The sequence below is a fragment of the Lipophrys pholis genome (genome assembly GCF_963383615.2).
Source record: "Lipophrys pholis genome assembly, chromosome: 8".
NCBI lineage: Eukaryota > Metazoa > Chordata > Actinopteri > Blenniiformes > Blenniidae > Lipophrys > Lipophrys pholis.
This window is the reverse complement of record NC_137630.1, coordinates 2,090,014-2,159,787: the sequence shown is the minus strand read 5'-3', so window position 1 is coordinate 2,159,787 and position 69,774 is coordinate 2,090,014. Positions and strand designations below refer to the sequence as shown.

Sequence of the window (69,774 nt, the reverse complement as noted above, 5' to 3'; positions counted from 1 at the left end):
CCTCTTCCTCTCTGTCTCCTCTGTCTCCTCCTTCTCTCTGTCTCCTCTTCCTCCTCTCTGTCTCATTCTCTGTCTCTTCTCTTTCTCCTCTCCGTCTCCTGGCAGTTGTTGGTTCTATTAGAATGGCTCTACCAGGGAGTTTTGATTCTCTGAGTTTATCTTCAGAGGATCAATAGAATCAAGTTCGGAATTAAAAAAGCTGCTGCAGCATCTGCAGCCAAATCAACCTGACTGGGGCTAATGCTAATGCCAAGACAAGTGTGTATATATATATATATATATATATATATATGTGTGCGTGTTTTATGATTTATCTAATTTAGTTCCTGTTTCAAATAAACCTCAAAAACCACACAAAACTTGTAGAGTAAACAGACCAGTCACTAAAAACTTAATAGGAAGATGTTTCAGCATCTTCCTATTGATGCACGAAGCTCCCTGTGCTTCATGCCTCCAGGTCCTGGAGACGGTGGAAATGGTGTGAATGCACAAAAGACTGAAATGACTCAGACTCCTTGTTCACTTAGAACAGGGGTAGGGAACCCTGGTCCTCAAGAGCCGCAGCCCTGCATGTTTTCCATGTCTCCCTGCTCAAACACACCTGAGTTATCATGATGAACCACTGCAGAAAGCTTGATAATGAACCAATAATTGCTGTCAGCTGTGTTGATGCGAGGACACATTGAAAACGTGCAGGACTGCGGCTCTTGGGGACCAGGGTTCCCCACCCCTGACTTAGAAGAACGACTCATAAACCCTTGCGTCGGTTTTAGGGCTCAGGTTTCCCATCACTACTGTCCAGCCAGTTCCCGTCCAGCAGGCCCGTCTCTCTGCTTCTCTGAGGGAGTCTCAGGACACTTCTTGGCCTCCGCAGGGTCCAGCAGCCGTGCAGTGGGGACAGTCTAGATGCCCTAGAAAAGTCGACGGCGAGCCTGCCTGTCGCTGTAGGAGTGGGACCGATGTCTGGCTGGCTGGCCTTCCCCTGGCTCCTCACCAGCAGTTGTTTCCATAGTTTCTGTTTCCTGAATCCCGGCTTCCCAGAGCCCTCCGAGACCGAGTCCCGGCTTCCTAGAGCCGTCCGAGACTGAGTCCCGGCTTCCCAGTGTCATGGGACGGAACTGAGGCTCAGGCGCAGACAGCAAAACAGGAGACACAAAAATTTAGTTTTCACCGATTTATTTGAACCAAAAGAAGAGCGGAGAAACCAAAAACTACCAGAGCCCCTAGTGGGATGGTGGTGCAACTATAGGTAAGAAAAAACTACTAAGGCAAAAACTAATACTAAGATTTAAACAGAAAACTATCAGGAAACTCCTGACGGAAAAGCTACTGGAAAAGTAAATGCCACTAAGCAGACTCTGGGGGGCTAAACTAACCGCATAAAACATAGAGTACTAACGCAAAGGAATCGCAGCCAAAGAGGACGGACGGAGGAGTCTGGCACAGGAGTGGGGAGAATCGGCTGAAGACTGGTAAGAGTAGAGGGGATCGTTGTTCCAGGCGGTAGAGGGGAATCCAACGATGAGGAGGGTCAGAATGAGGTAGGTTTACGGTTTGGCGTTGCTTAGTGGTCGCCCGGTGTTTATGTAGAGGTGTGAGTACTTGCAGGTGGGGAGGCCACTCCCTGTCGCAGCTGGAAGCAGTTGAGGTGATTGGAGGTGAGAGGTCAAGCCAATGAGGCAGAGAGGCCACCAGATGGTGCCAACGGCCCAAATTAGGTTTAAGAAGTGGAGGGCATGACACCCAGAGCCGTCCGAGACCGAGTCCCGGCTTCCCAGAGCCCTCCGAGACGAGTCCCGGCTTCCCAGAGCCGTCCGAGACCGAGTCCCGACTTCCCAGAGCCCTCCGAGACCGAGTCCCGGCTTCCCAGAGCCCTCCGAGACGAGTCCCGGCTTCCCAGAGCCCTCCGAGACCGAGTCCCGGCTTCCCAGAGCCCTCCGAGACGAGTCCCGGCTTCCCAGAGCCGTCCGAGACCGAGTCCCGGCTTCCCAGAGCCCTCTGAGTCCCAGCTTCCCAGAGCCCTCAGTTTTCGAGCCTTCCCAGTGTCACGGACCGCGGTGAACCCAAACGCAGACTCGGATCAGCTCACAGAGCTTATTAAGATCGGGGCTTACAAAATCCTCAAGGAAGTCCAGAGGTGCAGACATCAAAATCAGGCAGGAGTCATTAAGACAGAAAAATCCAGAAAAGAGCACACGTGGAAAGTCAGGAGACAAGACATACTACGACTGATGATCCAACAACCAAACAACTGGAAACAGGGCTGAAACACACACAGGGAGGGGAAGACACAGGTGTCCCATCTACACTAATTAGAAACAACAGAGGGAAGGGGAGCAGGAAGGACAAGTGTACAGAGGCTGGACCAAGACAGGCGACTTCCAAAATAAAACAGGACGAGGGACAAACATGTAAGAGACGCAGACTTGATAGAGGCACACAAGGGACGTTTACACCGAGCCTTCTGAGTCCTGAGTCCCAAACTTTATCAAATAAATGACCCCCGTGACCCGGAAACGGATAAGCGGGAGAAAATGAATGAATGGATGGATGGATGGATGGATGGATGGATGGATGGATGGATGGATATTGTTCTCCGTGTCCCCAGGTGTCTCTGAGTCAATTTCCAAATGTGTGTACTGAAGCACTTATTCAGAATTATAAATTACATGGTGTACGTAGGTGGGCTTCAAGTAATCATGGAAACAATGCCACAGTGAATCTATTTGAAAATATGGTGGTGTTTGCTCAAAACAATTGGATTTCTTCTTTTTTTTATGACAAGTCCATGATCAGAAGCATCTGTTGTTACCACTGTCAGTTGGTTTGGGTCGAAAAGCTTCAGCCTCGGGCTGTGACAACCATAACATTGACTTGTCTGAAGTTCCTCTGTGCTGCCTCATCCCAGTTGAATGTAGTGTTCTTCAATAGCACAGGCCACATGGTTCCACCAAGCTGGCGTAATTAGAAATAAACTTTGCTGTACCATGCACTTAGGCCCAGGAACCGGCGCAAGGAAGCTGCAGCAGCCGGTGCAGGTGGAGTCAGGATCGCTGTGACATGGTCATCATTCCACTCCAAGCCTGCAGGTGAGAGTCTGTAACCCAGAAGTTCAATGTAGTTCGGCGGAAGAGACATTTTTACACGTTTAACTTCAGACCCTCATCCTGGAGGTACAACATCATCCAAGTAACATAGAACGCCTTCAATCCACAGACGACTTCCCAAAGAGGACGTCATCATTTTTTTAAATGCAGCAGGGGCGGAGCATAGTCCATAAGGTACTCTGCAGTACTGGTACAAGCCTTCATGAGTAATGAACGCAGTAATCCTTCTGCTCTCCTCATGCAGTTCCAATTGATGGAAGGTGCTTTTCAGGTCCAAGGTGCAATATAGTACAGACCCTGCAGTTCTGACAAGGAGGCTTCAATTAGTGGTAAAGGATGCCTGTCGGGAATCACTGCTTTGTTAGGTTCACTCACCTGCACACGTATACGGACCCTTCCATTTCTCTTTCTGGTGACAACAATGGGGGACACAATTGGGGACAACAATGGGGGACAACAATGGGGGACACCCATTCAGATGAACCACCTTTTTTCAATGGTTTCCTGTTCTTGCAGTTAATTCAGTTCTTTGGTTACAGCCTCACGCACCGAAAGCGGCAAGTGGCAAAGTTTTTGTTGTACAGGTTTCCCCTCTGGAGTGGTTTGTACTTTAACCACAAAGTTTTTTGTAATTTTTGTAACAGCAGGTAATTGTCGAACAGCTTTTTCCAAGCAGCAGAAGGTATCTTCGGATCTCCAGGACACTGCAGAAAAGCTGGAGGAGGTTTCAACGTAAGAAAAGACATCTTCTTTCACTCTTTTGTCCTCGTCTTCACTTGTTTCTATTCTATTTTTCTAGGTTTCGATTTCATAATAAACATGAACAAGATTGATTAATACAGACAGATTCCATCTATATTTCACTTCTCCTCTCCTCTTCTTCTCCCCCAATACGCTTGTTAGCCAACAGCGCCACCAGTGGTGCAACACCATAACCAGTCCACAACCTCTACATAAGCAGTATACATAATCTGAACGCAACATCTGGCCCAAAAATGATTTGAGAAACATTATATTAAAGACTTCTCCTCCGACTCAATGAACGTATGACAAAGACAATTCTGGAAATATTTTTATTGAAAATACTCTTTTTATGTGCCATTTTGATGAATCATCACAAATACAGGTATTTACTCTCAATGCGCGTTAGTAAACCTTTCCAGGCCTGAAGGTCATGACATGGTCAGATGATCATGTGATCAGATGTTCAGGTGATCCGTTGGTGTGGAGATAGATGCTGTGGTTTGAGGCCTCCTGTAGCTGGAGAATCATTTATTCTACCCCCTTCATAAACTCCAGGAACTCTGTCAAAGACAACAAAAGAGTGAAAATGTAAAATAAAACATTAAAGTGGATAGTTTTTAACGTAGAAATACATGTTATTCTTGGTTCTCAACCCGCCCCTGAGGTACCTACTTCAGGTGTGTGAGAAACATTATGCAGGATTGGTTTTAATCTATGCTAAACTTCAAAAAGTCACAAAAGTAAAAATAATTGTACTAATCCTTTCATAAAAACAGTTTGGTCATTTTCATTTCTTAAAATGTTTTAATAAATGGTAAACAGTCAATGTGTTCTGGGTGTTCCACTCAGTAAACCTGTTGTATACTTTAAATTGCTGTTTTGTGTTCCAATACTTGTATTGTTAGTCTTTTAATAACCGCTTCCCATGGCAATTACTAATATTACTCGTAACAACATAAACCTAACTTTAAACACCTTTATAATCTCTTCCGTCTTCACTCTTTTATATGTTTCTTGTATCCTGTAGTCGCTCTCAAATATTACAAAATCTGGTAGATGATCACTGATATCAATAATTAATAATCCACTTATTGTTTTATTGTGTATTACTTTAGTGAACATGCTATCTATTAATGTGGCTCTGTGTGAAGTGATTCTACTGGTCTGGTGATTTTAGGTTAAAGACTCAGACTGTACATCGTATCGACAAACTCTTTCGTTGGTTTATGATTATTTGGGCTCATCAGATTGATGTTAAAATCCCCACAGATAAACAAGTTTCCTCAGCCGACTCCCTGAAGATATCTAAGCTGGAACCTGGTCTTCTGCAGACGCAGCTGACAATTACAGTCTTTTTCTTTACTGTATTTAGTTCTACTATTATGCATTCAAATACATCTTTCAATACTGTTGTCATATTTCCCACCACACGCAGCTCCCCCTCCAACGGTCCTCCCCTCTCTGTTTAAGTCAGGGCTGTCAAACCCAGTCTAGAGGTGCAGCCCTGCACGTTCTCCACGTCTCCCTGCTTCAACAGGCTGATTATAATGAGCAGCTGGTTCTCTGGTTCTCTGGTTCTCTGGTTCTCTGGTTCTCTGGTTCTCTGGTTCCCTGGCTCTCTGGTTCTCTGGTTCTTTGGCTCTCTGGTTCTCTGGTTCTCTGGCTCTGTGATGAACCATCAGGACATTCAGGTGTTAAAGGGAGACATGAAAACATGCAGGGCTGCACCTCCAGGATCTGAGTTTGACACCCCTGGTTTAAGTAGGTTAACTCGTATCCACGTTTCAAAGATCGCAAAAACACTGAAAGGTTGATTGAACTAGATACTGTTTGATTTGACTGAAGTTTGAATACAAGCTCCTGCTGTTGGAATGTATGACAGAGAGTTCATTGTCTGTTTGAACGGTCCTGTTGATCTGATCCTCTGAGCAGCAGCAGTTGTAGAACTTATGGTCCAGGGGTCTAGACTATGACTCAGAATTTTGTCTTATGGAGATAACTTCAGGATTAACTCTGGTTTTCTGTATTGCAACGCTCTTTCACGTCTCACCAGGATAAATCACCATGGTAACTGACTCTGAATATCTAACCTGCTCCGGAGCAGGATATGTTCTGGATAAGATCATAGTGAGTGTAAAAGACCAATCATATGTGTTGTGACCCGCCCATTCTTAGAGGATCCTGATTTAGGCGTGGATTCAGAGCAGAGCAGAGCAACAATCTTTTTGACAGAACCCAATAAATCCTGGTCACTGAGCTTTGAAGGATGTTCTTGTTCTTGACTTGTTCCAGGTCTGTTTGGCTCCACAAGGGTTGATCTGGAATAATGAGCTTAATAATAATGCTCACGCTGACAGAACTGCACAAACAGGAATTTATGGAAGCAGAACGTATGGTTACATTGTAACCGTGGTTCTCTGAGTGAGAGACTATCTCTCCACCCAGTTACATATTTGATATGTATGGGGAATGACCGTCAGGGTACATGGATATTTTTGTAAGACACTCCGGCTTGCCCAGTCACGCCCCACACGTTACCTATTAAGCACCTGTGTGGGCGTGAATTCAGTGATAGTTTTGATCGACACGTGTCTCCGAGCGGCCAAAAGAGCTGGAGAGTTAGACTCTCACTCAGAGAACCACGGTGACAATGTAACCATACATTCTCTATCGTCTCAAGACTATCTCTCCATCCAGTTACATATTCCATATGTATGAGGGAACTCTTTAAGACACCCCGTGAGGAGGCGGTGCACGCCATAACCCAATACACCGAAATGTGACAGACGAACTATTTACAAATGTACACTATTTACATGCCGACCAGATGATGCCCTGCAAGACACAAGGGCTAAGCCTGAAAGGTAGAGGGACTGCTTAGGTCGGACCGCAAGACGCCAGAAAGACCCAAGGAACCTCGATAAGGCTGTGCAAGACGCAAAGGCCAACACCGTCAAGAAGACGTAGGTCGATGAGGAATCACAAAGGAGACCCTACACAATGGCAGAGGCCTGATCTCTGTCCAGTCATCTACCGATGAGCCACGCCCAGCACTCGCTCCGCAAAGGAGGGACTAGCGGCTACATTTAGGTGGTAGAACTTAACAAAGGTGGACTCAGATTACCATGTGGCAGCTGCACATATGGCAGCCAGTGAAGCACCTCGCCATAAAGCCCATGAGGTAACCATGCCACGGGTTGGGTGTGCCCGAACACCGGACGGGACAGGCATCCCCGAGCGCATATACGCCCGCTGGACTGTTTCCACAACCCAGTGGGACAGTCTAGATTTCGACAGGGGCCTGCCCAATTTACTGGTGTCAAAGGAGACAAAAAGCTGATCGGTCTTCCTATAAGACCGTGTGCGCTGGATGTACTCTGCCAGAACCCTAACTGGGCATAGCATAGACAGGCTCTGGTCCTCCTGGTCTCCCTCAACGTTAGTAAGAGAGCGCAGCTCAATCGACTGGGACAGGTGGAATTCGGATAAAACCTTGGGCAGAAAAGCTGGGTTTGGGATGGAGAATTACACCCCCCACCCCCCCGGCAAGAACCTGCAGCAGTCGCTGTGAACTGAAAGTGCATGGTGCTCACTCACTCTCCTTGCAGAGGTTATTGCCAACAGACATGCAGTCTTTAAGGAAAGCCATTTCAACCCTGCCACCCCAAGAGGTTGGGAGGGGGGGATGCTGAAGTGCAATAAGGACCATACTTAAGTCCCATGGAGGGACCAAGGGCCTTTTCCTGTGGACTCTAAGTCTCTGGCCAGACCACCAGTCTGAGTCCTGCGGGGACGGGGCAGAACAGGGTTCCGCTGGCCTGAGACAGTAGGTCCCTCAGAAGTGGGAGCACCCATGGTGTTCCTTCCAACAGAGGTGGAATCTCTGAGAACCATGGCATGTGGGGCCACAGGGGAGCCACTAATTGGGCTTTTCCACCAAAAAGAACCAGGAGCTAGTTCGGGGCCAGTGCCAGAGCCGGTTCTTAAATGGGCACCACCAAAGAACCGGTTCTTTTTCCACCGTTAACGGAGCCAAGTGAGAGCTACGTCATTGCATCACTCCAAAACGTGAAACGTCACTGATTTCAACTATTTCGCACTGACAGGTACAAGGAGATGGACTGTATTCATCGGGTTAGTCCGGGTCGCTCCATCTAGTTTGTCCTGAACCTCAGATGCACCAAAGAGAAAGAAGACATTACGTCTCTTCTTGTCTCTATTGGTGTTTTTTTATGTCTGTCTTGTTTTAGTCTGGAGCCCCGGAGTGGTCATAGAGGGGGAAAAAAAATAACGCGTGGATGAGTTTGGGGCTTATTTTTCAACATTTGGGCATTACATTGTGAATTTCTGCTCCTTTCACTTTATTTCTGGGCGTGTCTGAATCAAATGCTTCAACATCGCAGAAGAATGGAGGTTTACAGTGATAGAACGAAGCTCTAAAAGCTGTTTCCATGGTAACCTCCGTAAACACTGATTAAAGTTCTCCTTCACATGAAGCCGTTAAAAGGCTCATTTTATACCTATAAAATCCAAGCTTTCATTTACAGTGGTATGTAATTTGTTTAGTAGTTCCTGATGAACCAAAAGTATTCATCATAAAGAAGTTCTGTGGGTTAGAAAATAATATTGGAGCGTCTCGGAGCGGAGCGTAATGCAGCAGCACACTGCCTTGCTCAGCGGCTGCAGCGCCTCAGCCGGCGGTCAGAACGCTAATAAGACCTGGACGTGACGTTAGTTAAAATAATTTCACCATGAAAAGTGTAAAAAATAAATGACAATGGAAAACTGCTTCTAAATTATAGCCGAGGTAGCTGACTGACAGCGGAGGAGCGCGGCAGCGCTCTCGAGAGCCGCGGTTCCGCGAACGCGAATTAAATAATCCCGTTCCCTCGTATTATTAACTTCAGGGAACGACTTATTATATCATTCCCACGCGTATTTTTTATTTTTTTCTCTATAACCACTCCGGGGCTCCGTGTTCGCTGGAGTTTTCAGAAAGCCGGTTCAGCCTCGCTTCCGCCTTTTAGGCAGCGATACCTCCAGAAATAACTCCAGAGATACCTCCAGAGATAACTCCAGAGATAACTCCAGAGATACCTCCAGAGATAACTCCAGAGATACCTCCAGAGATACCTCCAGAGATAACTCCAGTGATACCTCCAGAGATACCTCCAGAGATACCTCCAGAGATAACTCCAGAGATAACTCCAGAGATACCTCCGCCCCCAGCCAATGACGCGTCGGGTCCCAGTCTAGCTCCTCTCTGGTCCAGTAACGAAGTGAGGCCAGCGTAGCACCAGTTTAGCCCCTGTTTGGCCGGGGCTTTGGCAGTGGAAAGACAAAGAACTGGTGCTAAGGCTGGCCCTGGACCAGAACTAGAACCTGGTTCTTTCCAGTGGAAAAGCCCCCTAAGAGCAGCTTTACTCTGTCCACCTTGATCCTTTGGAGGAGGGGTGGGAGAAGACCGAAAGGGGGAAAGACGTAGAGCAGAGCGTTGGGCCACTGGTGTGCCAGAGCATCCCATCCCAGAAGTGGATTGTCATTCCTGAGAGAGAAGAAGAGTCGGCAATGTGTGGACTCCCTCGAAGCAAACAGGTCGACGACTGCCCTGCCGAAGCGACGCCAGATCTCCTCGACTACCTGAGGATGGAGCCGTCATTCCCCCGGATGTGGGCCCCCTCTCGACATGATGTCTGCTGCTGTGTTTGACAGTCCTGGCACATGTACAGCTCTGAGTGAGCAAAAGAGTGGGTAAGCCCACTGCCACAGTTGGGTTGCCAGCTTGCAAAGGGCAGGGGAACCTCGGCCTCCCTGCCTGTTGATGTACGTCTGTTTCATGTGAACGCTCTGATCCTGAAGGGAAACTCTGGTTGAACTTGTGAGTTGATAACCTGCTTCATGTTAATGCTGATCAGGATCCAGGGTGAGTTAACAAGGTAACGGAGAGATATTCTGGGTCTGTTAATCCGTCATATCGGCCCCTGGTCCCCATCATCCTTCATGTCCTGATGTTTATACTAAGTGTAATTAAATGATTTCAGTTCTGAGTGATAACACACACACTCACACACACACACACACACACACACACACACACACACACACACACACACACACACACACACACGCGCACGCACACACACACACCTAATTTAAATGCCCGATAAGGGCTAGGAAGAAGTCAAACTTATCTCGTCCTGGCCCTTCTCCAATAATCACATTTTAGAACCATCCTTCTGTATTAAAAATGAACATCTCAGTGTATTTCTGTTTGACCCTGGTTGACCCTGATTTTACATCTTCTACTGCTTGTTACTGTCCAAAAACATCATAAAAACCATCAAATGAAAATGATTTTCAAAAAGATTCTAAAAATCTTTTTATTGATTTATTCTGTAATTACCACTTGTGCCCAATAAAGAGCTGAAACCAACGTGAGACTCGAACTTGATCAACGTCTCTCAGAAAAAAACAAACAGGACAATTAGTCTGTTCTTGGACTTAGTTTGGATTTAGGAGGAATACATTTTATGTTTTCAACTGTTTTCAGCAGATTTCCATCTACGTCTGTAATCAGTTGTTCTACCGTCATAATCGATTTTTCCATCGTTGTTTTTGTCTCCGTCCTTCATGAGCTCCTCGATGTCGTCCTCAGTGATGGTCTCTCCGGTGGACGCCAGCATGGTCTTCAGCTCCTCCAGGTCGATGTATCCGTCTCCATTCCTCAACACAACAACGACACGGCCTTCAGCTCAGACCTGCTCTCACACATGACTGCTGCTCACTCACACAACTTTTCTTTGAACCTACTTATCAAACATGCGGAAGAGTTCCGCCAGCTCTTCTTCTGACTTTCCTTTACTCTCCTCCTTCATGCAGCGCACCATCATAACCAAGAACTCGTCAAAGTCCACTGTCCCACTGCCTGTGGACAGACGCTGCGTTATCACACTGGTTGGATGAGCTGGGCACACAGTGCAGTCCGCCTCGCTCACTCACCGTCTTCATCCACCTCATCGATCATCTCCTGGAGCTCCTCCGGGGTGGGGTTCTGCCCCAGCATCCTCATCACCTTCCCCAGCTCCTTGGTGCTGATGCAGCCGTCCTCAGCATCCTGGATGAAGATATCGAACGCAGCTTTGAATTCTGTAGCAAGAAAACAAAAACTAAATCACAAACATGAACTAGGATCTCAAAGGTTTTGATGATTTGACACCCGGCAGCTCCCATCGGCTCGGGGCCAGCGACAGGCTGCTCAGCACTGCAGGACTTTATTCAACCTGCCAGACGAGATCATGTGGTCGAGGTTTACCACAAAATTTAACTTGACTTCAGTAGATGATGTTGACCTCTGTGTAAATGTTTTAGATTAGATTTTCCAAACCACATTGCTCTTTCTGTTATCTCACTTTGTGTTTCACTCGACCTGATGTTTGGACCAGCAGAGCTTCAGAAGGGTCAAAGTAGAATTTTGTTTTTTTTGGTTCTCCTTCCTTCATGTTTGTCTTCTGTCCTGTGGCCACCAGGTATGAAATAATGAAGATTTAAACTTTTGGACTTCATCCTACACTCTGTGCTATTTAGTTGTGCTCAATGACACTTTTTATCTCCTTTTAAAATATATATATTTTTTGAATTTGCAGTGCACAGAAACATCATTTACTGCAGTTCAGTGAGTTTTTTTTAATGATATGTATGTAATGTGCAGAGAAAGCAAAGTCTCTGCTGTTTCACATCATAATATACAGGATGTGCAGCTTGTATTGTGGACGTTTGTGTTGTTGTTGTTGTTGTTGTTGTTGTGTAAAAGATTTCAGTCCCATGGTGGAGAGACAGACACCAGACAGACAGATATCTAATTTATTATTGACCCGAAAGAAACTTTTACTGACAGAAATTAATGATAATCAACTTTCCATAAAATGAGATGTTTCTAATTGTTATTCTAGAAAGTATTGAGTTCAGTGTCCTGTAAAGAGTGAAGGACTTTATCTCCAATGTAACTTAACACGCAGTTTTCAGCTGCTGTGGATCTGTGTCAGGTGAGTCTGAAACTCTAGGCACAGTCCTGTGGTCTGCTGTGATGATGATGATGATGAGGGTGATGAAGCTCAGATCTTGGGTTCAGTCCAGACCTCTCTGTATGAACTTTGCATGTTTTATCTGTGCACAGGAGTTTTTCTCCCCTGGTAATTCAGTTTAATTTACTTCAGTTAGCTGGTCAGTGTGAATGTCCACACCCTGCTGTGGACGGCTCCTCTGGCCTGGCAAACCTCAACTCACACATTGTTAGCTGGGATCGAGTCCTGAACCCTGAAACCAAGAGACCCAGAGACCCAGAGACCCAGAGACCCAGAGACCAAGAGACCAAGAGACCCAGAGACTCTGAAATCATAGGACCCTGGGACTCTGATATCCTGGGACCCTGGGATTCTGAAACCCTGGGACCCAGGGACCCTGGGACTCTGATATCCTGGGACTCTGATATCCTGGGACTCTGAGACCCTGGGACTCTGAGACCCTGGGACCCTGAGACCCTGGGACTCTGGGACTCTGAATAGATGGATGGATCATTTATAATCTCCTCACCATTTTTCTGCTCCTCCGTCAAATTCTCCACCTGCAGGGAAACCAGATCAAAAATCAATCTTAGTCTGTGACTCTAAGCCTGTAGCTCTACAATCTGTATGTCTAAAGCCCGTAGCTTTACAATATCTGAATCTACAATCTGTATGTCTTTATTCTGTGACTCTACAGTCTCTAGCTTTACAATCTGTATGTCTACAATCTGTTGATCTACAATCTGTAGGTCTACAATCTGTGACTCTACAATCTGTAGGTCTCTAGTTTGTAGGTCTCTAGTCTGTAGGTCTACAGTCTGTAGGTCTACAGCCTGTGACTCTACAGTCTGTAGGTCTACAGCTCAGTAATGTTGGCCTGCAACATGATGCTGCTTTCTTCACTTTCTATTCCTGTTTCATAGTTTGGAGGCGACCAGCTGTTCTCTTCCCCACATAAAACTGTCCGACTGCTCTTTGTTCCAAAACGTCTGTCTCTCCATTAGTCTGTCTCTCCATCAGTCTGTCTCTCCATCAGTCTCTCTCTCCATCAGTCTGTCTCTCAATCAGTCTGTCTCTCAATCAGTCTGTCTCTCCATCAGTCTGCTTCTCCATCAGTCTCTCTCTCCATCACTCTGTCTCTCCATCAGTCTGTCTCCCAATCAGTCTGTCTCTCCATCAGTCTGTCTCCATCAGTCTCTCTCCATCAGTCTGTCTCTCCATCAGTCTGTCTCTCCATCAGTCTCTCTCTCAATCAGTCTGTCTCTCCATCAGTCTGTCTCCATCAGTCTGTCTCTCCATCAGTCTGTCTCCATCAGTCTGTCTCTCCATCAGTCTGTCTCTCCATCAGTCTCTCTCTCCATCAGTCTGTCTCTCCATCAGTCTGTCTCTCCATCAGTCTGTCTCTGCAGATCAAACTTGTCCTGATCTATTTCTCAGCTATTTGGATCAATGGCTCTAAATGAAATCAGCACGCGGTTTTAAAAGTAGGAAAAGTTTAAGAACCTTTAACATCTACTCCACACATGCACACACACACACACACACACACACACACACACACACACACACACACACACACACACACACACACACACACACACACACACACACACACACACACACACACACACACACACACACACCTGGTGACTTTGAGCAGAGGAAGGTGGATTAATTTGTGGCTGCAGCTGCAGGTTAGAGGAGGATTGAATTTAGGAATAATCCCCCCCCCCCCCCCCCCCCCCCCCCCTCTCCCTCCCCATCAGTCTGTTGTGTAATCTACACGTGTTAACACTCTCCTCTTCACTTCCTTCCTCCTGTGAAGAAATGAAGTGATGGCGGCCTAGGTGGTACTCACCGCTGCTTTATACACGTCATCCATGGCGACTGCTGCGCTCCGGCCTCAGAACCTCCTCTGGAAGCTAGAACACTAGAACAGTGACTGAAGAACAACTGACCCCAACTTATTGTGGGACGAGTGTGGCTCTAAAAACACTCCTGACACATCCCGCAAAACTCTAGGGTGAGCAAGGAGACAGAGAGAGAGGGAGGGGGGGAGACAGAGAGAGGGAGGGGGGGGACAGAGAGAGGGAGGGAGGGACAGAGAGAGGGAGGGAGTTAGGGAGGGAGAGAGGGAGATGGAGGGAGAGAGAGAGAGAGAGAGAGGGATGGACATAGAGAGGGAGGGGGGAGAGAGAGGAGGAGGGGGGGGGACAGAGAGAGAGGGAGGGAGTTAGGGAGGGAGAGAGGGAGATGGAGGGAGAGAGAGAGAGAGAGGGATGGACATAGAGAGGGAGGGGGGAGAGAGAGAGGAGGAGGGGAGGGGACAGAGAGAGAGGGAGGGAGGGAGAGAGGGAGATGGAGGGAGAGAGAGCGAGTGAGAGGGATGGACATAGAGAGGGAGGGGGGGAAGAGAGAGAGAGGGAGGGAGGGAGAGAGGGAGGGAGGGACAGAGAGAGGGAGGGGGGGGAGACAGAGAGAGAGGGAGGGAGGAACAGAGAGAGAGGGAGGGAGTTAGGGAGGGAGAGAGGGAGATGGAAGGAGAGAGAGAGAGTGAGAGGGATGGACATAGAGAGGGAGGGGGGGAAGAGAGAGAGGGAGGGAGGGACAGAGAGAGGGATGGGGCCAGAGAGAGGGGGGGGAGAGTTAGGGAGGGAGAGAGGGAGGAAGTTAGGGAGGGAAAGAGAGAGGGAGACAGAGGGGGAGGAGAGGGAGGGAGCGAGACAGAGAGAGAGAGAGAGAGAGAGAGAGAGAGAGAGAGAGAGAGAGAGAGAGAGAGAGAGAGGAGAGAGAGGAGCGAGAGAGAGAGAGAGAGAGAGAGAGAGAGAGGGAGAGAGAGAGAGAGAGAGAGAGAGAAGAGAGAGAGAAAGAGAGAGAGAGCTCTATAAATAGGAAACAACAGGAGCTGCCTAACAATAGTGAAAGCAGAAGCTGGACTTATATGTTTGTGTCTCCATGTCCGGCTGTTCTTAGTCATGACTTCATCCTGACTTCAGTCAAACAGCAGCTGCTACTCACACTCACCTAAAGGTCACTCACGGGGGTCTAACATTCACCCTGTTTGACCCCAACTGGACCCGACCTGCCAGTCAACCTTCACATTATCACAGCTTCTTCTCACTCTTCATGCTGATTTTCTCCATTTCTGCAGCTTCCAACACCCCTGAGCCCTCACAGTTAGGATGGAGGCGTCCACTGCTTCACTGCAGGCGTAGCTTCAGATCTTCAGCCTGTCTGCTGAACGGAAAGCGTGAAAAGCAGTCACGTTTTTTAAATGATAATATCTGTACTATAATGCTCAGACTGAGTAATGTCATGGTGCTGGCTGGGTTCCACTCTGTGTGAACCCTCTGCAGTGCATTCTGCCCTCACCTTCTCGTCCTGATGGTTTAAAGTTTTCTCACCTCAGAAACGAGCTGCTCCACCTGCTCCACCTGCTCCACCTGCTCCACCTGCTCCACCTGCTCCACCTGCTCCTCCCTCCTGCCCGTGAGCAGCTTGTGGTCAAACATGCAGTGGAAACGGTCACATTGCTCCGGAGTTTGTTAACCGTGGATCAGACGTGTTGGAAACAGTGTCGTCCAAAGACTGAACTCGTCTGTCGCTGGTCGTATGGAGACACATTTACACACAAACTGTCTATATAACAAACTATCTGTATAACAAACTATCTGTATAACAAACTATCTGTATAACAAACTGTTTATATAACAAACTATCTGTATAACAAACTGTCTGTATAACAAACTATCTGTATAACAAACTGTCTGTATAACAAAACTGTCTGTATAACAAACTATCTATATAACAAAACTCCATAAAAACAAAACTGTTTATATAACAAATTATCTATATAACAGACTGTCTATATCACAAAACTGTCTATATAACAGACTTCAGGAAACCATATACAGTCCAGTTTTCATCTTGAGTGGCCGGACCAGTAAAATATTGATATAATAACCTTTAAATTTACTCTTGAAAGTTTTTTCTTTGTTGTGGCGTACAGGGTACGTGACGAAAACTGTCCATAATTCTGCAAAATCAAACTGTTAGTACTGAAAAAGACAACTATCGGAAACATAAAGTAAATTTTAATTAAACATTCTGAGGAAACAATGAAATGTCAGAAAGAAAACTCATAGAAATCCTATATAACCACCTTGCTTGGTGGTTTTTTGGTTCTGGGGTGGAGCCCTCTTGCAGGCTGGTTTCTGGTGGACGGGCCCTGATGTGCGACTCCTCTGGTGTAAAATGAAGTGCTCTTATCCAGTCCCCTGGAAAGGTTTGCCTGTAGAAATATTTTAGACGACTTTCAGCGAGTCGTGCACTACTTTTTTCAGGGATCTTTTTTCGAAAATCGACCGTCCAAATGATGGCTGGATGGCTCACTGCCTAAAATTGTGCATGTTCCCAATAGTTGAGTACCCCCGAGGCTGCACTCGCTCACTGCGCATCTATTGGGAACTATACAGCATATAACAGACTATCTGTATAACAGACTGTCTATATAACAGACTGTCTGTATAACAGACTATCTATATAACAGACTGACTATATAACAGACTGTCTATATAACAGACTGTCTGTATAACAGACTATCTATATAACAGACTGTCTATATAACAGACTGTCTATATAACAGACTGTCTATATAACAGACTATCTATATAACAGACTATCTGTATAACAGACTGTCTATATAACAGACTGTCTGTATAACAGACTATCTATATAACAGACTGTCTGTATAACAGACTGTCTATATAACAGACTGTCTATATAACAGACTGTCTGTATAACAGACTATCTATATAACAGACTGTCTGTATAACAGACTGTCTGTATAACAGACTATCTGTATAACAGACTGTCAACATAGGGTCTGTCTCGGTGTGTCGAACTTCACCTTCCCAATTATCCACTTGTCTTCTCTGTCTGTGTGCACCTGTGTCGTTATGAGTTCCACCTGTGTCTCCTTTCCAGTGTGTATTACAGGCCACGTTTACACGTACCTGGGAATCTATAAAAACGGTGATATTTCTCTGCGTTTGGGATGTGAGGACATTTACACATCAAGCAGCTCCGACTCACCACAAACGATGATTCCTGAAAACTCCAGCTGCACTGGAGATCTGGATCAAATCTGAGTTTCTGTTTGCTTCTAAAAGGGGGTAGGCGGAGATTTACATTACAATTAGTGACGGCCTGTTTTTCTTTCCAGGATTCTGATTGGCTATCATGGCTTCATGCTACACTGCCCCCTACAGGTTTGACTGCTCATAGCAGCTCTGAGCCAGGTGGATATGTGAGCCAGTGTAAACGAAGTATTTTTTTTAAACGTAGAGAGGGAAAAATCCTTTCTTTTTTTTTTAAACTTGGTCCGTGTACACGTGGCCTAAGCCTCCCACTCTCTGTTGTCTGTGTCGGTTCATTTTGTCAATTTGTCTCTGTCCCGTTGGCTGCTACCTGTGTCCCTGTGTCACCTGTGTGCTCTGGTTTTTGAACTGTGCTCTTTTGGGATTTTTACTTCCCTGGACAATTATTTCAACATTAAACTCTCAGACTGTGAAGTTTCAGTGCTTTATGTGTTGACAGGACAGTCTGAAGACATCCATCAAACAGCTCTGATCACAAATAGCTCTTCAGAATCGACTCCTCACACCGATGAAGGAAGTACCCGCCTCTCCAGAGGAGGAGCTTCGCTCTGCAGGTCCAGAGTCGTTTTCATGGAGTTGTAATTCCTCCATCTGTGTGTGTGTGTGTGTGTGTGTGTGTGTGTGTGTGTGTGTGTGTGTGTGTGTGTGTGTGTGTGTGTGTGTGTGTGTGTGTGTGTGTGTGTGTGTGTGTGTGTGTGTGTGTGTGTGTGACTCTGGACCGGGCTGTCCTGTTCTTGGGAGCTAAATCTGAAGCTGACACGGCGTCACCTTGACTCTGTGGAGGTGAACTTCAGGAGCAGTCCTCCCCAGGCTGCCAGCGCTCACCGCTTTCAATCAGGACGCAGACAAAACCTGAGAAAATGATCAAACCAATAATCTCATGAAGAGAAATCCAGAATAGTGTGAATGAGGATCTTCCACCTCTACAAAGCAGCTTATTGTTTCAGAACCTCAGGTCCCTACGGAGTTTTTAAAGAGCAGTATTATTAATCAAAACAAAAGTGTATTCTTCATATGTGTACTTCCTGATTTACTGCGCTCTGGGTGAGGAGGAGCATCAGATGTCCTCATAACAATAGATGTATGTCTGGAGCTATTTTGAATTGGTGTCCTTGAACACAAATAGTCCTGCTCTATCAGCGGCTGACAGACGTCCGCGGTGATAAATCTCCGTTGTGCAGAATGAAACCAGAGCAGCTGCTACTGTGCAGCAGCTGAACGTCTCACTCCCGAAGCTTTGGAGCAGTGAGTCTGAATTAAACACCCAAAGTTCTGTAAAGAGTGTGAAGAAGCCACAGTGCAGAGAGAGTGAGGAAGCCTCTCTTCCATCATCAGACTTCCCCTCACTACCTTTTTCACCTCCTCGTGCTGTTGTTTCTCCTTGGATGTTCACTTTCCATCTAGATGTGATTTCCTCTGGTTGGATGGTTCTAATCTAGATTGCCCCTCTAATTATTTATTTTCTGCTGTCACAGGTTGACAACATTGATATATATAACAATATGTAAAGGCTAGGCATTGCCATGAACCACCTCTGCACAGTCTCTGCTTTGACGCTACGTCACCTTGAAGTGACATAGCGACTCTACGACTGCATCTTACAGTACGCAGAGCGTCGCGTCCACGCAGCTCACTGCTAATGAGAGTAGCAGTCAGACTTTAATCATGTTTAGCATGTAGCCTCGCTGCTGTGTGAGCCCCGAAACTCTTTAGCATTTAGCATGTAGCCTCGTTGCTGTGTGAGCCCGGAAACTCTTTAGCATTTAGCATGTAGCCTCGCTGCTGTGTGAGCCCCGAAACTCTTTAGCATTTAGCATGTAGCCTCGTTGCTGTGTGAGCCCGGAAACTCTTTAGCATTTAGCATGTAGCCTCGCTGCTGTGTGAGCCCCAAAACTCTTTAGCATTTAGCATCTAGCCTCGCTGCTGTGTGAGCCCCGAAACTCTTTAGCATTTAGCATGTAGCATCGCTGCTGTGTGAACCCCAAAACTCTTTAGCATTTAGCATGTAGCCTCGCTGCTGTGTGAGCCCCGAAACTCTTTAGCATTTAGCATGTAGCCTCGCTGCTGTGTGAGCCCCAAAACTATTGAGCATTTAGCCTTGCTGCTGTGTGAGCCCCGAAACTCTTTAGCATTTAGCATGTAGCCTCGCTGCTGTGTGAGCCCCAAAACTATTTAGCATGTAGCCTCGCTGCTGTGTGAGCCCCGAAACTCTTTAGCATTTAGCATGTAGCATCGCTGCTGTGTGAGCCCCAAAACTCTTTAGCATTTAGCATGTAGCCTCGCTGCTGTGTGAGCCACGAAACTCTATAGCATTTAGCATGTAGCATCACTGCTGTGTGAGCCCCGAAACTCTTTAGCATTTAGCATGTAGCATCGCTGCTGCGTGAGCCCCAAAACTCTTTAGCATTTAGCATTTAGCCTCGCTGCTGCGTGAGCCCCGAAATGCTTTAGCATTTAGCATGTAGCCTTGCGGCTGTGTGAGCCCCGAAACTCTTTAGCATTTAGCATGTAGCCTGGCTGCTGTGTGAGCCCCAAAACTCTTTAGCATTTAGCATGTAGCATCACTGCTGTGTGAGCCCCGAAACTCTTTAGCATTTAGCATGTAGCATTGCTGCTGCGTGAGCCCCAAAACTCTTTAGCATTTAGCCTCGCTGCTGCGTGAGCCCCGAAACGCTTTAGCATTTAGCATGTAGCCTTGCGGCTGCGTGAGCCCCGAAACGCTTTAGCATTTAGCATGTAGCCTTGCGGCTGTGTGAGCCCTGAAACTTTTTAGCATTTAGCATGTAGCCTCGCTGCTGTGTGAGCCCCGAAACTCTTTAGCATTTAGCATGTAGCCTCACTGCTGTGTGAGCCCCGAAACTCTTTAGCATTTAGCATGTAGCCTTGCTGCTGTGTGAGCCCCGAAACTCTTTAGCATTTAGCATGTAGCCTCACTGCTGTGTGAGCCCCGAAACTCTTTAGCATTTAGCATTTAGCCTCGCTGCTGCGTGAGCCCCGAAACGCTTTAGCATTTAGCATGTAGCCTTGCGGCTGTGTGAGCCCCGAAACTCTTTAGCATTTAGCATGTAGCCTCACTGCTGTGTGAGCTCCAAAACTCTTTAGCATTTAGCATGTAGCATCACTGCTGTGTGAGCCCCAAAACTCTTTAGCATTTAGCATGTAGCATTGCTGCTGCGTGAGCACCGAAACTCTTTGGCATGTAGCATGTAGCATGTAGCATGGCTCAGAGTAAAATCCTCCTGATCCACTGAGCAGTTAATTAGCATTAAATTAATTAGCAATATCAGACTAACTCTGCTGGTGATGAAGTTGCTGGTGATGAAGTTGCTGGTGATGAAGTTGCTGGTGTTATATGAACTATCTTTCTGTTCCTCTTGATATTGTGTCTATGTGTTAATGCAACATTGTACAGTTGAAATTCATTAATTTACACAATTTCCCAACAGTTCTTGAAAAAGCTTTTTGTTGTTCTCTGAAAGTTTAACTGGAACATGAGAAGTCAAACACTGAAGGAGTTGATATCAAGGTATTTGTGAAGGTTTTCTCCTGCTCAGTTCATTCCAGGCTGACACAACGTCCTGCAGATCTAAACTTTCCTCCTCAGATATTCTGGGTAACAAAGTCTCTTTCTTTCTTCCTTCACAACGTCTGATTTCTTTCTTTAACTCTATGAAGAACTTGGACAAGACAAATAAATGAGAAAGAGTTCAGTAGCTGAGTAAAACGCTGGTTTAATGTGTGTGCTGTGCACACCTACACAGTTTGTTTTATTTCTCTCTTATCAAAATATGAATATTACTAATAATATGTGAAAAATAAAAGACATGTATATTGAGCTCACACAGCCTCAATAAGAAAGAGGATTCCCCCAACAGGAACTAAAGAAACGTTTCTCATTCTGAAACCTCAGTTTGAGACCGTTTGTGAGGATGCATAGAATAAAAACAAGATGCAATGAGATGCTTGTTCTCTGGGGGAAGTAAAAGGTGAGAACTCAAAACAAAACTTCTGCAGTAGATGGGTACCTCAGGGTTTCAGCGCTGCAGGCTTGGTCTGGATTTATTTAAATGTGAAATGCAAGAGATGTAAATGAAGTTTTCTAAACCAGATTGAGGGGCCGTCCACACCAGCAAGCCGGTTAACATAAACGAGCTGTGATTGGCCAGTCATCCAGATGAGGCCTTTTAGAGGGGTGAAAGGAAGACGGCTCGTGCCGTCCAACCCCCCGGGGTGTGGGCGGCAAAGACAGCAAAGACGATCATCTGTGGAAAAAGATGCCGTAGATGTCAGTGTATGACAAGAGGGAGCTGTTACAGTGCCACAGACCTCCATTACTACCGGATCTGACTGAGAGAGTAAGACAAATGTCCAGAAAGCAGAAAGAGTGTGTGAGGAACATGTGAGGGAGAAAAGAAGGAAGGCTCATCAAGGGCGAAAAGCTGAGGAACAAATTCACAGACTGTTCTAGAACAGCAGCTGATGGACCTGGATTAAATCTGGACATGGACAATAAATGTTCTGAGGCACTTCTGGAGGCGGCAGCGCACAGGGTGTAAAATACACTCTCTATTAGTTCTTCTTTGTTTGGACCAGAATTGCAACATTAGAAGGAATTCCTTCAACTTTGGAGTTCACCTCAGTTAATGTGTCTGAATCACTCTGATTAATAATAATAATAATAATAATAATAATAATAATATTAATAATAATAATAAATGAAGTTCATTTAAAACCAAACAGAAAATTCAAGTGAACAGAGTGGAGGCAGGTTTACCTGGACACACACACACACACACACACACACACACACACACACACACACACACACACACACACACACACACAGTGTTCCTCTGTGTTGAAACCAGACTACTCTCTGAACACACATGAGAACATGCAGACATGCAGCCTCCCAAACTGGAAGTCTTTCTCGTGGCTCTGAGCTCTGCAACCTTTCTGACCTCAGGACTTATTTGACCACTTTCCTCTTCATGATATTCATATGGAGCAACTGCAATGTTTTAAATAAAGAGAGCACAGCTCAGAAAGTTTAGATTTATTTTAATATACAAACAGAAACTGGATAGTATTTGCGTTTTTGACGTTCAATTCCTACTTTTTCTGTTGACGGAGTGAGAGTTCATCCATCAGGAGAGACTCAGGGTGGAGCTGCTGCTCCTCCTCATTGAGAGGAGTCAGTTGAGGAGGTTCATCTGATGAGGACGCCCCCTGGTGGCCTCCCTTTAGAGGCACGACTGGACAGGCTGGAGAGGAGAGCTAGCTCCGTGGAGGACACAGAGCTGCTGGACTCTGGTTCCAGTAGCAGAGAGAAGGACTCTGGTTCCAGTGGCAGAGAGAAGGACTCTGGTTCTGGTTCCAGTAGCAGAGAGAAGGATTCTGGTTCCAGTAGCAGAGAGAAGGACTCTGGTTCTGGTTCCAGTAGCAGAGAGAAGGACTCTGGTTCCAGTGGCAGAGAGAAGGATTCTGGTTCCAGTAGCAGAGAGAAGGACTCTGGTTCTGGTTCCAGTAGCAGAGAGAAGGACTCTGGTTCTGGTTCCAGTAGCAGAGAGAAGGATTCTGGTTCCAGTAGCAGAGAGAAGGACTCTGGTTCCAGTAGCAGAGAGAAGGATTCTGGTTCCAGTAGCAGAGAGAAGGACTCTGGTTCTGGTTCCAGTAGCAGAGAGAAGGACTCTGGTTCCAGTAGCAGAGAGAAGGACTCTGGTTCTGGTTCCAGTAGCAGAGAGAAGGATTCTGGTTCCAGTAGCAGAGAGAAGGACTCTGGTTCCAGTAGCAGAGAGAAGGACTCTGGTTCTGGTTCCAGTAGCAGAGAGAAGGATTCTGGTTCCAGTAGCAGAGAGAAGGATTCTGGTTCCAGTAGCAGAGAGAAGGACTCTGGTTCCAGTAGCAGAGAGAAGGATTCTGGTTCCAGTGGCAGAGAGAAGGACTCTGGTTCTGGTTCCAGTAGCAGAGAGAAGGACTCTGGTTCTGGTTCCAGTAGCAGAGAGAAGGACTCTGGTTCCAGTGGCAGAGAGAAGGATTCTGGTTCCAGTAGCAGAGAGAAGGACTCTGGTTCCAGTAGCAGAGAGAAGGATTCTGGTTCCAGTGGCAGAGAGAAGGACTCTGGTTCTGGTTCCAGTAGCAGAGAGAAGGACTCTGGTTCCAGTAGCAGAGAGAAGGACTCTGGTTCTGGTTCCAGTAGCAGAGAGAAGGATTCTGGTTCCAGTAGCAGAGAGAAGGACTCTGGTTCTGGTTCCAGTAGCAGAGAGAAGGATTCTGGTTCCAGTAGCAGAGAGAAGGACTCTGGTTCCAGTAGCAGAGAGAAGGATTCTGGTTCCAGTGGCAGAGAGAAGGACTCTGGTTCTGGTTCCAGTAGCAGAGAGAAGGACTCTGGTTTCAGTAGCAGAGAGAAGGACTCTGGTTCTGGTTCCAGTAGCAGAGAGAAGGATTCTGGTTCCAGTAGCAGAGAGAAGGACTCTGGTTCCAGTAGCAGAGAGAAGGACTCTGGTTCTGGTTCCAGTAGCAGAGAGAAGGATTCTGGTTCCAGTAGCAGAGAGAAGGATTCTGGTTCCAGTAGCAGAGAGAAGGACTCTGGTTCCAGTAGCAGAGAGAAGGATTCTGGTTCCAGTGGCAGAGAGAAGGACTCTGGTTCTGGTTCCAGTAGCAGAGAGAAGGATTCTGGTTCCAGTAGCAGAGAGAAGGATTCTGGTTCTGGTTCCAGTAGCAGAGAGAAGGATTCTGGTTCCAGTAGCAGAGAGAAGGACTCTGGTTCTGGTTCCAGTAGCAGAGAGAAGGATTCTGGTTCCAGTAGCAGAGAGAAGGACTCTGGTTCTGGTTTCAGTAGCAGAGAGAAGGACTCTGGTTCCAGTGGCAGAGAGAAGGACTCTGGTTCCAGTAGCAGAGAGAAGGATTCTGGTTCCAGTAGCAGAGAGAAGGACTCTGGTTCCAGTAGCAGAGAGAAGGACTCTGGTTCCAGTGGCAGAGAGAAGGACTCTGGTTCCAGTAGCAGAGAGAAGGATTCTGGTTCCAGTAGCAGAGAGAAGGATTCTGGTTCCAGTAGCAGAGAGAAGGACTCTGGTTCTGGTTTCAGTAGCAGAGAGAAGGACTCTGGTTCCAGTGGCAGAGAGAAGGACTCTGGTTCCAGTAGCAGAGAGAAGGATTCTGGTTCCAGTAGCAGAGAGAAGGACTCTGGTTCTGGTTTCAGTAGCAGAAAGAAGGATTCTGGTTCCAGTAGCAGAGAGAAGGACTCTGGTTCTGGTTTCAGTAGCAGAGAGAAGGACTCTGGTTCCAGTGGCAGAGAGAAGGACTCTGGTTCCAGTAGCAGAGAGAAGGACTCTGGTTCCAGTGGCAGAGAGAAGGACTCTGGTTCCAGTAGCAGAGAGAAGGACTCTGGTTCCAGTGGCAGAGAGGACTCTGGTTCCAGTAGCAGAGAGAAGGATTCTGGTTCCAGTAGCAGAGAGAAGGATTCTGGTTCCAGTAGCAGAGAGAAGGATTCTAGTTCCAGTGGCAGAGAGGACTCTGGTTCCAGTAGCAGAGAGAAGGACTCTGGTTCCAGTGGCAGAGAGAAGGACTCTGGTTCTGGTTCCAGTAGCAGAGAGAAGGACTCTGGTTCCAGTAGCAGAGAGAAGGACTCTGGTTCTGGTTCCAGTAGCAGAGAGAAGGATTCTGGTTCCAGTAGCAGAGAGAAGGACTCTGGTTCTGGTTTCAGTAGCAGAGAGAAGGACTCTGGTTCCAGTGGCAGAGAGAAGGACTCTGGTTCCAGTAGCAGAGAGAAGGATTCTGGTTCCAGTAGCAGAGAGAAGGACTCTGGTTCCAGTAGCAGAGAGAAGGATTCTAGTTCCAGTGGCAGAGAGAAGGACTCTGGTTCCAGTAGCAGAGAGAAGGATTCTGGTTCCAGTAGCAGAGAGAAGGACTCTGGTTCTGGTTCCAGTGGCAGAGAGGACTCTGGTTCCAGTAGCAGAGAGAAGGACTCTGGTTCCAGTGGCAGAGAGAAGGACTCTGGTTCCAGTAGCAGAGAGAAGGATTCTGGTTCCAGTAGCAGAGAGAAGGACTCTGGTTCTGGTTCCAGTAGCAGAAAGAAGGATTCTGGTTCCAGTAGCAGAGAGAAGGACTCTGGTTCTGGTTTCAGTAGCAGAGAGAAGGACTCTGGTTCCAGTGGCAGAGAGAAGGACTCTGGTTCCAGTAGCAGAGAGAAGGACTCTGGTTCCAGTGGCAGAGAGGACTCTGGTTCCAGTAGCAGAGAGAAGGACTCTGGTTCCAGTGGCAGAGAGGACTCTGGTTCCAGTAGCAGAGAGAAGGATTCTGGTTCCAGTAGCAGAGAGAAGGATTCTGGTTCCAGTAGCAGAGAGAAGGACTCTGGTTCCAGTAGCAGAGAGAAGGATTCTGGTTCCAGTGGCAGAGAGGACTCTGGTTCCAGTAGCAGAGAGAAGGATTCTGGTTCCAGTAGCAGAGAGAAGGATTCTGGTTCCAGTGGCAGAGAGGACTCTGGTTCCAGTAGCAGAGAGAAGGATTCTGGTTCCAGTAGCAGAGAGAAGGATTCTGGTTCCAGTAGCAGAGAGAAGGACTCTGGTTCCAGTAGCAGAGAGAAGGATTCTGGTTCCAGTGGCAGAGAGGACTCTGGTTCCAGTAGCAGAGAGAAGGACTCTGGTTCCAGTGGCAGAGAGAAGGACTCTGGTTCCAGTAGCAGAGAGAAGGACTCTGGTTCCAGTAGCAGAGAGAAGGATTCTGGTTCCAGTAGCAGAGAGAAGGATTCTGGTTCCAGTAGCAGAGAGAAGGACTCTGGTTCCAGTAGCAGAGAGAAGGATTCTGGTTCCAGTAGCAGAGAGAAGGACTCTGGTTCTGGTTTCAGTAGCAGAGAGAAGGACTCTGGTTCCAGTAGCAGAGAGAAGGATTCTGGTTCCAGTGGCAGAGAGAAGGATTCTGGTTCCAGTGGCAGAGAGAAGGACTCTGGTTCCAGTAGCAGAGAGAAGGATTCTGGTTCCAGTAGCAGAGAGAAGGACTCTGGTTCTGGTTTCAGTAGCAGAGAGAAGGACTCTGGTTCCAGTGGCAGAGAGAAGGATTCTGGTTCCAGTAGCAGAGAGAAGGATTCTGGTTCCAGTAGCAGAGAGAAGGACTCTGGTTCTGGTTCCAGTAGCAGAGAGAAGGATTCTGGTTCCAGTAGCAGAGAGAAGGACTCTGGTTCCAGTAGCAGAGAGAAGGATTCTGGTTCCAGTAGCAGAGAGAAGGACTCTGGTTCCAGTAGCAGAGAGAAGGACTCTCGTTCCAGTAGCAGAGAGAAGGATTCTGGTTCCAGTGGCAGAGAGAAGGACTCTGGTTCTGGTTTCAGTAGCAGAGAGAAGGACTCTGGTTCTGGTTTCAGTAGCAGAGAGAAGGACTCTGGTTCCAGTAGCAGAGAGAAGGATTCTGGTTCCAGTAGCAGAGAGAAGGACTCTGGTTCTGGTTCCAGTAGCAGAGAGAAGGATTCTGGTTCCAGTAGCAGAGAGAAGGACTCTGGTTCCAGTAGCAGAGAGAAGGATTCTGGTTCCAGTAGCAGAGAGAAGGACTCTGGTTCCAGTAGCAGAGAGAAGGATTCTGGTTCCAGTAGCAGAGAGAAGGACTCTGGTTCCAGTGGCAGAGAGAAGGACTCTGGTTCTGGTTCCAGTAGCAGAGAGAAGGACTCTGGTTCCAGTAGCAGAGAGAAGGACTCTGGTTCCAGTAGCAGAGAGAAGGATTCTGGACAGGAATGGTCCAGCAGAGGAGTTTGTTCGGCTGTAAACTGTAAACATGAAGTTATAATAAAGTAGTAATTCTATTGATTGTAAATTGTTCATGTCAGTTCTTCTGGTTTTATTGCATTTTGTTCTTTTGCTGTTGTATGGGGGCGACCAACTTTGATTTCCCTCAGGTTTAATAAAGTATCCATCCATCCATCCATCCATCCATCCATCCATCCATCCATCCATCCATCCATCCATCCATCCATCCCAATATATGAATACAGACTAAATGAAGAACAGATCAAATAATGAAGATATTAGCCAAAAATACTTGTAACTGACTTTTAAAAAGACTGGGACAAGGAAGGACATTTCTTTATACAGCGTTAAAAGACAATTTGATCAGCCTCAGAGAATCAGTGTCTACAACTGAAGAAGTTTGAATTGAGTTGGTCTAAACTGATGAGCAAGCGTTTTCCATCTGAGGACACATGTACGCTGGCTAAAGTCTTTCTTCCTCTGCAGGACATCGGGGATTCGCAGCCTTGTCCTGGATAACCGAGTGGATCTTTCGCAGGTTCTGTCGGACTCGAACAAACTCCATGAGCTGGGCTTCCCCCCGCACCTCCTCATCGTGTTCTCTCGCCTTCTGGAAGACAGAAGATCACCGACACCCAAGTATTAAAGAGGTTTTCACATTGAGCCAGTCCATCTCCTACACCTCTTCACCCTGCCCAGTCTCATCCCAGCTAATTCACCTGGACAGGTGAGCCACACACACACACACACACACACACACACACACACACACACACACACACACACACACACACACACACACACACACACACACACACACACACACACACACACACACACACACACACACACACACACACACACACACACACGACTGTGGGAAGAACCTGGTGTGTTCAGAGGTCAGAAAGGTCCATAACTAACGATTGGAACCACGACTCCCCTCGCAGCTAAACATGAGCTGCGTTCACATGCTCCGTCAAACGGCTTAACGAAATATATTACTATGAACTTATATCCTGTCACCAGATATGGCGGTAATATATTACTATGAACTTATATCCTTTCACCAGATATGGCGGTAATATATTACTATGAACTTATATCCGTTCACCAGATATGGCGGTAAATGAATCACAATTGTTTAATGATTATAATTCTGTAAATATGATATATAATGAATGTAATTACATTTAATAATTTGTTTGTAGACATTTTTCTAGAGATGATCAATAATTACTCTGTTTGTGAGTGGGCAGGACCCAGAGTGTCTGGACCCAGATGAGGAACCCACCCAGAACCAGAAGGGGAGTTGACACCCATTACCCCCCAGCGGGGAAATTCATGTCCCAGCCACCAGGAACCCGAGGTACCCTCGAAAGACCGTGTCTACCTGAATGGTGAATACTGACGAAGGACGATTGAATCATGGCAATATAGTTGCTCACCTGGTGTTGCTTCTGCTGACGTCTGAGGAGCTCGTCCTCCAGAGGACTCCTGGTCAGTCGTTCATCACATTGGTCACTTTGCACCCTTTTCCTCCTCTCCAGCACCTGCTGAAGCTCAGACCTGCTGCTCAGAGCCAGACCCCTGTGGGACAGGGAACCGACAGGCTGTTCATGGGCTATTACAATCAATCAATCAATCAATCAATCAATCAATCAATCAATCAATCAATCAATCAATCAACTTTATTGGCATTGCAACAAGTACAACAAAACTAAGTTTGGGGAAAAGAGAGACGACGAGAGGTGAGGAGAGGAGAGAACAAGCAGATTCCAACGGGATGCTAAACGGGAAGGGGAGGGGCCAACAGAGGTGGAGAAGCAGAACTGTTGCTTCTCTCTGCAGCGTCAGTGAGACGGCCTTGATAGTCCTGGTCAGAGACAAGTTCCCAGTGGGGCGGGGGTGAGGAGACGTCAGGGAAGGACAGAGCCTCCGTTTTAACAGTCACATCCGGGGGAAGCAGAAAAACGATCCAGCCTTTGCGTCTGGACGTCTGAGGGAGTCTGAATGTAGATCAGATTTGTTTTGGGTCAAGACGTCTTCAGCTCTCTCTCGTCCTTCAGTCTCTGGTCTCCATGCTGCTCCAAATCAGTGGCCATTTTTTAGCGTTCCAGCAGAGCTCTGAAGTTCTCCAAGTTGGTTTCCATTCCGCGTAAATTCATTTATCGTATCAGTCTGAGCGTTCAAAGTCCTGCACAGTCCCTCAGTGACGGCTGGCAGCCTTCCCAATGCAGCTGCCAGCGTCTTCTCCACTTTGTGATAAACCAGGTTCTTCAAAACCGGGTCATCGTTTAACCAGACGTTAAATCCATTTAACCGATCGTTAACTTTAACAGCACTGTTACCTTGTTGTTCAAAACCCTGTTAACTTTAACCAGGTGTTACCTTGACATTAAACTTAACCCACCTCCAGACCTCCACTAACTGTTTACCAGTGGTTAACCCTCACCACGGTGTTCATGATACCAGCTGAACAAAGGAAGGACAGGGTGGAGGACTGAACTTTGATAGAGTCGATACTGGAATGAAGAGTTACGCCTCTATGGAGCCCCGGAGTGGCTGGAGAGAAAAATATTATAAATAATAAGAATAATTATACATACTGTATATATATATATATATATATATATATATATATATACACATATTTTTATATATATAAGCCTCGTTTCCACGGAGCACATTACATCTTGGTGTTTTCTAACTAAAGCGTGTGAAATACAGACGTGTTAAACTCACCTTGGTCTAAGAAGAGAAGATCTCATTCTCAGCAGGTCCGAATCACGTATTCCCTCTTTACCATAAATAAATGAGCTTGGGGTTTATTTTTCAACATTTGGGCATTACATAGTGAATTTCTGTTTATGCTAATGTGCCGCTGATAAGGCCGCAGCTGCACTGAGCTGTAACTTATCTGTTTGTTTACGGGCGTGAACGTTCACGTGCACCATCGCAGTACGGACTCAGGTTCCTCACCTCAAAAACCAGAGAGTTAAGTGAGCTTCCAGAAGCGACTTCAATCTCGGTGGATGAAACGGGTTTCGGAACAGAACCTCGCCATAACTCTCTGTCCTTCTCTCCTTTCCCCCTCTCTCTTTCTCCCTCCTTCTCTAACCCGACTTCGCGCACGCCGCTCGTCTTATCTGATCAGATGAGCTCACAGACACACACAGCCACAGTTAGCAAGCAAACTGCTCTCTGGTGCTGCTAAACCACATCTGCACGATCACCAGAGTTCTAACTGCATGTTCCGACATCCAGTTAGAACTCCGGCGCTCAGAACCGGAATGACAACGCCGTCCGGCCATCACTGTAACACAGTCTGCCTCGGTGGAACGCGTCGCTCCAAGAACCCCTCACGCATGCGCGCGCGACGGACATCTTGTTTATCCTGTCACTAAGCAACCGCCGTGTCCCCCAGAAAGAGCGAGTCAAACGCCTCTAGTGGTCGCGTGGGTCATCGCAATCCATCTTGACGTCCACCTGGTGGACGCATCAAGTCATTGCACTCTCCCGCTGCGTGCCGCCGCACGCCCCTAGTGGTCGTCACGGTCACCACACCGACCTGCCAACGTCTGCCTCCACCTGGTGGACGTTCGAGGTCATCACACCCACTCAACCTCATCACTTTGGACCACACACACACACACACACACACACACACACACACACACACACACACACACACACACACACACACACACATACACACACACACACACACACACACACACACTCTTTGTACATAGTGTTGCTGTTTAATAGATTAGATCTCCATGTTAGATGTCGTTTGATACTTAAATGTGTTGATTTATGAGATGATTCCAGAATTATTTATGAATTAATACATTTTTATTAATAAACGTCTGTTAGCTGAATTGAACGATTCTTGGTGATTATTGTGTATTTATTGTTGACAATTCACTGGTTTGTAACAGTCTGTGCTCGGCTCTCACACATTCCCTTTTATTCAAGATTGTTATATTTTTACACTGAAATATTAACTAACTTAAACTTTTTACAAACGAGACTGATATTTTAGTAATTAGCTATTTTCAGATTCTCTGGTGGTGTCCAAATTTATTAACTTTAAGTAATTACTCAATCACTTTAGGAGTAAATGAAGGTTTACTTCCATTAATAATTAAAATAATTTATAAATTACTTCCAGTGATTTATCACTTTCAGTAATCTATTACTTTCAGAAATTTAATGCTAATAACCAACCATAAATCCCAGGAGTGAGTTAGTTGGTTGGTTGGTTGGTTGGTTGGTTGGTTGGTTGGTTGGTTGGTTGGTTGGTTGGTTGGTTGGTTGGTTGGTTGGTTGGTTGGTTGGTTGGTTGGTTGGTTGGTTGGTTGGTTGGTTGGTTGGTAGGTAGGTAGGTAGGTAGGTAGGTAGGTAGGTAGGTAGGTAGGTAGGTAGGTAGGTAGGTAGGTAGGTAGGTAGGTAGGTAGGTAGGTAGGTAGGTAGGTAGGTTGGTTGGTTGGTTGGTTGGTTGGTTGGTTGGTTGGTTGGTTGGTTAGCTGTCTGTACAACACAGACGCTCATTTCATGTATCCTAGCAGCCAAGATCAATTGGCTCATGGTCCAATACATGAGCCAGGCACAGAAAGGAATTGGTAGTAATACCAGAGGAACCAATCACCAGCTACCGGTTGACAGAGCAGTTTCCAGAGACAGCAAGAATAAATGGTCCAACCTCTTCTCTGCCTACCTCTTCAGTCTCACACACATGGCTGCTGAATTGTCTGGAACTGTTAAAAAACAATGGCACACAAAAGGTGTGGTTCCACCGCACTTTCTGTCGCGTCACGGGGCGGGACGGGTTTTCACGCGGTCCGACTGAAAAGTTGTGGATGGTACAGAAAGAACCTATGACCGCTGTCTATGATTTTCTGTTACCCCTCTGTTGAGGTTCCGGGCACGGAGGAACGAGTCTGGGGGGGGGGATCGACAACACAGCCGTCTGCTGATTAGTCAGTGACAATCGTCACTCTCTACTTGCCCGCAATATTTAACTATTCCATCGGCCGTAAACCCTCCCGTTGTTGTTTACATACGGCGCTTTGTGCTCACTGGTTGATTTGTTAACTGGGTTTATTGAAAAGTCGGCGCACGACATAACATGGTGTCTTTTAGCGAGATACAGACGCTCCTCTCAGGAACAGGAGGAGGAGATTCATCAGGAGCTGGACGCTGCTGTTTACAATGAGAAAGTTTAACCTGAGTCACAAAGAACGACTTGGACGGCCGCTTCCATGTTCTTCGCTGGACGCTCTCCAAGTCGCCTACATTTTTACCGTACTTTCTGTGGTGGCACCGCGCGACAGAGTTGGGCCTGGGTGCGCTTTACCGTACCGTAACCACCCGCTCCGCCCCGTGCTGCAAAGTACTGCGCGGTGGAACAGCGGCTTAAGAGCCTTAATAAAGAACTCTATGGGATTGTGGAAGACGACCCTGGAAACCAACTCAATGCGAATCACCCAAGTTACCATCAAGTGTGGCATATACCAAGGAGATGCACTGTCACCAGTACTGATCTACATCAATCCCCTCTACATCTACTGACCCCCCCACCCCTAACCCCCACCCCACTCCCCTGAAGTGGTGCAACAATCAGCCACCTGTTCTACATGGATGACATCATGCTGTACTCCAAGAATGAGTGAGAAATCAACTAGTGGTCCACACCACCAAGACCTACAGTACTGACACAGGGATGTCATTCGGGTTAAACAAGTGTGGTCAGATGTTATCAAAGAGAGGCAGGATGATCAGAACTGAAGGGGTGGACCTACCAGAGGGCAAAACAGTCCACCGCCTGGGAGCCAGACGCTAGAGCAACCAGTGCCGGACAACCAGCGCCCACGTCTAATGCCTGGGAGTGAGATGCCAGGATAACCAGCACCGGACAACCAGCCCCCACGTCCTCTGCTTGGGAGCAAAACGCCAGGACAACCAGCACCCATGTTCAACACCTGGAAGCGAGACACTGGGACAACCAGCGCCGGACAACTAGTACCAACGTCCACCACCTGGGAGAGCGATGCCAGGACAACCAGTGCCGGACAACCAGCACCAGACAACCAGTGCCCGCGTCCACCACCTGGGAGCGAGACCCCAGGATAACCAGCGTCGGACAACCAGCGCCCACGTCCAACACCTGGGAGTGAGGCGCTAGGACAACCAGCACCCGCGTCCACCACCTGGGAGCGAGACCCCAGGATAACCAGCGCCGGACAATCAGCGCCCACGTCCAACACCTGGGAGTGAGGCGCTAGGACAACCAGCACCCGCGTCCACCACCTGGGAGCGAGACCCCAGGATAACCAGCGCCGGACAATCAGCGCCCACGTCCAACACCTGGGAGTGAGGCGCTAGGACAACCAGCACCCGCGTCCACCACCTGGGAGCGAGACCCCAGGATAACCAGCGCCGGACAATCAGCGCCCACGTCCAACACCTGTGAGTGAGGCGCTAGGACAACAAGCAACTGCGTACACCACCTGGGCAGTAGGCGCCAGGACAACCAGTGCTGGACAACCAGTGCCGGACAATCAGTGCCCGCGTCCACCACCTGGGAGTGAGATGCTAGGACAATCAGCGCCCGCGTCCACCAATTGGGCGCAAGACGCCAGGACAACCAGCGCTCACGTCCACCACCTGGGTGGTAGACGCTAGGACAACCAGTGCCGGACTACCAGTGCCGGACAATCAGTTCCCGCGTCCACCAACTGGGAGCTTGACGCCAGAACAACCAGCGCCGGACAACCAGCGTCCGCATCCCAGCCTGGGGGCGAGAAACCAGGATAACCAGCACCCAAGGCCCTGCACTTCACCACCAAGTCTGAACACTTCAAGCAGAAGGAACCAGACAAGTTCTGGTGTTGGACAGGCAATCAGGTTTGGGGGGCGGTGGACTGGTGGTGGTGGACTGCTGGTGGTGGAGTGGTGGTACTGGAGTGGGGGAGGTGGAGTGGGGTGGTCTCCAGGGCTTTGGGAGGTGGTGGCTGGGGTGGAGGGCCAGGAGTGTGGTTTGGCCCCTCTCCTGTTGTTGCACTGCCCACATTTTTAAACACACTTCATCACGTAGGGTCTTGGGGGCGCAGCCCGCCTTAGGATTCTGCTGCTTGCCAGCAGTAGAACACCCGGGCCCTCACTACCCCTCCATTCTAAATCACACCTTACACACATATAAGCCCCCCACCTCTTCAGAACCCAAACACTGAGGTGGTGGGGAGTGGGCTTTGCGCCTGGGGCCATGGTGGGCTCCCCTATCTGGGTCCCAGCCTACTCAGCATGGGGACTCTGTGTTCCATCCGGTCTCAGCCTGGCGGCTTATGTTGGGACCTGGGACCCTGTGTCTCTTTTCCTTCTCCTGCTGGCCCCTACTGGCTGGGGAGGTCTTCTCTGTGTGCTCCCTCCAGTGCCCCCTGGTGGTGGTGGTGGGGATCCCCGGGGTGATTCGCCAGGGCTTTTGGGGGTCTGGTGTGGAATCAGGCACCCAGGCAGTGACGTCCGGCCCTGGTAGCCTGGGGTGGTGCTGTTAGTCCCCCACATCAAGTTCCAGCCACACCCAGTGGGCAAACCACACACACACACACACACACACACACACACACACACACACACACACACACAGCTGCTTTAACTTGTTTTCTCCCGCCATTTTTCCAAATGTCAAAATCATTAACTTCTGTATATGTCAGTGTTCTTTTGTTTATTAATACTTTTCTTTGTTTTATACTCAGTTTATGTTTATGTCTGGAAAATGCTGCTCGGGCTGGTTTGGTGGGGTAACTGTAATTCTTATATGGGATCAACTGGGGTATTATGCACGGTAGCAGCACTTCCACCTTCCATGTAGAAACGGAGCCTGTTTTTGTCTTTCGAAACCACAAATAAGTCCAAGTGTTTTTGAAAAGTTCTACCTGAACTAAACCCTGAACTGCCTCCGGTGGTTGATGTTGGTGTTGTTTCTGTCTGAAAGTCAGAATGTGCCTGATAATGTGAAATGTTCCGAAGTGTTAAAACAATCTGTTCCATGAAAAGTGTTTCAAAATTAGATGTGAGCTCGTCTCACTGTTTTGGTTCATTTAAAACGGAGTCCGATTTAAATACAATCCTGCTGCAGGCTGACAGTAAAACAAAGCAACACTGAGACATGGAGCTTTCACTGCTTCAGTGTGTGTTGTCACACAGAGACAATCCTGAGCCGGGTCAGCCTTTTACTGCACGGATCACTTTACAGAGCTTCATGGTCTGCAGGGCGGCAGCAGCATGGACACACGGTGTATGATTACAGGTTTGTGAGAAGCTCCTGCATGAATTCTTCATGAGAGCTGCTTTAGAGCTGAATGAGACGGGAGAGAAGCAACAGACGCAGTCTGGTGGGAGACGGCAAAGCAGAAACATCCACAATCATGGATCTTACTTACTGGGCACAGATAAAATGGTGAGATTCTTTATATGAAGTCATTTTAGTGACGGGGCCACGTTCAGTCGGATTAGAGCTCCAGACTCCTGAGCCGATTGTTTCTCCTCGTGCGCCGAGGTGTCAGGACAGTACAAAGTGAAAAGGTTGATGTTGATTGGACTGATTATCAAAACTGAGCAAAAAAAAAAGAAAGAAAAATGAGAGATATATCAACATAATACTAGTTCTAACAACCTTCAGCATGTTTTCAATAACAACGGTTTGATGATATTGTAATGAGGATCAACTTCCACTCCCACACGTCTCAGACCAGGTGGACCGCTCACCTGTCCAGATGGACCGCTCACCTGTCCAGATGGACTGCTCACCTGTCCAGAGGACTCACCTGACCAGGTGGACTGCTCACCTGTCCAGAGGACTCAGCTGACCAGGTGGACTGCTCACCTGTCCAGAGGACTCAGCTGACTAGGTGGACTGCTCACCTGTCCAGGTGGACTGCTCACCTGACCAGGTGGACTGCTCACCTGACCAGATGGACTGCTCACCTGTCCTAATGCATGGCTCACCTGACCAGGTGGACAGCTGAACAGAGGAACCTGCCTTCACCCTCTGTATCCTGGGATCACATGGTTCTCTGTACTCACTTCTTGTGGGCCAGCAGCAGTTCCTTGTGAAGCTCGTTGTGTGTCCTGGAAGTCTTGGTGGGGTTTGAAGGACCTGATGAGACGTCAGCTTTGATCCCATTATCTGGAGCAGAACACATTAAATCCATGTGAGTCGGGCTCACCTGAGGCTGTGGTGTGTGAAGAAACACTGGAGCAGGTGAAGGCGCTGCAAACGATGTTTCTACTGACATTGATCTACCGCCACATGTTTCTCTACCTTCCAACACATCATGTATGATATTTATTTCCAGCTTCTCTTTTGGGAACGAAGTCACAGTCCAACACATACAGTCAAATACTTGATACATTAACACTAGATCAGAGGTCTGAAACTTAACCGTCCAAAGGGACGTCTTCACCAATTTTCACCAAATAGAATCCATCTGGAAGAACACAAAAAAATAACCTTTAAAATAAAGAAAACACAGCTCAGGGAGTTTATAGGTAGATCTGTTACTTTTACAAAACTGTATTTCAGGTTGATTTTATGTGTGAAAGTTTCACGAGTAACATAGGACAGTTTATTTTATTTTTGTCAGTTTCATCTAATTCAATCATATTTTTAGAGATATGGAAACACTTTTAAAAAGAGTTTGGCTGCAGAGCTGCAGTGTGACAAAATTTTAATTTCACTAAAAAGCCTTAACTTTTCAAAGGTAGTAAAAAAAAAATAAATAAATAAATGTTATATCAACATGTCACACCCTCTGTTCTAAAGCTCAAATAATCTCTAAATGGGATAAATTCATCTCATGACCACATTAAATAAACCCACTGGGTTCAACAACCCAACAAGTAAAGATTCTATTCAGTGTGAATCAGAGAGAGGGATGGAGGCTACCAAGAAAACCTAAGGAGACAAAATATAACAGAGTTCCTGGAATAAGTACAGTTAACCAAAATGTTAGATCTATTGAGTTTTTCTATTCTAGTCCACCGCTGCGTCTTCTTCCTCACTACATGTAGTGCTTTGTGGAGGGGGATAATGTACTTCGAGCCAGAATCTTTATCGAAAAGATTTAAGTGAGTGACAAAAATTAACAATTAATCTCTGTAGACACTCTAGTCCAGTGGTGGGACTCGTGCCCAGCACACAGGGAAACCAGGGATTGAGTCTCATCTGTTAATATAAATCTTTCAAGAATTACTTATTTTTAAGGAGGGGTTTTGTTCATTCTTTGTTTTTATTGGCTATTCCCTGAGATTTAATATGTAGTATAGAGGTTGAAATTAATCTAATCCAATCGAATCGAATCGAATCGAATCTAATCTAATCTAATCTAATCTAATCTAATGAAATCCAATCTAATCTAATCTAATCTAATCTAATCCATGGATGACATTAGCATTAATTAAGTTACCATCAGTCTAATCACATGTTGTCACACAGAGGCTGTTAATAATAGAGAAACACTAGATGATTATAAATCTCTGTTTGCTCACAGGATAATAAGAACAAGGTGTTTGAAGTTCCTCCAATTGAAGACGATTGTACGTTTGGTGAACAGGTTTGTTGCTGTTTGTTGGATCTACACAGACTGAAGTGGAAAAGCAAGGAGAGCCTGCAGGTTGGAAGTTTGTACTGAAGAGACCAAACTAAAGATGGAAAAAGCGTAACACAGCTAGAATGGCTTAAATATCAGAGAAGGTGCAAATAAATACCACTGGTTGAATATCGTAAAACAGATCAAATAAATAAACCGATGAAACATTTTAAACTGTTCAATTATTTTTAACAATTTTATAAAAACATACACAGCAGTTTTGTTAATTCTAATTACAAATAAAACTAAAGCTGCAAGCAGCCTCGATCGGGACCGTTCACTCTCGACTCTGGCTCGTCGGGGTTGGCCCAATCATGGCCTCTGGTCCATTTAGATTTTGATCAAATGTAAATTTTGAAGGTTTTAACCAAAAAGGACTTTAATTTTGAAAAATGTGGGGACATTTATTTTGAAAGCCAACTAAAGTAATATACCTAGGCCACCACCTAACCCCAACCCTATCCCTAATTTTTCTGGTTTCCCTAGATAAGGATCTACTATAGTGGGCGTGGATGGTGAGGGTGGTGTAAAGCAAAGCAAGACACTTTCATCTAGGGTTGGTCCTGTAACCCCAACTCTGGGGTGGAGTCGAAGTGGGCGGGGCACAGCTAATTAGCTAGTGATCCATAACCCTAGCACCCCCATAATATCAGCTCAATTGAACAAACTTTGTTAGCGTGCTAACTAGCATGCCAGGATAATACCTGTTATCGACCTGAAAATGACACAGGTTACGGTTTAGCCTCAGTCGCTACTTGTTCAGGGTGTTCGGTCATGGCGGTTTTTGAGGAGACATTTTGGTTTTCCATGTATTTGAAATGGAGGAGGGAGGAGGAGGGAGGAGGAGGGAGCAGGAGGAGGAGGAGGGATGAGGAGGAGGAGGAGGAGGGAGGAGGAGGAAGGAGGAGGGAGGAGGAGGGAGGCGGAGGGAGGAGGAGGAGGGATGAGGAGGAGGAGGAGGGAGGAAGGAAGAGGAGGAGGAGGGATGAGGAGGAGGAGGAGGAGGGAGGAGGAGGAGGAGGAGGGATGAGGAGGAGGAGGAGGAGGGAGGAGGAGGAAGGAGGAGGGAGGAGGAGGGAGGCGGAGGGAGGAGGAGGAGGGATGAGGAGGAGGAGGAGGGAGGAAGGAAGAGGAGGAGGAGGGATGAGGAGGAGGAGGAGGAGGGAGGAGGAGGAAGGAGGAGGGAGGTGGCGGGAGGTGGAGGAGGAGGAAGGAGGAGGAGGGAGGCGGAGGGAGGAGGAAGGAGGAGGAGGGAGGAGGAGGGAGGCGGAGGGAGGTGGCGGGAGGTGGAGGAGGAGGAAGGAGGAGGAGGGAGGAGGAGGAAGGAGGCGGAGGGAGGAGGAGGGAGGAGGATGGAGGTGGCAGGAGGCGTTGTTCGGAACTTTCAGGGCTAATAAAAATGAAACCGTTCGACGAGTCAAAATTTGAACAGAATTTTTGAGTTCTGTCATTTAATAGTGTTTTGAAGATACGACATTTGCCCTCAGAGGAGGTAGTGTTTAGAAATCTTATTTTGAATGGCAAATTGCGGACTTCCTGTTGGATTTATGTCTGGGGGGTATCGGGGTGGGATTTTTAGGTCTTGATGAGACGGACAGAGGAGTTTTGGTTTGATCTCTCTACAACATTCCTATGGGCCATGGTGGCCATTTTAGTGTTTCTAGGTGGCGCCAGAGAGCACATTTTGGCACTGTGGGGTTAATTGTTACATTTTCTTACATTTTTCATCCTTTGACTCCCGACACCTCAGTTTAATGAGGTGTCGGGAGTCTAAGGAAAAAAAAAAGAATAAGAAACATTACAAATACAAAAGGGTCCTGGTCTTTAGGGCCCGGTCCCTAATAAGACACATTACAAATACAATAGGGTCCTGGTCTTTAGGGCCCGGTCCCTAATAAGAAACATTACAAATACAATAGGGTCCTGGTCTTTAGGGCCCGGTCCCTAATAAGAAACATTACAAATACAATAGGGTCCTGGTCTTTAGGGCCCGGTCCCTAATAAGACACATTACAAATACAATAGGGTCCTGGTCTTTAGGGCCCGGTCCCTAATAAGAAACATTACAAATACAATAGGGTCCTGGTCTTTAGGGCCCGGTCCCTAATAAGAAACATTACAAATACAATAGGGTCCTGGTCTTTAGGGCCCGGTCCCTAATAAGAAACATTACAAATACAATAGGGTCCTGGTCTTTAGGGCCCGGTCCCTAATAAGAAACATTACAAATACAATAGGGTCCTGGCCTTTAGGGCCCGGTCCCTAATAAGAAACATTACAAATACAATAGGGTCCTGGTCTTTAGGGCCCGGTCCCTAATAAGAAACATTACAAATACAATAGGGTCCTGGCCTTTAGGGCCCGGTCCCTAATAAGAAACATTACAAATACAATAGGGTCCTGGTCTTTAGGGCTCGGTCCCTAATAAGAAACATTACAAATACAATAGGGACTCGGTCCCTAATTAAACTGACAAAGTGTGTAAAAGAGCCTGAACTGCTGAAGTACATTAAACACCAAAAATAGTGAAAATGGTCATGAAAAGGTTTATAAAGCTCTGTGAGCTTTCTGAGCTGCGTCTTCATCATTTTAAAGGTTAAGCATGTGTTCTGTTATGTTCCAAATGAAAGGTATTGGTGGGAAGTGTTAAAAAAGCAGATTTTATATTGATGAAGGTTGCAGATCTTTACGTTTTGTGTTTTGTGTTGTCACAGTTCATTAGGTCACTATAATGAGGTCATTCCAGAGAGTTTGGTCTCATCGACTGATGAGACGTGACTGAGGAAGGAAGGCTGAGTGCTGGGTGGCGATCAGAGAGAAGAGGACCGGACCTCTCTGAGAGTGGGAGCTGCTTCTGCTTCTGCTTCTGCTTCTGGAGCTCTTCTGAGCGTGACCGTTGGAGGGTGGACCGCCGGGGGGCACGGGGATCTGTGGCTGGCCTGGATTCATCTGGAGCAGGGTGGGGTGGTTTGGCATGGGTGGAGGTTGTGGTGGGGGAGACGAGCTGAGCACCTAGAGCCGACCCCCAGCTCCCGCATGGCGGGGAGCCGCTGCACAGCGATGAGAGAGACCACGTCATGAGAACCCAGATTGAAATGGGAGCGCAGCAGGTGGAAACAGAGAGCTGGAGTGGAGCAGGATGATTAATTGATGAGTGATCAGTGAGAGGGAGCAGGGCGCTCACGGCAGCAGAGATATTCAATCATAAACAGAGATTCAGCGTGAAAACCAGCTTCTACATCAGTGAGCCGATAAAACATGAAGGGAGAACGTGGCTGCAGAGTGAAGGAGAGAAGGGAAGAACTGATGAAGAAGAGGTGAATTAAAAAGACAAAACGACAAACGTGCACACTTTAAAAGGTGTGAGGCTTCGTAACATCCAACACTCTTACATGCACCATGACACCATGACACCATGATACCGCTCTGCATAGTACCAACGAGACACCATGAGGATTGAAGGGAGCAGAATCCATCCTGCTCTTTAACTAGCAGACAGATGAAGAACCGGTGAACCGCAGGAACCAGAGGAGAACCTTGGTTATTCTTACCTGTTCTGTCCTGGAGCTTCATGAGAGCAGGCAGCCGTCCTGCTGTGGAGCTGAGTGACAGTGATCCTACTGAGAGAGTGGTACCTGAGAGCTGGGGGCGTGGCCTTCGCTGCTGCTGCTGCTGCTGCTGCTGCTGCTGCTGCTGCTGCTGCTGCTCACTACTGCTGCTGCTCACTACTGCTGCTGCTCACTGCTGCTCACTACTGCTGCTGCTCACTACTGCTCACTGTTGCTGTTCACTGCTGGTCACTGCTGCTTACTGCTCACTATTGCGGCTCGCTGCTGCTCACTAATGCTGCTCTCTGCTGCTCACTGCTGCTCTCTGCTGCTCACTGCTGCTCAATGATTGTTCTTCTCTCCTTTTCATCCATTCACATTTAGTAGTTCTTTGTCCATTTCTTTCTTGATTTTATTCTAAATGAAATAAACAAACTAATATAAAGTGAATCCATCTCTTGTGTTGCAGGATTTCTTCTCCAGACACAGAAATGCTGGAATGGAAGCAGTGTAAACTTTGTAAAGTCTGGCTGTATGTTGCTTGTTTGTTAAAATCCCACCAACATGTGGACGAGTCATCCAGCTGTGGCTGTAACACCACGAGTGAGAGCACAAGGTACTACAACCATAGTTAGTTTAATTATTCAATCGATGTGTGTCGTATGGCAGAAAGGACTGAAGCACTTGGCTGAGATATTTATTCTGGACTCTTTGTGTTGGACGCTGTGTCTTTAAATGACATCACTACATTCCTAAAGGGGTTTGAACCATCAACCGTTGTTTGATCACATTGTCAAAGTAAAACATCAACTGATTCTACATCTTGTCTCCAGTTGGCTGATTAATCTTGTTAAATGACAGGAACAATAAATCCCAGACAGTTTTGACTTTAATCAAAGTAACTTTGCTGCTGCTGCATCTTTTATTGGATTAACAACAGATTATAATCTGCAGGATGATTGAGGTGTTGAAGGGGGGAGATCCTGACTGGATTCTCCAGAGAGCAGATCAAGGTGAGTCAAACAAACTGTGCTGTTAGTGGTTCTATTCTCTAGAGCTGCTATATCTTCTCTCTTTGCTCTTTGTCTTCAGATCTTACATGATGATCTCATGGAGTCGAGGGTCTGTTCAGACAGAATGAACCTCTGGAAGATGCCGTCAGCAGCAACTTCTTCCATTTCCTTTCAATACTTTCTATATTTGTGCTCCATTGAATAAATAAATTAAATAATTTTTAATTTAATAAATTAAAAATGGAAGCAATGATTCTTCACAGTCATGTAAATGTATATCTGCGTGGTTTTCTTCAGAAAACACAAAGACTTGTTTAAGACTTGCCCCTCACAAGATGGCGGCCGCTCTGACGTATTGGAGCGGCGGGCGGAGACAGGCTGCGCAGCGTCTAGTGTTTATGTCTATGGTCTAGTGTATATGTCTATGGTCTAGTGTTTATGTCTATGGTCTAGTCTATATGTCTATGGTCTAGTCTATATGTCTATGGTCTAGTCTATATGTCTATGGTCTAGTGTTTATGTCTATGGTCTAGTGTATATGTCTATGGTCTAGTGTTTATGTCTATGGTCTAGTCTATATGTCTATGGTCTAGTCTATATGTCTATGGTCTAGTCTATATGTCTATGGTCTAGTGTTTATGTCTATGGTCTAGTGTTTATGTCTATGGTCTAGTCTATATGTCTATGGTCTAGTGTTTATGTCTATGGTCTAGTCTATATGTCTATGGTCTAGTGTTTATGTCTATGGTCTAGTCTATATGTCTATGGTCTAGTGTTTATGTCTATGGTCTAGTGTATATGTCTATGGTCTAGTCTATATGTCTATGGTCTAGTCTATATGTCTATGGTCTAGTGTTTATGTCTATGGTCTAGTCTATATGTCTATGGTCTAGTGTTTATGTCTATGGTCTAGTCTATATGTCTATGGTCTAGTGTTTATGTCTATGGTCTAGTCTATATGTCTATGGTCTAGTGTTTATGTCTATGGTCTAGTCTATATGTCTATGGCGATAACAAGGAAGCAGCCATATTGTCGGCCATCTTGGATTCCCCACTGGCAGCCTCTCGAAGTGCCTGTTGGATGGATCAATATGAAGCTTTGATCAGGTTTGAAGGTTTCCCATGATGCACTTGGTTTCTGTCTCGTCTTTGTTTAGATGAAAAGAGCAACAGGATCCAGGATCTGAAATCTCTTTCCTGGTCCAACCAATCCAGAGCAGCTGAAGTATTTCAGTGTGAGAATCTCAGTTTCAAAGCGTCTCCAAACTTTATGGCTCGTCAGCAAGTTAATAAAAATCAGATTATAACTGTCTTGATGATTTAGTCATTTTGTGGATATCTGAACCTGGAATTAAATTAAACCAACAGATTACTGTAATAATATGTCTGGTTCAAGATAGAAAATATCATCTTCAACATGTTTATTCAAATCAAAGACAAACAGCTTATTTTTATTCACATTACCTTCAGAATGTTCATACATCCTTTCCAGTGATGAGGAAGACTGTGATGAAGCTGCTCCTGCCTGTCTTGTGTCCCTGGCCTGGTTTTGTGTTCAGGGATTAAGCAGAGTTCTCCACTAAACCACAGAGCCACAGCTGCTCTACAGGGCCACAGCTGCCCTACAGAGCCACAGAGCCCTACAGAGCCACAGCTGCCCTACAGAGCCACAGCTGCTCTACAAAGCAAAAGATGCTCTACAGAGCCACAGCTGCCCTACAGAGCCACAGCCGCTCTACAGACCCACAGAGCCCTAAAGAGCCACAGCTGCTCTACAGAGCCACAGCTGCCCTACAGAGCCACAGCTGCTCTACAGAGCCACAGCCGCTCTACAGAGCCACAGCCGCTCTACAGAGCCACAGCTGCCCTACAGAGCCACAGCCGCTCTACAGAGCCACAGCCGCTCTACAGAGCCACAGCTGCCCTACAGAGCCACAGCTGCTCTACAGAGCCACAGCCGCCCTACAGGGCCACAGCTGCTCTACAGACCCACAGAGCCCTAAAGAGCCACAGCTGCCCTACAGGGCCACAGCTGCTCTACAGACCCACAGAGCCCTAAAGAGCCACAGCCGCTCTACAGACCCACAGAGCCCTAAAGAGCCACAGCTGCTCTACAGGGCCACAGCTGCTCTACAGACCCACAGAGCCCTACAGAGCCACAGCCGCTCTACAGAGCCAAGAGCTAATTCGGATTGAAAGAATCCCAAGTCAAATTAAGTCTGGGACCTCAATAGTAATGCTATTTTCTCGTGTGGCCCTTTAGGAAAATGATTTAGATCCTGAAAAGGGACGAAGCTTATAATATGTTTCAACCAAGAAAAGGTCAGTCACTTCATATAAAACACACAATCTGTTAATATATGCCTTCAGAATCTTTCAGACCATTTTTCTTGAGTGCACTTTTAAAAAGATTTAACCAGTCAAAAACATTCAATAATTGTTTTCTGGTGCTTTTGTTGCCTGCTGCACCCCCAGCCCACACTCCCACCCGCCACCATCGCCGTTACAGTGAAGCCAAAGGTTTTCCAGCTTCCTGTCGTAAAGAAGCTCGGGGCAGTTTGTAGGTCAGATTCAGAGCAAACAGGTTATAAGGACTTAAGCCCTGCACACATACACATCATTACAATGATTCTCAATCTGTGGTTCGTGTCCCTGCAGTGGTACGAAAAGTCAAAACAACATTCGAAAAAAATTAAATTCCTTTTAAAATACCTAATATCTTCCCTTTAAATGTAATTAAAGCCATGAGGTCTTTATGTTCTCGCTGTGTTTCAGAGAAATAAAGCTGATTAGTTTAAGTGTTGAAAGTTTTCAATAAATAATCAAACACGTCTGAGAAGTGCTGGAAGCTCCGATCATGTCGGACATGAAATACATTTTTTCAGGTTGACTAACGGAGTCATTTGGTCCTTTCTGATGTTAAAGTGACATGGAGGGCAGTTTCTGGAGTAACATCTGTGGTACTTGGTACATCCAGGTGTTGGAGATCCTGAAGTTCCCTTCAGTCATGAACTGTGTCCTCCTGTGGGTCCGTCACTCATCATGTTACAAGGTGGAGTAACAGACGGCCGAGGACCAGTGAAGAGACAAATGTGATGTACTGGAGTGTTAAAGCCATGGAAGCTGCAGTGCCGAAGGCTCCGGAGTGAACCACCTGGAGCAGGACCTCCACCGGGTAATGGTCACTGACGTCCAGGGCCTGAAGACAGAAGACAGAGAGTTTTCCAACAGGAAACAAGGTGCTGAGGAAGGAGCATGCTTCCTCACAGCTCTGAACAGAACAGTTCTCCGGGGAGGAACCGCTGGTTTCACCGCTGGTGTCGTCAGAAACAAAACCACTAAGTTTGGGTAAATATTGGATTACAGCTGAAAAAGAGCAAACTGAAATGTTTGTAAAGGTTTGTTTATCATTGAAGTGGTGGTAATGAATCAAAGTCTCAATCAGGGACAGTGTCAGTCTATGTCTCATCCCTCGGAAGTGTGCAGCTAATGCAGCTAATGCTAATTCAGCATCGTCTGTATTAGCATTAGCTGCAAACTCCAGCTAATGCTAATACAGACGATGCTGAATTAGCATTAGCTGCATTAGCTGCAAACTCCAGCTTATTAGCTCATGTAGCATTATGTGCTTTCGTAGCATTAGCATGTTAGATGGTTTCACTTTAGAGGGCATGTTGAGGTGCAGCAGCGCCCCCCGTCATGAACTATAGCAGTGTGAACGCCTTCTCTTCAGCATTCACACAGCGGAGCCAGGCTCCCCGCCTGGATGGGAAATATTTACTGACCATTTATCTTCTCTGTCCAACACAGAAAACACAGGTCACGTTTCCATTTGTGTGTCAACATCTGCTCCTAAAGTCAGTCAGATGGTTATTTAGTCGTCTCCAGATGTGTTTCAGTCACCACATGCCCGAGGGGTAAATTCAGTCTGGAGGGTAAATACAGAAGGTCACATCCAAACCATCGACCCAACAAAAGCAGTTTCACTAGAACATGTTTCCAGATGTGTGAAACTGACATGTCTGTTGTTGTTTTAGCAGCATTGAGGGAAAGTCTGTCATACATTAGCATCAGTTGTGGGGCAGGTCTGACTCTGTGCCCTCCATCAGTGCAGCTGCCCCTCATGGGGGGCAGGAGGGTGAAGTCGGGACAGAAAGTTACCTGCTCGTCCGTCAGTCCGTACTCCTTCTGGAAGTCGAAGGCTCTGGCAGAAGAAGGAACGACGGCTCTGTTGAAGGTCGGTCCATACACCACGATGCTGTTGAACCAGAGAGGAGACAGATCAGGGTTCTTCTGATGTTCTGCTCTGATATGAGGAGGACTGGTTCTGGCTGTTCTCACTGGTCGTAGGAGCAGGACGTGGACAGGCGCACCGTGGTGTCCGTGTCCTCCGGGATCAGCCAGACCAGGTCAGTGTCCGTGATGAGGCGGACATGCTTCCTGTTCTTCTTGGCCAGGTAGCCACAGTCGGCGTTGAAGTCCCCGAGAAGCATCACGTTCTGCTCACACAGCAACACTCACAGTTAACCTTCAGAGTCCTGAGGAGAACCAACTGATCCTGAACGCAACCTGGGAACTCCATTTAAAACAATATTGTATTTTGTGCAATCTAAGTGGTTAAGAGTGGACTGTTGTCCATGTTGACAACTTGACAATAGAAGATGGTGAAATATGTGTAATGGTGGGTAGTTTGATGGCCGTTGGCCAGAGTTACCTGTGTCCTCCACTTCTTCTTCACATGCAGTAAAACATCATACAGAGCGTCCAGCTCCTTGGTGGCGTTGGTGGGAGTGGTGTGCTGAGGGATGAGGACGAATTCCTTTATAGCTGAAGATGTATAAAGAGGTTTGATGGAGAGAGGGAGGGAGGACTCAGAGAAAAGTCCCTACACATGGTCCTTCTTTCACACATCTTCAACATGAGTTTCTGGCAAACTGACCTGTCTTCGGAGCTTTGAATCGGACAACAAAAGGCTCTCGGGCGAAAGCATCGACGTCTCCCTGTAGGTCGTCAGGATACTGATACTGCCCGGTGAGAACAGCGGTGTCGGCCCTGTGGACACACACAGGTTTGGCTTTCCAAATGCTTTGAATAGGACGTAAGACAAGACAAACATGATAGAATATTGCAAGCAGCCTCCTCACCGGTACACAAAGACGTACTGCTCCTGGTACGACTCGGTCCGGCCCAGTCTCTCACTGGCCACAGCTTGATACTCGTACCTGGTGTCATACCTGTCGTTTAAAATGAATACAAGTGGAAGAGAGGAGGGAGACGCTCATATTTCTGTTCACAGAGACGAGTGTGTCAACCTTAGAGAACTTTTCTTTCTTTTGTAAAAGAAGAAGAAAAAGAAGAACAAACAGTGAGTGAAGCTGATTTATCTGAATGGTGCTAGAAGTGATAAAAATCTCTTTTATTAGCAGATAAAAAAATAAGTCCAGTCCAGGACATAATAAATCAAATCAAATGTGTTTCCAGTCATTTTGATGAGTCGGCACCCGATGAAATATTCATGCCTTTCACTTTGTGACCTGTTCAGGTTCAGCTGGTTACAGAGCGCCTTCATAAAGAGCCCAAACCGATTCTGACCAGGTCTTCTGGACTCGGTGTGACACGGTAAGCCAAACAGAGGCGTCCGTGTTAAATCACCAATATGACATCATGGGAAGTAGTTCACCATCAGCTCTGAGCAGCAGCAGGAAGTGGAATCATCTTCCTTCTCATTACAATGGAAGACAACCGGTTGGTGGTGCTGCTTCATTCAGAGTCAAAGGTTCACGTCACAGTGAGTTTTAAAGAGATTAACCACTGACTAACTGAACACAAACGGGAAATGAAATGTGAAACAGTGAAAATCAGGGATCACCTGTTAATTTGCTCAAGCAGCTCCGGTAAAGCTTTTCCTTTACTGTCTCTCACCTCCTGAAGCAAACACACGTCACAGCGGGTGATGACCTGAAACAAGAGAACACAGTGAAGAGGAGGGGAACCAGGTGAAGAGGAGGGGAACCAGGTGAAGAGGAGGGGAACTAGGTGAAGAGGAGGGGAACTAGGTGAGGAGGGTAACCAGGTGAAGAGGAGGGGAACTAGGTGAAGAGGAGGGGAACTAGGTGAGGAGGGTAACCAGGTGAAGAGGAGGGGAACCAGGTGAAGAGGAGGGGAACCAGGTGAAGAGGAGGGGAACTAGGTGAAGAGGAGAGTAACTAGGTGAGGAGGGTAACCAGGTGAAGAGGAGGGGAACCAGGTGAAGAGGAGGGGAACCAGGTGAAGAGGAGGGGAACTAGGTGAAGAGGAGGGGAACTAGGTGAGGAGGGGAACTAGGTGAAGAGGAGGGGAACTAGGTGAGGAGGAGGGTAATTAGGTGAAGAGGAGGGGAACTAGGTGAAGAGGAGGGGAACCAGGTGAAGAGGAGGGGAACTAGGTGAAGAGGAGGGGAACTAGGTGAGGAGGGGAACTAGGTGAAGAGGAGGGGAACTAGGTGAGGAGGAGGGTAATTAGGTGAAGAGGAGGGGAACTAGGTGAAGAGGAGGGGAACCAGGTGAAGAGGAGGGGAACTAGGTGGGGAGGGTAACCAGGTGAAGAGGAGGGGAACCAGGTGAAGATGAGGGGAACCAGGTGAAGAGGAGGGTAACTAGGTGAAGAGGAGGGGAACCAGGTGAAGAGGAGAGGAACTAGGTGAGGAGAGAGTAACTAGGTGAAGAGGGGAACTAGGTGAAGAGGAGGGGAACCAGGTGAAGAGGAGGGGAACTAGGTGAAGAGGAGGGGAACTAGGTGAAGAGGAGGGTAACCAGGTGAAGAGGAGGGGAACTAGGTGAGGAGGAGGGGAACTAGGTGAGGAGAGAGTAACTAGGTGAAGAGGAGGGGAACTAGGTGAAGAGGAGGGGAACTAGGTGAGGAGGAGGGGAACCAGGTGAAGAGGAGGGGAACTGGAGGAGGGGAACTAGGTGAGGAGGAGGGGAACTAGGTGAGGAGAGAGTAACTAGGTGAAGAGGAGGGGAACTAGGTGAAGAGGAGGGGAACTGGAGGAGGGGAACTAGGTGAGGAGGAGGGGAACTAGGTGAGGAGAGAGTAACTAGGTGAAGAGGAGGGGAACTAGGTGAAGAGGAGGGGAACTAGGTGAGGAGGAGGGGAACCAGGTGAAGAGGAGGGGAACTGGAGGAGGGGAACTAGGTGAGGAGGAGGGGAACTAGGTGAGGAGAGAGTAACTAGGTGAAGAGGAGGGGAACTAGGTGAAGAGGAGGGGAACCAGGTGAGGAGGAGGGGAACTAGGTGAAGAGGAGGGGAACTAGGTGAGGAGGAGGGGAACTAGGTGAGGAGAGAGTAACTAGGTGAAGAGGGGAACTAGGTGAAGAGGAGGGGAACTAGGTGAAGAGGGGGTAACTAGGTGAGGAGAGAGTAACTAGGTGAAGAGGAGGGGAACTAAGTGAAGAGGAGGGTAACTAGGTGAAGAGGGTAACTAGGTGAAGAGGAGGGTAACTAGGTGAGGAGGAGGGTAACCAGGTAAAGAGGAGGGTAACTAGGTGAGGAGAGAGTAACTAGGTGAAGAGGGGAACTAGGTGAAGAGGAGGGGAACTAGGTGAGGAGGAGGGTAACCAGGTGAAGAGGAGGGTAACTAGGTGAGGAGAGAGTAACTAGGTGAAGAGGGGAACTAGGTGAAGAGGAGGGGAACTAGGTGAGGAGAGAGTAACTAGGTGAAGAGGGGAACTAGGTGAAGAGGAGGGGAACCAGGTGAAGAGGAGGGGAACTAGGTGAAGAGGAGGGGAACTAGGTGAAGAGGAGGGTAACCAGGTGAAGAGGAGGGGAACCAGGTGAAGAGGAGGGGAACCAGGTGAAGAGGAGGGGAACTAGGTGAAGAGGAGGGGAACTAGGTGAAGAGAAGGGGAACCAGGTGAAGAGGAGGGGAACTAGGTGACGAGGAGGGGAACTAGGTGAGGAGGGTAACCAGGTGAAGAGGAGGGGAACTAGGTGAAGAGGAGGGGAACCAGGTGAAGAGGAGGGGAACTAGGTGAAGAGGAGGGGAACTAGGTGAGGAGGGGAACCAGATGAAGAGGAGGGGAACCAGGTGAAGAGGAGGGGAACTAGGTGAAGAGGAGGGGAACTAGGTGAGGAGGGGAACTAGGTGAAGAGGAGGGGAACTAGGTGAAGAGGAGGGGAACTAGGTGAGGAGGAGGGTAATTAGGTGAAGAGGAGGGGAACTAGGTGAAGAGGAGGGGAACTAGGTGAAGAGGAGGGGAACCAGGTGAAGAGGAGGGGAACTAGGTGGGGAGGGGAACCAGGTGAAGAGGAGGGGAACCAGGTGAAGATGAGGGGAACCAGGTGAAGAGGAGGGTAACTAGGTGAAGAGGAGGGGAACCAGGTGAAGAGGAGGGGAACTGGAGGAGGGGAACTAGGTGAGGAGGAGGGGAACTAGGTGAGGAGAGAGTAACTAGGTGAAGAGGAGGGGAACTAGGTGAAGAGGAGGGGAACTAGGTGAGGAGGAGGGGAACCAGGTGAAGAGGAGGGGAACTGGAGGAGGGGAACTAGGTGAGGAGGAGGGGAACTAGGTGAGGAGAGAGTAACTAGGTGAAGAGGAGGGGAACTAGGTGAAGAGGAGGGGAACCAGGTGAGGAGGAGGGGAACTAGGTGAAGAGGAGGGGAACTAGGTGAGGAGAGAGTAACTAGGTGAAGAGGGGAACTAGGTGAAGAGGAGGGGAACTAGGTGAAGAGGGGGGTAACTAGGTGAGGAGAGAGTAACTAGGTGAAGAGGAGGGGAACTAAGTGAAGAGGAGGGTAACTAGGTGAAGAGGGTAACTAGGTGAAGAGGAGGGTAACTAGGTGAGGAGGAGGGTAACCAGGTGAAGAGGAGGGTAACTAGGTGAGGAGAGAGTAACTAGGTGAAGAGGGGAACTAGGTGAAGAGGAGGGGAACTAGGTGAGGAGGAGGGTAACCAGGTGAAGAGGAGGGTAACTAGGTGAGGAGAGAGTAACTAGGTGAAGAGGGGAACTAGGTGAAGAGGAGGGGAACTAGGTGAGGAGAGAGTAACTAGGTGAAGAGGGGAACTAGGTGAAGAGGAGGGGAACTAGGTGAAGAGGAGGGGAACTAGGTGAAGAGGAGAGTAACTAGGTGAGGAGGGTAACTAGGTGAAGAGGAGGGTAACTAGGTGAAGAGGAGAGTAACTAGGTGAGGAGGGGAACTAGGTGAAGAGGAGGGGAACTAGGTGAAGAGGAGAGTAACTAGGTGAGGAGGGTAACTAGGTGAAGAGGAGGGTAACTAGGTGAGGAGGGTAACTAGGTGAAGAGGAGAGTAACTAGGTGAGGAGGGTAACTAGGTGAAGAGGAGGGTAACGGAGGAAAGAATTTTGCTTTATATTAGTGCTGTCAAAACCCCCAGCTCGTTCAGCTGGTAGAGCATGAGACTCTCAGTCTCAAGGTAGAGGGTTCATGTCCCACACCAGGCACCAGGTGGAGAGCCCTCCAGGTGGAGAGCCCTCCAGGTGGAGAGCCCACAGGAAGGTTCTTAATGGGTCAATGTGATCTGGGTGACGGTGCTCAGACTGACACCACCACCACCCGGAAACGGATCAGAGGGAGGAGATGGATGGATGGATGGTGCTGTCAAAAACAACGTGCTAATTTAATTAATTGATTTGAAGCAATAAACTTGTTTAAAAAAATGTAACGTAATTAACGCAGTTGTGTTTACTTCCGGGTTGTTGTTTCCCCCCCCCCCATACTAGAGCAGCAGCATGAGCAGCGTCTCTGAACGCAGCACTGTGACTCCAGAGCAGCACAGTACCCAGTGGAATAATATCAAGGCAGAAAGTTTCACTGTAAAAAGTTTCCTGACGGCTGATTGAGAAAGTAAAAGTCATTAGAAAAGCTGAATTTAACGACTACAAAAGTAATTCTGCAGTAAAACAGCAGGTTGCCATGTTGGCTGACCAGGAGCCTCCAAACTGCTAAAGCTGGAGGAAATACTGGTAAAATATTAATTCCTCCTCTTTCCCTGGCTCTCCTCTATACTGTGTGTGTGTGTGTGTGTGTGTGTGTGTGTGTGTGTGTGTGTGTGTGTGTGTGTGTGTGTGTGTGTGTGTGTGTGTGTGTGTGTGTGTGTGTGTGTGTGTGTGTGTGTGTGTGTGTGTGTGTGTGTGTGTGTGTGTGTGTGTATATTACAGTATATTATTGCCACTTAGTTCATGTCATGTGGTAAAAGTTTACTACTTTGTATCTAGAAATATTCAAATCCTCAAAGCGGTACACCTGCACTCTGACAAAACCCAGACTGATGTTAGATGTTTATGAATTAATTAATTATTAATTATTATTTTGTTGATCTTGGAGAGAAACAGTTTCATGCATGTCTTTGAATTTAAATATAGTCTCTGTGTGCTGAGTCGACATTAATTCTGTGGTTTTCCCTGAATAAGTATCTCTCTCTCTCTCTCTCTCTCTCTCTCTCTCTCTCTCTCTCTCTCCCTCTCTCCCTCCCTACCTCCCTCTCTCGCTCCTCTCTCTCTCTCTCTCTCTCGCTGTCTCTTCTCTCTCTCTCACTCTCACTCTCTCCCTCCCTACCTCCCTCTCTCGCTCCTCTCTCTCTCTCTCTCTCTCTCCCTCTCTCCCTCCCTACCTCCCTCTCTCGCTCCTCTCTCTCTCTCTCTCTCGCTGTCTCTTCTCTCTCTCTCACTCTCACTCTCACTCTCTCTCTCTCTCTCTCTCTCTCTCTCTCTCTCTCTCTCTCTCTCTCTCTCTCTCTCTCTCACTCTCACTCTCACTCTCACTCTCACTCTCACTTTGACAAGGATCTGCATGACATCAGCCTTCTTCGACTTGGAGTCTCCAAAGTTATGAAGGTTGAAGGCGCAGATTCGAAAGTCGGAACCTCTGGGGACGCCACTGACACCGACGAAGAAGAGGAAGCAGAGGAGTGAGGAGGACCTCATGGTTCAGACCTGCAGAGCACAGCACAGCAAAATCAACACAAAGCTCCTCTCAAACACTGTAAGCGGTCATCATGACTGCAACTAAACTGGGATAATAAGTCATAACTGAATTCATTCTTTGGATTCTGCTGTTTCTGTTTTCTGTTGCACATTTGATCTGTTCTTTCCTTTTCAGTCGGTCCAGTAGTGGAGGTTCTTCTGTGGTGTCGTAGCAGCAACAAACAATAGTCTGTGAAAATGGGTGAATTTCAGTCTTGATGTTTGGACATTGTTTATAATGTGTAAATTATTATCAAGCATGTAAATGACTGATTATTATACAAAAATACATATTTTATCAAACGAGCTCTATGGGGAAATGAAAAGCCACAGAGGTTTCCCTGCTCACTTCCTTCTTTAACGCTGACGCTGCACTAAAGTTTTCCTTCCCCTTTCTGTGAAATTACAACTTTTTGAGAATAGGGCTGGGGGGGGTCGAGGGTATTGTTCAGAGGGGGCTGGGCGTAGAGGGTCTTGTTTAGATACTCACGGTGCAGGGTTTAGGACTGTGGGAGGAAAGCCACACACACTCACAGACAGGCCCGGCTGGATTTGAACCTGCATCTTCCCACTGTGAGGCGACAGTGCTAACCACTGCACTAACTTGCAGGTGAAATGTGACACGTTCTGACTCCATCTGACTGAATGTCTGAACATGCAGAGCCAGAATGCAGAGAATGCTGACTCACTGATTGTGGTTGTAAAGACATGATCCACAATGAGCCCCAGAGCGGCTGGGAGCAGCCTGTTGGTGTCGTGGGGGCCTTACTAATCTATGCTTGTGTTTGTAGAGTCCACCGGGGACGGCTATGGCCCAGCTCGTCTCCCGGGGGCTCGCCTACAAAAGCTGGCTTCCACCGTGGCTCCTTCAACCTGCGGCTCCGGGGCGAACACGCCCGGGCTGCCGCTGCAGAACCTTCCTGCACTACAACACTTTACTCCATTACACCCATCATCCTACTGACCACACCCGCAACATGCACCCCCAGCATACAATACATCTACACTGACCACATACAGACAGCTGATGCCTTGTTTAAAGAATCGCCCCAACGGAGGGCTTTAAACCTGCCCCAGGGTCGCTCTTCCCTCCCTGGCCTGTGGTCTCTCAAGCTGAGCCGTCCAACAGTCTCAGTAGCAGTCCACTCTAAAAGATCCAGGATGGACTCACATGACACAAAAAGCAAAGGAAACAAAATACACTTCTGACCCTCCATGTGACTTTGTTCCAGTTTATAAGTTTGGACGCTCGAGTGTTTTTGCTGAAAACAATATTTAAATATTGTTAAACAACACAGAGCGTTTGACAGGAAACTTCAGTTTAAAACTGATAGCAGCTTGTACAGGATGTGCTTATTTGGTCATGTCTGGCAAGATAAATTGACGGGGGTGTCAAATTACAAGCACTGGACGTTGTGTCATGATAAAAGGGACCTAAAGAAACACAAAAGTGAGTCTGATGTTCAACACCACTGATCTTCTTTCTCATCTGATACCAAGTTAAACCACAGTTACGATCAACACTACCATAAAATAATAATAAACTAGAGCTACACTCGGTAGAGCGCACACCAATGCCACTTTTGTTTGTAGAACCAGGTTAGCATCGCTACCATGAGAGCCGCTAGTTCGTATCGATGCTAACTAGGTAGCTCAGGCTGCTACGTCACTGAGTGAAACACTGAGCGTCTCCATGGCAACAGATGCTGATCTCCTTTGGTCTCCTCCATGAGGAGCCTCTCCCATCCGCTTGGTATGGGACATTTTTCCAGATTCATCCAGAAACGTTAATCTGCTAACATCCCACAATCTAAAGGATCGGTCCTGGATGAGGACAAATCATCCCTGGAGATTTCAAGCAATTCAGGTGAGTAGTTTTTGTGAAAAGTTGGTCAAATACATGCATACAAACCAATTAAAATGTTTTAATTAATAAATTCAGACGAAAACACAACCTTCTCCGCCAACTTTGTTGGCGAAGTATTATAATACTGATACTTGATACAGAAGTCTAATGTGTGGAGGAAACTCAGGTTATGAGGTGAAGGAAAATAATCCATTTATTCCAAATGATATCTATCAAAGAGAAACCAGACAAATTGTCTTTATGTATATAGATGTTTATGTTTATGTTTATAGATACACAAGCTTTACAATAAAATGTCAAGAAGGATCCATAAATGTCCACATTTTAATAATGAAACTGTTCACTGTCAAATTCAATCCAAATAATGCAGCAAGAAATGTGTGATTATCACTAAAATAATAAATAATTAATGATGAACTCATACTCAAACTGATGAGACAAGAAATTATCAAGAAATGAATGGATGGATGGATGAATGGATGGATGGATGGATGATGGATGGATACTTTATGAACTATGCATAAAATAAATAGGATCAATAAATATATTTATATAGCATTTTCAGAATAATAATTCATAGCAATAGGAGTCTGCAGCCTTCAGCACCTAAATGTGTTTGACACTAAAAACTTTTACTTCGTTATTTTATTTACATCAAAACTACATTTAGAAAACTGACTGATCGGATTAGCTGTTAGCTATGGTTAGCTAGAGGAGCTGTAGAGTCACTAGAGGAGCTGTAGAGTCACTAGAGAGGAGCTGTAGAGTCACTAGAGAGGAGCTGTAGAGTCACTAGAGGAGCTGTAGAGTCACTAGAGAGGAGCTGTAGAGTCACTAGAGAGGAGCTGTAGAGTCACTAGAGGAGCTGTAGAGTCACTAGAGAGGAGCTGTAGAGTCACTACAGGAGCTGTAGAGTCACTAGAGAGGAGCTGTAGGGTCACTACAGGAGCTGTAGAGTCACTAGAGGAGCTGTAGAGTCACTAGAGAGGAGCTGTAGGGTCACTACAGGAGCTGTAGAGTCACTAGAGAGGAGCTGTAGGGTCACTACAGGAGCTGTAGGGTCACTACAGGAGCTGTAGAGTCACTCAAGAGCTGTAGAGTCACTAGAGGAGCTGTAGAGTCACGAGAGGAGCTGTAGAGTCACTAGAGGAGCTGTAGGGTCACTAGAGGAGCTGTAGGGTCACTAGAGGGGCTGTAGAGTCACATGGTTGCACAGCTGCAGGCTAAATGCTGATAAAACCTTGAGTCATGTGATGAGTTACTTTCTCTTTGATTCTTCAGCTGCTCCTAATCTTCTGCCCTCCGTGTGTTTAACAGTGAAGAGATCAGAGTAATTTAACAGTAAGAACTAAAGAGCTCCTCGTGGAGTGGCGGGTCTCCGTGCGGTGGTCTGACTGACTGACTGGCTGACTGACTGACTGACTGACTGGCTGACTGACTGGCTGACTGACTGACTGACTGACTGGCTGACTGACTGACTGACTGACACACACACACAGACACAGAGTGAAAAAGCAGAAACGTACCTGTGGATCGTCCGACTGTTTATGTCCTCAAGACTGAGAAACTGTCGAGGTTTCCTGGAGGAGGGGCAAATAACTGAACCCCACCCACCACACATACACCCACACACACACCCACACCCACTCTGACACACACACACAAAAACCTATTTTTAAGCAGAACTTCATACTTGTCCTCTAAGTCTTCATCTTTATCGGCCCTCCTGCTCCACGGAGACGTGATTGGTTGTCACAGTAGAAGACGGTCAAGTTAAACATTACTTATTAAAACCTTGATCAGTCTTCAGTCTGAAATGTGTCCTGATGACAGTAAATCCTGAAGTGAGGCTGTAACAGGGTCAACAAGCAGCTGGTTAGAAAACTTTTAAACTTTTACCCACTAAAATTTTTAAAACAAACTAATCCAGTGTTTTACGGACATGCAAGTTTTCATGGTTAAGATTTCCTAAACCTGTCAAGCCGAGGGGGACAAGGCTTGGTTGGTCACGCCTAATGAGACTGTTGCAGGTTTGATTCCTTTCTCCACCTGCCAGTGTTCTTGAGCAAGACACTGAACTCAGAGTGGCCCCAGTGGACTGACGGCACCCTGCAGAGCCTCCATTGGTGAGGAAGTGATTACTGATGTGAAGTGCTGTAGAAGTCTAGTTCATCTATTTAAAATATAAACTAAATCAATCTTTAAATTACAGCAGGAAGTAACTCAACAACAGGAAGTAACTCAACAGGGAGTAACTCAACAGGGAGTAACTAGTTCTCCTCCCAGAGAAGAGTGTCTAGAGAAAGAAGCACTGCCATGACATTGGAATCAAAGGGGTTTTATTGGCTTGTTCAGACGTCTGCAGGTTCTAGTTGGCGTGCAGAGACTTCCAGCGGGACAGCGGCCCCCTGCTGGGGATGTACTTCACGCCGCAGCCGTCGGAGATCAGACGCTTCTCAGCCATCATGTCGTCGAAGTCGCAGGCGTTGAACTTGGTGAAGCCGTACTTCTTGGAGATGTGGATCTGGAGAGAATCAGAAATCAGACACGAGTGGCCGGCTGGACGGTTTGTCTCAGTGGTTTGTCTCAGTGGTCCCTTAAAGCACTCAGCACCTCCCAGCTGAGCACATACACAACCACAGAGTTGCTGTCTGCAGCCTTTGCACACCAGAACCGCACAGCAGCGGCCCGGTCGGCTTAATAGACTGCAGCTGGAGTGTGGAGCCTTACCTTCTGACGGCCGGGGAACTTGAACTTGGCTCTGCGCAGAGCCTCCACCACATGCTCCTTGTTCTGGGTCTTGGTGCGCACCGACATGATCACCTGACCAATGTGCACACGAGCCACGGTCCCCTGAGGTTTACCGAAGGCCCCACGCATCCCAGTCTGGAGCCTGAGGACCGGAGAGAGGACCAGAGAGAGGACCGGAGATTCCATCACATCATCAACTCAGACGGGTTCATTTGTCCTCTGGACTTTAAGACCCCGTTTACATCAGAACTTTTCTAATGAACTCACGTCAATAAAAGCTTTGTGTTTAAGTGGCAACATTTCCAAATGACGTCCGGTCAAAAGTCATTTTCCATTCTCACGACTGTAAAAGGGTCCTGAGGAAGCAGGAGAGGACGGAGTGGTGTAGACGTGGAGAGGAGACCCTGCAGGTCCACCTGGTCTGTTCTGAGAGCCACCGGGATCAGACCTGAGCCTCTGGGACTCCAGGACGACTCCGTTCATGAGTTTTAATGACTGAAGCTTCAGTCAACTTCTTTCACCTAAAAAATACCGCCTGCCTCCGCAACTCCGTCCTCTGCTGCTGAAACCCTCGTCCACCTTCATCACAACCTGGATCCACTACAGCTCATCTTCAAGAATCCTCAAACCCAGAACCTCCACAACACTGCCCGCCTCACTCCAACTCCCATGAACCCATCACCCCGTCCCCCAGAACCTCTACTAGTCCTCCAGAACCTCCACTAGATCCCTGTCCTCCAGAAGCTCCACTAGAGCCCTGTCCTCCAGAAGCTCCACTAGAGCCCTGTCCTCCAGAACCTCCACTAGACCCCTGTCCTCCAGAAGCTCCACTAGAGCCCTGTCCCCCAGCGTTTTTAGACAAACACTTTTTCGCAAAACCTAAAAAAACATTTGGGAAAACCAGCTGTGTCAGCATTAGTCTATTTTAGCGTTCTATTGTATTTTAGTATTTTGTATGAATTTTAGGCATTCAGGTGTTGAGCCTTAATAATGTTACTGATTTTGCTCTAGTTTATATTTATGTGTTCCCTAAGATGACAGCAGGTGTTCCATTATACTGGTGACTGCATGTTATCTTTGTGTATTATTAAGTTGCGTGTCTGCCCAGGGACTGCAGGTGGAAACTAGCTACGGCTAAAATCTGCTACAAACCATCTTTTCTTCAAGATTAAGGGTTTGGTGTGTGGTCCCTTACAAAATAAACTAAATAAAATTAAGTGTCCACACAGATGTAAAACATTCATGTTCTGGGGTTCTTTTGCAGATTTTGTGCGCATACTGGCGAGGTCTAACAAAAAGACTAGAAATCTTTCCTTCAGGCAGTAGAAGCTCACTGGAGCAGCATCCTCTAGTGTGAAAGTCTTTAAGCGAGACGAAAAGCTGATTTGCAGTTTCCAGCAGGTGGACACGCTCACCTATCAGCTCCAGCGCAGGACAACATCTTGTTGATGCGGATGACATGGAAGGGATGCAGCCGCATGCGGATGTGGAACCCGTCCTTGCCGCAGGTCTTCACCATGTACTTGTTGGCACAGATGCGGGCCGCCTCCAGAGCTGCACACCAACAGAGTTTACGCTTCAGGAGAGAGGATCTTACAGGTTTAGAAGACACGTGGACGAGCCTGTAGCCGGGGGAAACATTCTCATCCAGCAGGTTCCAGGTCTGGTTCGGAGCCAGAGCCTGACCTGGGGAAAGCACCGACACCTCCTGGCCTGGGGGCGGGGCTATCCAGACCGTTACAAACAGAACTGTCATCTTTACACCTACAGCCAAGTGTCCATCATTTTTTTAAATTAGTCATGGATGCAAAATTAAAGCAGCAGTGGACTGAGCCCCAGAACTTCCTGGACCTGTGGTCTGCAACCGAGATCCAAAAAACCAGGGGGGGGGGGGGGGGGGGGGGGGGGCGTCTCAGACCAGGCATGTGTTCAAGGAAACACAGCGGGAGATGACTGCAGCAAGAAACCAGCTCCATCAGCCCCACCACAATTACAAGTTAATAAAAGACTATAGAGCAGGGGTGTCAAACACGGGTCCTGGAGGTGCAGGTCCTGGAGGCGCAGCCTTGCATGTTATTCAGGTCTCCCTGCTTCAACAGGCTGATTGCAGTGAGCAGCTGGTTGTCTGGCTTTGTGCTGAACCACCAGGACTTTCAGGAGAGGGAGACATGGAGAAGATACAGGGCTGCACCTCCAGGATCAGGGTTGGACCCCCCTGCTATCGAGCACTGTTGGGTAAACCATTAAGCACACAGGCAGAAAAAAGAACAAACTAAATTGCGCCTTTGAAACAAGCATTTAGAGTTTTTCTTTTTTTTTTTGGACAAGACTGGGTCTGGAACTGGTTCTGAGGATGAACGAGATTTGAAACAACTGATCACTACTAGTAGCACCTGGTTCTCCTTGGAGGAAAGGAGGGAACAAAGAACTGGAACCAGCTCGGTGGACGAAAAAGCATGGCGGACTGAGCAGCACCAGAACAACAGGTCAGTGTTCTGCTCTCACCTTCTGAAGAAAGCTGCTCGTACTCATCAGAGACCATGTGACCACACAGGGGGAACTCGTCCACCTTGGCCTTCTTCCTGCCCAGGTCAAAGATCCTGATCTTTGGGTCTGTGAACGACAGAGGAGGGAAACCTGAACATGAGACGAACACCAGCTGGACTGAAGTGCTGGTTCTGTTCTGTAGGTTGCAACTCCACCAGCACCCTGATGCTCCTGTTCAATATTTCCTAAGATATCTGAAGCGGTTCTGATCCGTCCTGCAGATGCTGAGGAGCCTCAGTCAAGTGTTTAATAGTGAACTTTCACCAGAGGATATGTCCAAAGCAAATTAATACTTGAAATGATCAGTCTGCAATATTTAATCACACATTCGTACACATCTCTTCCATATTCGACTTCCTTTTATCTGCTTTTCTCAGTTTAAAGTGACTGAAGTCTAATGAAATGCAAATCAAAGAACACCAGCGACACGGGACCTTAAACTGAACCGTTAATAAAACCCCGATTCAGCTAAAAAGAAAAAAAGGAAAAAGCTTGTGAGTAATGAGACTAAATGTTGATGGTCTAATAATGGCTATAGACATTCACATCTAGCTTTTGATATTTCAATCAGAAAATTTGTCAAATGTGGTCTCAATCATGAGAGTCAACATGAAAGAAATGTTTTCTGTCCAACAGAACATTTCCACCTTTAGCCCAGTAATAGAATTAAGGTCGTTTTGTCTCAGTGGTCCCTTAAAGCACTCAGCACCTCCCAGCTGAGCACATACACAACCACAGAGTCACTTTCTGCAGCTTTTGCGCACCAGAACCGCACTGCAGCGGCCCGGTCGGCTTAATAAACTGCAGGAGGATCCGGTTGCTGTCCCAGACCCAAACTGAAAGAGCAGAGCAGCTCTGATGGAGGTGAACGTCTTACCAGGGACGCCTCTGCAGAAACGGGACTTGGGGTACGGTTTGTTCTTGCAGTAGCGGTAACTGTGAAAAAAAGACAACGTAGATTAAAACAAATAAGTGAATACAAGACACGGCTTTTAAATCAAAAATACTCAGTTTGACACTTCACAACACTGAAAAGTGGAAATTTAACCATCCTAAAGGAAAAGCCAACCTTTTCTTCAGCCTCTTTGAATAGTTTAAACATTCTCCCTGAAATATACGGTGTGTATTCAGATCCTTTAGAATCCTTTAATCTCAATTTTCAAACAATATCAGATGTTCAGGTCTGGTAAAGTTGGAGGCTCTTTGTTTTTTAAGCTTCAACAAGTGAAGCAGATAGAACCTCGTCTTCTCACACCAAAACAACCAGCTGTTTTTAAGTCATGATTATAGATGGAAGAAAACCGCTGGATTCATCACTTGTTATAGTCAGATTATATAAACTTACATATTTCTTGAATAGAAGAGAAATACTTTAAGTACATTTATTTTACAACTGTGATTTACCGAGTAAAAGTTGATCTGTACAGTTTTTTCAACATTGAGTTGACTGATCTCAGCTGGTTTAACGTTAACTAGCAGGTTGGTGTTACTGTTCCAACACTAACCTGCTCGTTAACTGACCGACAGAAACGGTTCTGAAAAGCTAAACCAGGACAGCCGCTTTACATGATTAAACGGTGGAGGTTTGTAGAGATAAATCAGTATTTTGAAGCCGGTTAAAGCTTTGACTTCACGGACTCCTCCCGGAGCCTCCACATGGAGCTCAGCTGCCACATTAAGCCAGAGTTTTGACCGGTTAAAGGTCGGGTTGGGGAACAGATCTTCCGGCCTGCTCCCGGAGCCTCCACATGGAGCTCAGCTAACATTTCAAACCCACGTTTCGGAACCGGTTACAGCTCAGACTTCTCTACGGCCTCCCGGAGCCTCCACATGGAGCTCAGCTGCCATTTTCTGCCGACCCGAGTCGGCCGCAGCTCGGCCATAAACTGCCCACAGAGCACTCACCAGCGGGCTGGACGGCGGCCCATGGTTGCAATCTGAAGAATAAATCAATGAATCGTGTTAGAGATGAGAGAATAGATGAGAAATGACGTTGTAATTTAGTTTTTTCAACAGAGCAGAAGAACCGCGTTGCTCCACGCACTCACCTAATGGAGGAAAGGAAGATGAGCTCACTTCCGCTGCGTCATATCCGGAGAGTCGCGGGAAGAAAACTATGATTTTATATTCTAACAACGATTATATAAAAATAAATATTTCATTTTACTCGTCAAGACTCAATCGTTTAGGGAAACTAATTAAGCTGGCATATTTCCAAAAATATCTATTATCTAGTACTTTGAACCATACAACCTGGGGAATTCTGGGAAATGTAGTTTCATCCATCCATTATCTCCCGCTTATCCGTTTCCGGGTCGCAGGCTGAGCACTGTCACCCAGATCACTTTGCACCCATTAAGAACCGTTCCTGCGGGCGGTGAGCCACCGGGAAGGTGACGCGGGACATGAACCCTCTACCTTGAGATTGAGAGTCTCCTGCTCTATCAACTGAGCGAGCCGCGGGACTAGTTTCATCATCACATTAGGAAATACACCAGCAAACAGAAACACTTACATTTATCATTCAATTAGCAGCTTGAAAACTGGCTACTCGTTTTAAAATATCACATCATAAATCTTTACACGCTTGAATAAAATCTATATTTGGATAACTGAAACTAATATATGTGTGTTGTTAGCTTAGAAACGTGACTGAGTGAGTTTCACATTAATGAATAGAATAGAATAGAATAGAATAGAGTGAACCTACAATTGTCTAGAAGGAAAGGGTAAATCTGGTGTTTGTGTAGAATAAACACTGCAGCAGAAACAATATAAACTGAAATTAAGTATCTGAATTGTATTCATTAAAATGAAATTATGAATCTGGAATGAGACAGTAATGTACTGTGGAAATTCTTTTTTTTATTTTTTTTGTTGCCCCTTGTCCTGTTCGGCAGCTTGGGCCAACAATATGATGTGATTGAGAGCCTTCTGAGTCAGAACAGATTTTGGTCTTGCAACAGGGAGAGACCTGGAGTCTCCTCCTGTTGCCTTCTCCGTCAGAAGATGGCATGGCTGCTGTACACGACCGGGGGGGAACGCTCAAAGAGAGAGAGAAGAGAAGAGAGAGAAGAAAGTTGGGGATAACATACAATATCCTTGTATATTATTTGCAGTTATCACACTGATCCAAATACTTTCCAACTGTTTTTGGATTAAACCAGCCTGAGCAGCTCTACCTAGACAGTAACGTGATTTATTAGATTAACCAGCCTGAGCAGCTCTACCTAGACAGTAACGTGATTTATTAGATTAACCAGCCTGAGCAGCTCTATCTAGACAGTAACGTGATTTATTAGATTAACCAGCCTGAGCAGCTCTATCTAGACAGTAACATGATTTTCTAGATTAAACCAGTCTGAGCAGCTCTATCTAGACAGTAACATGATTTTCTAGATTAAACCAGTCTGAGCAGCTCTATCTAGACAGGAACATGAAGCAGGAACATGAATTAACAAAGAGGTGACAACAAAAGAGGAACATGATTTTTAAGGTTTGAGCAAATGATGACAGAGAACAAGCAACTTCAGAAGCACCTTTCGTGAGGAGTGGAAGTGTGTGTGTGTGTGTGTGTGTGTGTGTGTGTGTGTGTGTGTGTGTGTGTGTGTGTGTGTGTGTGTGTGTGTGTGTGTGTGTGTGTGTGTGTGTGTGTGTGTGTGTGTGTGTGTGGCTTGTCCACTGGGTGTGGCCGAAAATGTTGTGGGGGGACCCGTGGCGAGACCCCGGGGTCCGAGGCCATCGGGCTCGGACACCGCCACCCCGGCAGACGGCAGCCACCCAGGCCCGGGTAGACCCCAGCGAACCACCCCAGAGAGCCACGCCCCCGCCCAAAAAGCACCCGACGGAGAATGCAGAGAGGAATCCCCCCCAGGAAAGAGGGGCCCACAAGAGAAGGATAAAGGGCACAGGGCCCCAGGTCCCGACCAAAGCCGCCAAGACGAGAGAAGGCCGGAGCAGGGCCCCTGGGCCGAGAGCCCCCCCAACCCCGGCGGAGGGTCCCGCCGCACCCCCGGGAGCCGGCCCACCCACCGCCCCCCCCCAACCTGGCAAGGCAGAGACGGCCCCAGCCGCCGCGCCCCGGACCAGCCCCGCCCCCAGACCCAGGAAAGCGAAGGCCCGTACAGGCCCCGGTCGGAGGACAATCAACTCTACACCCCCAGGAGCCTCATATCCCACCCGCCCCATGATCCTCCCCCCCGATCTTGACTGTGGGAATTCTAAGAGATTTCACTAGAAACAGTAAACATGACACAGTGGTCTGTGTGTTTGGTAAAAAGTAAACATGGAATTCAGACAGATTGCTATTAGATATTTATCACTGTGTGTTATGTAAGATAACTGTAAATCATATATCTTCACTGCTGACATTAAGTGAAATAGAGATTTAAAACAGACCTGGAGGTCCACAAAGAGTGAATGAAAGATTATCAATTGAATATGATTTACTGTACAGGATTCAAGCAAGACAACCAAAATGTATTGTGAATGAAGAATCTTGTAAATAATTCATGCCGGTCTTTCAACCCGTGCTCACCATGTTGAGATATTACAGTTTACATCACCATGATCAGACATAGAAGGGTGAAGGAATACAAGACATTGATGCAAAGCAGTAGCAGAAACTACAACATGTGACATCCCACTTTTACTGGATTATATAATCCTGTTAAGTACAACTGAGTGAGACTTCTGGCTCAGAGCGCGAAATAGGACAAGATTGCACAGGTTGGACTTCTTGCTTGGTTCGATAACTTCAGTAGATAAACCTGCAGCACGGAATATATGTGTGACATGACTCCATGACAATTATCTCCTCATAAATTTGCCTTTGAAATTTGGTCACTTCTGTTCAAATGTATTACTTTGAAGAAAAAGACGTGTCTATTTAGATGCACCCTTTCGCAGAGGTCACAACAGCAAATCATTGCTCTGTGACACATGGAGCCATGACAGCCAATCAGAGCCCTGGAAAAAAAACACCACATCACTAATTGTGATGTAAATATCTGCCTCCACCTATAGATGCAACGGGAGACACAGAGTTTATCCAGATCTCCAGTGTGGCCGGAGTTTTCAGGAATCATCGTTTGTGGTGAGTCGGAGCTGGTTTATGTGTAAATCCGCCCAAACGCAGAGAAATATCACTGGGTTTTTTTAAATACCCTGGTTCGTGTAAATGTGGCCTTAGTCGTTAGACCCTCTCATATCCTCGTCCTGTTGTTTTATGATTGATCCCCAGGTCTGACTCTGCTCTGTTCAAGGATTCGTTTTAGGATTACCCCTGACTGGACACTTCTGAATAAACTGTTTCACTGCATCTGTTGTGATTCTGCTATTGGGTACCGCTCACTCTGACAGAACAAACTAACCAAGTATGAACCCAACGGACTCCGATCAGATGTGCTCCACGCTCGCCTCTCTGGAACGCCGGCTGACGGACCAGGAGGTTCGCATTGACGGCCGGATTCAGGTGCTGCAGGTTGTCACTGAGTGACAGGAGAAGGCCATCGCAGCAGTAGAGGAACACCTCCAGAGTTTACGCAGGTGTGGTGAGGTCCCTGCATCTCCTGCCTCCACCCCTGCTGCTGAAGCTCTTGCTGCTGTTGCAGCCACCGCCCCACTGTTGGCGTCTCCCACCCGTTTCTCCGGGGACTCTGGAGACTGCAGGAGGTTTTTGACACAGTGCAGCTCCACATCGAGCTCCAGGGGTCCTGTTACCCCACTGATCATTCCCGGGTTCGCCGTCTCCCACCTCACCGGGGGGGCCGAGGCGTGGGCCGCGGCGGAGTGGGATCGCCACTCACTCATCTGTGACTCCTTTAGAGGCTTTTCTGAGACGCTCCGCCGGACCTTCCAGACCGTCCCCCCCAGTCGTGAGGCTGCTCAGACCCTTGCTCGGCCCTGCCAGGGGTCACAATAAATGAGGGACTACACGGTGGAGTTCTGGACTCTCGCAGCAGAGTCCAACTGGAACAAACGGCAGGCTCACGAGCTACCCTGAGGAGTCTGTGCAGCTGGGCAGGACTCCTCTCTCCCCAGAAGAATGCGACCAGGGCTTCAGGGAGGGGCACTGCCTGTTCTGCAGCCAGCAGGGACACAGACTCGTCACCTGCCCCGTGAGAGGGCAGGGTCTGGGGAAACTCCAGGTGGGACACTCTCCAGCCACTGACTCTGTCATCTGAGGTTGCCCTTCTTCTTCAGCCTCCTCCCAGCCTTCCCCAATCTCTAGTCCCTCAGACCCAGCTCCCCCAGTCCATGAATCCCCCTCCTGTAGTTCTCAAGACTGAGGCAATCCCCCAGTCTTCTCTGACTCCTCCGTAAGTTCTCCCCCGGTGTTAACCTTAGCTAGTGTCCCAGGCCCCAGTGGTATCTGTCCTGTCAGTCCCCGTCCGGCCAGTCTGCCCTTTCAAGCCTATAGGTCTCTCCCCTGCCAGACAGACCTTGGGCTGTCAGGTGTCAGCCCGAGAGGGACGGGTCCGCAGCTTGAAAACAAAGTGGCTGAGCTAGCACGCTACAAGCGGCGGTGGAATCTGAGGCTGCGCGGGCTGCCGGAGAAAGAGGGAGAAGATGTGAGGATGGCCGTGATAAACATCTGTGGAGACATCGCTCCAGGCTACAAGGACAAGTTTATAGAAGTCATGGACTCGGTGCACAGGCCGGGGGAGACCAAACCCAGACCAAGCATCTGAGCGGGAGGTCATCATGCAGTTCTCCATGAGGCACTACAGTGATGCCATTTGGAAAATGTCCAAAAACTGCAACTATCTGAAAGAAGAGAACCTGCGCTTCCAGGAAGAGCTGAAGCCCGAGGACGGAGAACAACGGAATTGTCTGTGGCCACTCATCCAAAAAGCTCGGGAAGAGAAAAAGATGGCCGACTTGTCAAAAACCCCGTCCAGCTCAGTTGGTAGAGCATGAGACTCTCAGTCTCAAGGTAGAGGGTTCATGTCCCCCGCCGGGCGCCACCTTAGCGTGGGCTCACCACCCGCAGGAAAGGTTCTTAATGGGTCAATGTGATCTGGGTGACGGTGCTCAGACTGACACCACCACCACCTGGAAACAGATAAGCAGGAGACGATGGATGGATGGATGGATGGATGGATGGATGGATGGATGGATGGATGGATGGATGGATGGATGGATGGATGGATGGATGGAATTGTGGAAAAAGCTGCAGTGAATGAATTTGAAAAGTGACACGAGCCCCACTAATGCACCATCAGTGTGGATCAGGAGGAAACAACCTGAAGAAGCAAGAGGAGACCAGTAACCAGGGAGGACAGTCCTCACACAGTAACTAAGTACTCTATAAGAGGAAGTATTGTAGAGGACAAGAAAATATTGTAGATAAAACAGACTTTGCATGCAGTCCTTTCTGATGACACCAGGTGGCGCTCAGCCCCACCTGCCCCTAATGACCCTTTGCCCGTACCTACATGACTTACTTATGTCCTACAAATGAATGGAGGAAGAAAGAGAAAGGCTGTTTGGTTATTGAGTAGAATCCAGTTAAACTGTGGGTAGCTGGTTCTGACCAGCTCCAGGCCTCCAGGGCTGCTGTCCTGCGTGTTTCAGCTTCAGCATACCTGAATCCAATGATTATGATATCATCAAGTTTGTGAAAAAGCTCAAGAATGAACCTTATTGCAATCCAGTGTGTTGCAACACAGAGAGATCTGAACCTAACCCTACAAACAGCAGCAAATTCACATCGTCTTTCTGTAGCTGAGTTTGAACCGGGAGCAGCCGTGTGGACGGACGGTGTTCGTCTTCATCCTGTAAACTCTGGGAAACAAACTCTGTGTTTTCAGATCAACTTCTTTTCATTTGCAGAGATTGTTCCAAATTCCAAACTCTCACAGTGATTTCTATCACACAAACATAGATTATAAAGAAAAAACATCCAGGATAATCTTGTAAATAAATATGGATTCATGATTGTTGCACGAACAGTTTGAGATAGAAATAAAAAATGGATTTGTGCCACGATATCTGAAAGAGTAATTATTTTTATATTCTATCTGGTCACTGACCTGACTAATGCTGATACTTTTCAGTCCTTTTTGCTTTTTATTCCAATTGTACAAACAGAATAAAAAGAAATTCCACCAGGGATCAGTGAAGTACTCCTGACTCTGATATTCTCCACAACATGAGAACTATTTATTATCTTTCATTGAATTTCAGCTTCAGCACATATCTGAAGATCCAATTCTTGTTTTCACCACAGAAATGATCAAACTAGCTGTTCTGGGTTCGTTTTTTTTAAGTAGTTCTCCTTCCTTTCACATGTATTCATTTCATTTTAAATGATTTGGCTGTTTTTACCAGTAAATGTTTTTTTTCTTAGTATCTGAGCTCTGCAGGGGTTTTGGCAGCTTGATGCAGCAGCTTGGCCTCAACATGTCATATGATTAGTTTAGATTTTACAAGATGAGTTCAAGTTCAAACATAACCTGAAGTAATCATCACAATATGAGAACTTATACTGAAGTAATCATCACAATATAAGAACTTATACACGTTTTCTGACGAGTATTCCAGTTTGCAATTCCGATGTGTACCACAGGGTGGTATCAAAGATTCAAAGAACATGAAGTTCAAACCAGCACACACACACACACAAACACACACACACACACACACACACACACACACACACACACACACACACACACACCCAGGAGGGTGTTAACACCAAGTGAACTGGTCTTAAAACGGAAGTGTTTCTGGGAGGGGCATTTCATGTGTGAGTGTGTTTTCCTCTTTCCTCATGTGTGAAGGGCAAATTATGATGAAGAGAGAAAGAGTCACATGAGACTAATTTATGGCCTTAAGAAGTGTTAATCTCCAGTTTGAAGGAAGACAGGCTGCTAATCTGCACCATCGACCCTCTGACCACCACCAATCACTCACTCTCTCACTACATTCACCCTCTGACCACCACCAACCACTCACTCTCTCACTTCATTCACCCTCTGACCACCACCAACCACTCACTCTCTCACTTCATTCACCCTCTGACCACCACCAACCACTCACTCTCTCACTACATTCACCCTCTGACCACCACCAACCACTCACTCTCTCACTCATTCACCCTCTGACCACCTCCAACCACTCACTCTCTCACTCTCATTCACCCTCTGACCACCACCAACCACTCACTCTCTCACTACATTCACCCTCTGACCACCACCAACCACTCACTCTCTCACTCTCATTCACCCTCTGACCACCACCAACCACTCACTCTCTCACTACATTCACCCTCTGACCACCACCAACCACTCACTCTCTCACTCATTTGCCCTCTGACCACCACCAACCAACCACTCAAACTCCAGGCAGTTTGGGGTTCAGTGTCATGCCCAAGGACACTTTGGCATGTAGACAGGCAGAGATGGAAATCTAACCTGCAACCTTCCGATTGGGAGACGACCGCCATGCTGCCCCTGTTAATAACTAATCTTCCACTTTATAATCACTTCCTGTTGTGAAGCAGCTTTTTGATTAGTCAGTCATGGAATAAAGATTCAGACCTGACAGTGGCGGCCTGGAGGTCAGAGGAGTGGAAAATAAAGCTTTTTCAGCAGGACTGTTCATACTCCGATAAGAAGCTGCCAAAC

The 69,774-nt window shown here is 47.2% G+C and overlaps 4 protein-coding genes across 7 annotated transcripts; all 4 read right to left on the bottom strand.

Annotated features, from left to right (window-relative positions):
- Positions 1-4,162: 4,162 nt before the first annotated feature.
- LOC308112766 (troponin C, slow skeletal and cardiac muscles-like) lies at positions 4,163-14,057 on the bottom strand. 2 transcript variants are annotated; one of them, XM_080468518.1, is made up of 6 exons: positions 13,770-14,057; positions 12,441-12,471; positions 10,851-10,997; positions 10,662-10,776; positions 10,438-10,574; positions 4,163-4,411 (listed from the first exon to the last, which is right to left on the bottom strand). In XM_080468518.1, exons 1-6 carry the CDS (start codon positions 13,791-13,793, stop codon positions 4,380-4,382), a joined length of 486 nt encoding a protein of 161 aa, XP_080324644.1. In that variant the 5' UTR covers positions 13,794-14,057; the 3' UTR covers positions 4,163-4,379. The 2 variants fall into 2 exon arrangements, with proteins under 2 accessions (XP_080324644.1, XP_080324645.1); XM_080468519.1 differs by having other exon boundaries at positions 10,851-10,965; positions 13,770-13,936.
- Positions 14,058-27,264: 13,207 nt separating this feature from the next.
- Positions 27,265-40,432, bottom strand: LOC308113602 (actin-associated protein FAM107A; the record flags this gene model as incomplete). Its single annotated transcript, XM_080469996.1, has 4 exons — positions 27,265-27,411; positions 28,250-28,391; positions 35,892-35,994; positions 40,288-40,432. The coding sequence occupies 4 exons, from the start codon at positions 40,430-40,432 to the stop codon at positions 27,265-27,267; spliced, it is 537 nt and encodes a 178-aa protein (XP_080326122.1).
- A 2,969-nt stretch (positions 40,433-43,401) lies between these two features.
- Positions 43,402-56,452, bottom strand: LOC308113327 (deoxyribonuclease-1-like). Of its 2 annotated transcripts, none has more exons than XM_080469534.1 (9): positions 56,371-56,452; positions 52,789-52,947; positions 47,887-47,975; positions 47,162-47,251; positions 46,957-47,069; positions 46,732-46,844; positions 46,359-46,516; positions 46,179-46,275; positions 43,402-45,216 (listed from the first exon to the last, which is right to left on the bottom strand). In XM_080469534.1, exons 2-9 carry the CDS (start codon positions 52,936-52,938, stop codon positions 45,058-45,060), a joined length of 969 nt encoding a protein of 322 aa, XP_080325660.1. In that variant the 5' UTR covers positions 52,939-52,947; positions 56,371-56,452; the 3' UTR covers positions 43,402-45,057. The 2 variants fall into 2 exon arrangements, with proteins under 2 accessions (XP_080325660.1, XP_080325661.1); XM_080469535.1 differs by having other exon boundaries at positions 43,404-45,216; positions 46,391-46,516; positions 56,371-56,413.
- Positions 56,453-57,166: 714 nt separating this feature from the next.
- Positions 57,167-62,236, bottom strand: rpl10 (ribosomal protein L10). 2 transcript variants are annotated; one of them, XM_080469070.1, is made up of 7 exons: positions 62,191-62,236; positions 62,048-62,079; positions 61,020-61,078; positions 60,101-60,208; positions 59,011-59,149; positions 57,575-57,737; positions 57,167-57,368 (listed from the first exon to the last, which is right to left on the bottom strand). In XM_080469070.1, exons 2-7 carry the CDS (start codon positions 62,068-62,070, stop codon positions 57,213-57,215), a joined length of 648 nt encoding a protein of 215 aa, XP_080325196.1. In that variant the 5' UTR covers positions 62,071-62,079; positions 62,191-62,236; the 3' UTR covers positions 57,167-57,212. The 2 variants fall into 2 exon arrangements, with proteins under 2 accessions (XP_080325196.1, XP_080325195.1); XM_080469069.1 differs by lacking the exon at positions 62,191-62,236 and having other exon boundaries at positions 62,048-62,140.
- Between the last annotated feature and the right edge of the window lie 7,538 nt (positions 62,237-69,774).

Excerpts from the sequence above, each read along its gene's own strand:
- LOC308112766 (XM_080468518.1), bottom strand. The coding sequence starts at position 13,793 with ATGGATGACGTGTATAAAGCAGCG. Across the intron at positions 10,575-10,661 it reads CTCTTCCGCATGTTTGATAA|GAATGGAGACGGATACATCG; the intron begins GTAGGTTCAAAG and ends TGTTGTGTTGAG. Across the intron at positions 4,412-10,437 it reads TGGAAAAATCGATTATGACG|AGTTCCTGGAGTTTATGAAG; the intron begins GTAGAACAACTG and ends TGTCTTTGACAG.
- LOC308113327 (XM_080469534.1), bottom strand. The coding sequence starts at position 52,938 with ATGAGGTCCTCCTCACTCCTCTGCTTCCTCTTCTTCGTCGGTGTCAGT. Across the intron at positions 47,252-47,886 it reads CTGCTTGAGCAAATTAACAG|GTATGACACCAGGTACGAGT; the intron begins GTGATCCCTGAT and ends TTTAAACGACAG. Across the intron at positions 46,276-46,358 it reads ACGTCCTGCTCCTACGACCA|CATCGTGGTGTATGGACCGA; the intron begins GTGAGAACAGCC and ends CTGGTTCAACAG.
- rpl10 (XM_080469070.1), bottom strand. The coding sequence starts at position 62,070 with ATGGGCCGCCGTCCAGCCCGCTG. Across the intron at positions 59,150-60,100 it reads CGAGCAGCTTTCTTCAGAAG|CTCTGGAGGCGGCCCGCATC; the intron begins GTGAGAGCAGAA and ends GTTGGTGTGCAG. Across the intron at positions 57,369-57,574 it reads AGTTCCCCGGCCGTCAGAAG|ATCCACATCTCCAAGAAGTA; the intron begins GTAAGGCTCCAC and ends GATTCTCTCCAG.